This window comes from Pterocles gutturalis, unplaced genomic scaffold, assembly GCF_000699245.1.
Source record: "Pterocles gutturalis isolate BGI_N339 unplaced genomic scaffold, ASM69924v1 scaffold21327, whole genome shotgun sequence".
In the NCBI taxonomy this organism is placed as follows: Eukaryota; Metazoa; Chordata; class Aves; order Pterocliformes; family Pteroclidae; genus Pterocles; species Pterocles gutturalis.
Window position 1 is genome coordinate 1 of NW_010113310.1, and position 59,667 is coordinate 59,667.

The 59,667-nt window shown below is 40.7% G+C and overlaps 1 protein-coding gene across 2 annotated transcripts; it reads left to right on the forward strand.

The window, feature by feature from the left end:
* The first annotated feature begins 1,312 nt into the window (after window positions 1–1,312).
* Window positions 1,313–39,239, forward strand: MND1 (meiotic nuclear divisions 1 homolog (S. cerevisiae)). 2 transcript variants are annotated; one of them, XM_010074454.1, is made up of 7 exons: window positions 1,313–1,379; window positions 2,166–2,243; window positions 4,042–4,190; window positions 18,873–18,947; window positions 21,234–21,348; window positions 37,234–37,278; window positions 38,985–39,236. In XM_010074454.1, coding segments are annotated over exons 1-7 (570 nt in total). In that variant the 5' UTR covers window positions 1,313–1,378; the 3' UTR covers window positions 39,092–39,236. The 2 variants fall into 2 exon arrangements, with proteins under 2 accessions (XP_010072756.1, XP_010072755.1); XM_010074453.1 differs by having other exon boundaries at window positions 1,319–1,379; window positions 2,186–2,243; window positions 38,985–39,239.
* Window positions 39,240–59,667: the final 20,428 nt, after the last annotated feature.

Below are 59,667 nucleotides of genomic sequence, written 5' to 3' on the forward strand. Positions count from 1 at the left end.
ATCGCTGGCTAGAGCAGAGGGGAGGAGACTTTAAAACATACCGCTAGTGTGTGTGTTAAATACAGCACTGAACTGCTCCTGTCCGTGTGTTGTTGTAGCTCCATGAGGTAGTTTTTATTTTAAAACTCGGAACCAGTCTGGCCGTTCTGCTCTCGACGCACGTTGTGACTGTCCCGCCGCACCGCGGGGTGGTTTATTTAGGAAGGAAGCAGCGGTTAAGAAGTGAAAAATGGTATTGAGTCCCTTCTGTCGGGGCTTGGGAGCAAAGCCACGCCGCCCTTCTCAGAGCAGCGTAGCACTAGGGTCCCCCCTTCCCCTGGCTGAAGGGCAACGCTACTTGTGTGGCTTTTTTTCTTTTCTCTGAAGGGAGGCCTCTTTCTGACAGCACCCTAGATTGGTGTTTCTGGCCCCCTCCCGTTTCCCCTCGCAGCAGTGCAGGGTCTCGCAGCCTGCGGAGCAGAGGGTGGGCTGAGGGGAAACACCCCCACTCACCTTACGGCCATTTCACAATTCTCTGTGAAATAGTTTATAGTTTATATCCTAATGTTACAAGAGGCATCTCAAAACAGCGTCTCTGAAAGTGATCGGAGGAGGATATTCCTCTGTTCTGTATTACTGGGAACAGTTTGCCAGCAGTCGGTTCTGCCTTTTGCTTGTGTTTCTGTCCGTGTTATTTACTGCTTTGTTGCACAACTGCAGGTATGAGAAATAAAAGAACCACAGCTTTAAAAATGTGACCTTGAAGTTACGAAGTTGGGTTGGAAATTTGAAGAAAGACATAGCACCTGCAAATGCACTTTACCTCCTTAAAAAACCCCCATAACTGGCCTGCATCTGGCATTTGTATCTGTAACACAAGATAAACAATTATAAACACGAAAAGCAAAAGACATTCCATCTTATCTTTTTAAGGACTATTAAACATTTGGGCATGTTGCTGAGAATTGGTATAAATACACATTTTTAATCTAGTCAGGCAAAACAAGGAACTCTTTGGGCTTGCCAGGAGACATTGAGACTTGAGCTGGATTGGGTTGTCTGAAAGGTCAGCTCCAAATTTAGAGTGTAGGTCCCACAGTTTAATAGATTGCAGGTGGATTAGCTTGGTGTGAGGATCCTGTGGGAAGAACTTTATTCGAAAGTCCGGGGCTAGTGCTAAGGTATTTTAAAGGATGGCAAATGTAACTTGGAGGTAAATAGATTTGAATTCTGAGCAGATGTTAATTTGTTAATTATTCAAATGGCTGAATGTGTTGGGTTTTGGTCTGGTTTTTGGTTTTTTTGGTTTTTTTTTTTTCTTCCCCCTGTTCTAGTCCAAGAAAAAAGGTCTGAGCTTTGAGGAGAAGAGAGCTCGCATGATGGAGATCTTTTTTCAAACAGTAAGTAACTTGTAACTGTCCTGCATTTACACTGGTGGGAAAACAGGTCCTAAAAGGAGCTTAACTGTAAATGTAGATGAAGTCTGTATATCCCACTATGCACTTCACTGATGCCCTGTGTCACCAATGTATAATTTACAAGGACAGAGCTTGATTCACGTAGCTTCTGATCAGGTGGCTCGTTCCCAGGTGGAGCCAGGGCGTGAAGGTGCACAGGTGTTGTTAAATGCTCGATGTGCTCCCTATTCAAACCTTCTCATTTTGAGTGTGTTACCATAAGAGGGATAGCAGGAGATTTGCGTTACCTCACTGCTCTTTATGGGAGGAAGAAGAAGAAATCTGAGTGTTAGAAAAGAGAAGAGCAGACCTGGAAGAGATCAGTCGGGAGAAGAAACCCGAAGATCGAGAAGCAGAGCTACAATTATATTGGTGACATAAGTAATTCACAATATTTCACCAATTAAAAAAAATATTGTGACATAGCATTGTGACATTTGAGTACTGGTGCTGACAATCGAACTTTGGCTCTGTCTGCCCTAAAGGGTTAACAGTCTGACCTCAGGCAAGATACGGTGACTTTAGAGTACCAAAGAGAAGAACAGGGCTTCTTACAATAAAAGTCTTTTTTTTTTTAATTCGCAGAATGTTCTAATTCTATGGAGGGATATGCAGCCTATTTCCCTAGCAGAACAGAAACATGCAATGTATTTCCTGCTTGCTTTTGTTGGCATTGATTTAGTGTAAAAACCACTCAGGCTTAGATGGTGCTGTCATTTGGAGCTAAAGTGCTTTTATGTTTTGCACAGAAAGACGTGTTCCAGTTGAAGGATATAGAGAAGATCGCCCCAAAAGAAAAAGGGATTAGTAAGTGTTTACAAAAGTTGTTTCTCTTGAGCCATTTATCATTTTTGTGACAGGTCATACAGGGTAAATTTTCCTGGCTAAAATTTTAGGTTTGTGACTGTAATATTAATGCAAAAAGTAGCTAGAAAGGGAGGCTGGTCAATGGCAGGGCTGTAGCATTGGAAGTTATGTCAACCTACCTTGGATTGCTAATGTTTGTCACTTATGTTAGGTGTTAGGGATAAGATGGGAAATGATTAGAATGTCACAGCTAACTCCAAGTTACCCAATAAAATATGGGATGAGGTTTTTCCTAGGCACTGAGATGCCTGACTTGCAGTGACTTTCAGTCCATGAAATTGTTATGTGTACTCAGGTAAAAGTAAACAGGTAGTAAACAGAGGGTTCAAATGTCTGTCTGTTATGTCACAAATATCTTAAAATGTTAGTCCAGATGTACATGGTCAATGTTCTGTTGAGCTTTTCCCCAAAAAATGGCTGGACAGCTGTAAATGGAAGGCGTTTGTCTTTTCAATGAAAGCTTTCCTGATGAGATCCACTGGTGTAGGATTAGGTCCAAGAGGATTTATCTTGTGTTGTTGGGTTGTTCTATATATTCCTCATTCTGCTTCCTTCTATGCTCATTGACAAAAGGGGGACGAAGCGTCATGTTTGTGTCGTTGCCACTGTCCTTGACTAGCATATCTTTGTGGCACGGCAAGAGTAAACGAACGTGTTGAAAGAAGTGCAGTCATAGGTAAATATCACAAAACAGTGTTTTTCAGTTATGTCAGCAGCTAACAGAGGAACTTACAGGCTTCTGAAGAGGTGTGGTGCTGTCTTGATTGGATGTCAATGCATATGTTTAATTGTGATTTGCAGGAGGAGTATGCAAAACAGTTAATGCAAGCAATGGAATTCCATATTTAAAAATCTGGAGTGTAGAGTTTCTAAAACCATTAACACCTTTGAGTAGTCCAAATTCATCCTGCTTCTGAATATGAAGGCATTTAGCCACACAACCCAAGCCCCAGTTACTCTTAAAAGAAAAATATCTAGCCTATGGAAACATCTCCATACTGGCATCCAGCCTATAGCTTCCGAAAGGTTGGATGTTCCTGATCTGGGATCCCCTTTTCAGTCAGACACTAAAAGCCCATAATTTGCTGAAAAGTCTTTATATCTGCAACACTTGAGGATAATAATAACTACTTTGCTTTATTGAACAGGTATCATCTTTTAAATGGTGAATTATACCACACATTTGCTAGAAAATGGATAATTATGTTCAGGAGTGTTTTGGAACCTTCTGACTGCAGATGACTTTTTGTATTGGAACTGAATATAATTAAAAGTAAAATCTGCCCCCCTGGGTCTGTAGACAGATGGCTTCAGTGCCACTGCTGCTGTTTAGTGCTTTGATGAACATTACAAAGTGAAATGTAATTACACTCCTAATTAAGAAATTATAAGTTAATCCACATTAGAATTAAGCTTGCAAGACCACTTCTTAAGTGCCCTCTCATGAGTTTGTTCTGGTATTGTACATATGCATGTATGGTTTATGATACTTGTGAGCGGTGTTTTACAAACATCTGGTAGCAGACTGTATAGAAGAGCAGCCTTTATGTATGAACTGCTGGTTTCGAAAGGATTCATTCCTTCAAGTGAAGCATCAGGCATGGTGTCCTCTTGAAATTACCCAGCTAGCTGACATCACAGTAAAATATTAATACTTGTAGGTGATGGCTTATGGTACTCATAGTTCTTCATAGTTTACACGCTATGTAGTTCTAATTTGGTATTTTGCTTTTAATAGCCTCGATGTCGGTGAAAGAGATTCTGCAAAGCTTAGTCGATGATGGCATGGTGGACACTGATAGAATTGGAACTTCCAATTATTTCTGGGCATTTCCAAGTAAAGCTCTTCATGCCAGGAAGCGTAAATTGGAAGAACTGGAGTCTCAGGTAAATCTATTTTAAGGAAAGTACTTGTTCTACCTGAATGGGTTTGCTTTTTCCTTATACCCTCTTGTCATTCTTCTTCATATTGTGCTCTTGTGTGCATATTTGTATGTGCACACACACAGATTTTATTATAGGAATCATCTGGTATGCACCGTATGACATTCCTTCTCATCTTGCTATCACTTCAGAAAAGTTTTGGAGGTTGTTCTTGTTGGAGCTTGAGAAAACTTGTCTACTTGCCACTGAAAGCATGTTATTCATGATGCAAAATATAATTTAAGGACTTCCTCTAAATATTCAGGCAGCATATGCTTTTATGTGTCTTTGTGTAATGTAGGCCATCATGTGGTAATGGTCTAAAAGCCATGAGAGGACTGAAATGGATATCCCAAGTAAATGTGGCAATGGTTTCTGCTTCTGGCCGTTGTGCTTTCCTGTCTGCTTTTATCGGTAGCTTAATTTGTGAGCACTTGTGTAATCTCATATTGCACTTTTAGTAGGAGAGAAGAGCAAATTGGTCATGATCTTCTGCAGAAGAACAAGGCATCTTCTGTTGCACCATTGCTGTTCTATTGATCCGGTTCTTTGCTACATTTTAGGAACTGTCTTTCTTGCTTCTTGTAATTGGGGTGGGATAGTATCTATTCATCAGTTTATTTGCAGCTGGAGTACATGATAACAAGATCAATAAACTAGCTTTGTGGTCCCATTGCACCACAACACTCCCACCTTTTCCCATGCTTATTTAGCATTATGTCCATTCATCAAAGAATCATTTGAATTAAACTTACTGGTACCCTCTGAACATTTTTACAGACATTGTTTTCTTCACACATAGCTCCGGTGTCATCATTGCCATTTTATGTACAGTGTTGTCACCTTCAGCTACTTCTCTAAAGCTCCAAATTAATAGTATAAAAAAAAGTTTTTTCCCCAACATGAAATGAAAAAGCAGTTTGTGAATCTGAGGCAGATTCACCAAAGCACATTACGTAGCTTGATCAATGCAGTTGAAATTGCTTGTTTATGGGTAGAGTGACCAGCTGAGATGTTGTTAGTTGTCCCTTGCTATGCTGTCATTGCTTGTAAATCTCAGTCATTACTAAACTGAAAGTGTTCGGTCCACTGTTCTCTTTTAACCAACATAGGATCATCTCCCTTTGCTCTGAATGTTGTCATCACTGGCCTGGGTGATGACTGACTCTTTAATTTCAGGTTCTGCCACTGACTTGCTCTATGTTTTGAGTAACTTTCTCAGCACCTCAGATGACCCATTAGTATAATGGATATAAATTGTACCTTGTGTGTACTGAGACTTGGTTAATATTAACTTGTTCCTCTGACAATTTTGTCTGGTCCTTTACTGCCTTTGTTTTCAGAACTCAAATGAGTCCAGACAGTAAAAACTTTCTTGATTTAGCTGGATACGCTTGTACCGTTTTCAGGCATGGATGTGAATTCTGGCATGGCTGGGCTTAAATTAAATTTTATTGAGTGATAGTAACAATGCAGCAATTCCTACTCCAGTGAAGTTTCATTTGTCTGAAGCAGGAGATCAGTTTAACCCTGCACTGACTTGGAACAGATTTTCCTAGTAAAGTTACTCAACCTATTAGTATATTCACACAAGTTTTAGACCAAGCTACTTACCCTGCCAGAACGTAAATGCCAACTGAGCAATTGAACAAATACTCCTGCTTTGTTCAGCAAACACCCTCATGCCACTCTCTTGTTGAATGCAAATGATTTACTCTTGGATACTTTCTATCTTTGCTTATGCTCCATATTATAGCCAAGTAGTTGAATGAGTGGTTGGTATTTGTTGTGTTTGCTTTTGGGTCCAGACGCATCATGAATTTTAAAGATAACTGATCAAGCAGGTCTCTAGCATACCCTGATGAATATTTTCCTTGGAATGTCTTACAGAATCTGCATAATGTGCTCCATCATAAGTATCCAGGGGTTATCTCTAACATATGCTGTACTGCTTTAAATGTACTATTACATTATTAAACATAATACTATTATTAAACATAATACCATCTATTATTATGGAATTATAATAGGCATGCAGTTATTGTATTGTAATGTTATTTGATAGTTATTTCTATGTATGAAATAAACTATGCTGATATAAACAGTTTTCCAGTACTAAAACTGTTCAGTTGAAAGAAATAGTTCTGTTACCGGACCCTTATTTGCAAACCAAGTCCTGCTCCTAACATGTGGGCTTGCTGATCCAAGAGCTCTCTTTAGACGGTGTTGAGTCCTTAAAAATACTTACATTCATTACTTTGCTTTTCTGATAAGAATGGAAATGTTTCAGGGAAAAACATTTTCACTAGCTGAAGATACCTTCTCTGTTGACACAGTGGAAAGGTGGTATATTCAATGAACAATTCTCTGAACATTTTTACAAGACGATAACAGATTAGGTCTGTGAGTTCAAGGTAGCTGTTCCAGTGTTTGTATTCTTCCTGATGTGAACACATGAAGGGTTTCTAAATCCAGTCACCGAGTATCACAAAACTTCTTGTCAGAACATGCAAAGCAGAGGAAAAAGTAAGCTGTTGTACCTTTGCTGTTGCATGTTGCTCGTCTTTGATCATTCCAGTATACAGCTTGTGGCATGCTGAGAGACGTTTTCTTTCTATGACTTGTTCGGATCTCTTGTTGACTACATGAGTTGGTCTCTTTCTTCAGCAGTTAAAAGCCAGAATCCAACTGCCTTACTTAAAGCAAAAGTTTAAAAATGTAGCAGTTCAGTTCATACTGCAATTGAGGCTTTTTACCAGGAGGCAGTATCTTTGTTTGCTGAGGGCACGGGTAAGTAGTGAAGGGAAAGGGGCGATCCCAGATGCTGAACTGAGACATTTGGAAATACTGTGGAAGAACAGAACAAGCTTCTCCATGATGCAAATTCTCCTATTAATGCATGGAGCTGAAGCTTGCATTTGACAAGTTGGGCCTGCCACAGGACCTTTTCCTGCATATGTTGGTACTTCATAATGCTTTAGCAAAGTTTCTTGTAGCTCTCTGCATCTTAAAGAGCTTGTGATCATGGGGAGGTTGGTTTCGGAACTGTTCTTGCAGGAAAATTTTTGTTTCAGATTTTTCAGTGATTATTGAGCCACACCCCACTTGGAGACTCAGCAGAAAGGAGGTCTGACTCAGTATTTATAACACAGAACAAGCCAGTTTTGTTTGGATGTTTAAAGTTACACCTCACAATGGTTGCGTATACCCTAGGTTTTTGTCAGGAAGGATTTATTGCATAATCAGAGTGATCCCCCTGTGCAGAGATATGGCAGTTAAAAACAGTGCTTGAAATAAAGATTCTATTGACATAGCTTCCCCTCCGCCCCCATCTTTCAACTTGCTTTTGTGGGCGCAGGTGTTTGGAGAGGGGTCTAACCCCTGAACTGACATATATGGAAAATCTTGTGCTGATCTGATTAGTATTAGAGTCTTGGTGTTGCTCTGTAACCCAGAGTTACTGTTTGGACTTCTTCCTGTTTTTCTGAACGCCAAGGACTGCGAATATCTTTACTTTGTGCAGCATTTGATGCAACTTTTTTTCTCCAATATCTTACAGGGTAAGAATTGCTGTTAGGTCCCCATGGATTTTGTATTGGTTTGTTTTGCAGTGGCATGGCTGCTCTTAAAGGTTTATGCCTTCTGCCAGATATTATTGCTGTTGTTCTTTCTGAGACTGAGAGCAGGATGGTGTCATCTTGTACTGCAATAAAGACTAAACAGAATATTTTTAGAGAAGGATACAGGATGGACTTTTTATGCTGTTCCCTGTGCTCACTTCAAGATACATGTGAACAACAGAGACTTGGGGAGAATTTCTGGCAATTATTTTTTTTTCCCACTAAGCATTGCATTGGGCTAGTGTTAGTTAAGATGGAAGGGATTAGTTGATGTTTCATTTCTTAAATCGCTGCTCTAGGATTTTCACTTCCATGACTTATGAATTGAGAGCCAGGGGAAGAATTTAGAAGTCAATACATCCTAGCTCTCCTTTGTCAGCTAGTTTAAAAAAAAAAAAAAACAAAACCAAACAACCACAACCCCGGGAATGAACTTGTTGAAACAGAGTACCAAATTGTTTGTACTTATGAGCACTGAAATATGAAAAGAGAAAGGATTTATTTTATATATTAAGAAAAAAGACTCAGAGAATGCTATATTAGGAAATGCTTTTGTTAGGAATGCACATTGCTTGAAAATAATTAATGGAAAAAATAATCATATTGGTGAGTAATCTGGCTTGAAGCTTCCTGAAGATGTTTGACAACATAACTAAAAGGAGAGAACCTTATTTGCTCTGAGTGCACACAGAAAATTTTGAGATTTAACAATCAGAAAGTTCTTTCAAGATGCAGTTTAGTTTATTTCTATGCTTTTAGACGTGTTTTTCGTCCTCAAATACTGTGGCTGGATAACTACATGGAAAAGCTGAATAGAGACTGCTTGAGACCACTGACTGAAGCACAGGAAACTTCTGCTGTCCTTGCATTGTTTCAGTCTGAGCAGCCTCCTCCCTGATCCAGTTGACTCACTCCATTGTCAGTGCATTTTCACATAGTTTGGAGATGGATTCTGGATTGCAAGTATGTACCAGTGCACAGAGGTGGCTGCCTTCAAGTAATCAGTCCTCAACTGAGGTACAAATCCGTGGAGATGACAGATGATCAGTGCCGGGTAACAGGCCTGATGGTGCTTGGAGTTGGGTGACGTTGCTGAAGATGCCAGACAAGATCTCTACCCTGGCTGGTGCTTTGAATCAGCCAGAGTGCCTGTGGGACCTAGCGCGGTGAAGCAAGCTTTTTGCATTGCTTTGTAGAAGTGTCCTCAGTAGATGGTATGTCAGCCTTTAACAGAGCCTCTGTCAATGGTTTTGAATGCAGAGCCTCACTGTTTTTTCTCCTTGTAGCAGCGATGGGCTATCCCTAGAGGTACACGTGCAACACCTTTGGAATCGGTGGCCTAATGCTGTTGATAGAACAGTTGATTTTTGAGGTACAAGATTTTCACATCATGATCAATTGAATAGCTGTAGTAATTCATTATTCAGTATGTTTTTAAAAAGATTTTTTCATTTATTGAACATAAAGGACTTGCATGCATAGTGTTTTAAGGTTTATCATGATCTTAAGCTTTGCTGAAATATCTTTTAGAAGAGCTTAGAGCTATCTTTTTAGTATTTTATGAATGTTAGGGAATAGATAGTGTAGTTAAAGAATTCTCCTCTAAAACCAGAGAAGTACATTGGTTCTTTTGCAACTAATGCATATGACTTGTGTTAGGAATTGCTTAGACATTTTTCTCTAATATTTATGCTTACAATTTAATTTTATTAGGCTGGAGAAAATATAAGTTGTCCCTTTCCAGGAAAAATAAATGTCTAATTGCTGAAGAGTTCCCTTTCTTAATGTATTACACAGGTGGGATCCCAATGTGTTGACTAAGCAGTTACAGTGGTCTTCCCATATCCATGCTGGGCCTCCCTTTTTCCACTTATATTTGAGGGCACTCATTTAGCTTCCTACTTTATTTATTCTTCCTCGGATTGACCTGACCATTCTGATTATCTGCAGCCCCAGTCTGACAGGTGAGTCCATTCCCTTCTGGCTCACTTTTTTCCCTCTCTTGTGTAGTAATGACTCTCCCAGCAGAGGCAATTAGTGACCCCTCCTTATTTGCAGCCTGCAGACTTCCACTGACCTGTACATTTTCTTTGAAATAAAGGACTAGACACATAAAGGAATGGCCAACTCTGAAGCTGGTATGGTATGACTAGGTAACTTCATACCACCCAGTGGGAGCTGTAGGAGGAAGAAATATTCTAAAGCAAGAAGCTGAGAATTTGCATAATTTAAACATTGAGAATGTGTTGATTATATCAGTGCTTGTTTGTTCGTGTAAAGCTTATTCCCTGGATCAGTCTCCTGGAAGATGCTCATGAAGTTTTATTTGAAGCAGACCAAGGTTTTTGTTACCTCTTTGCATCTTGCACTTGAAAAATGTTGATGTCTTGCAATGATTCTGAATTTACTAAGTCCTCAAATGTCCAGCAGAGAATACTCTTCTAATGCTGCAGCTTATTAGAGCCTTCTGGAATTATGTTTAATGGCATGCTACAAAGCCCTGGAGGGCATCCTTAGTTACTGCTGTCATGGCAGACTTCTAAAAATACAGTGCTCTGGAGGCTTCTGTTAGAATTAAGCAGCCTCCTAATTTGGTGTTCATTAGCTGAATTTCATGCTTTTCCTTTTACTAGCTGTTAATATGTAACTAGATTGATGGCAACTGTGAAGTGTAGGTTTTCCTTTCCTGCCTTCTTGATGAGCATAAGCTAAAATTGTCATGATTTAAGAGCAATTTTTTTTTAAAAAAAAAGCTGTCTTTGTAGTAACTGCAAAGATTATAAAGTAGGTTTGAAGGAACAATCCTATGTTAAAAAGGATACGTTGTTAATGTGCCCCTGTAGAGTGTATGTTAAATATTCATTCTGATATAATGCAGGAAAAAATACTTTTCTAACAGTGTTTTCAGTGAAACTGAGTTTTTTAGGTAATATCGTCACATGGTTTGCCTTTCCTTTTCAAAGAGGTTTACATATCGGCTGCTGACACCATTCCTGACATTGCAATTAAATGAAATGCAAAGAAACCGGGAATAAACATGGGGCTTTCACTCCAGCAGCCCAGTCAAATCTGGCACAGATGCATCCCTGCTCATCTCCCCATGCCCCACAGCAGGCGTGGCAGGTGTGAATGGCATTTCAGCATATCAGCAGAAACCCAGCATCCTCAGAAATTTAAAGGTTTAGATGTTCTGTGCTGTCTGGCAAACCTGTAAGTTTGCCTCTGCTGCAAGGCCAGGAGCTTCCAGCCTGGGGATAGGGCAGAGTTAATGCTACTTTCAAAGCTGAATTGGATGGAGACAGGGAGTTCTAATCTCATTTAATTAGAACTTTGACTTTCACCTTAAAATCTCATCATTCAATTAATATAGCATATTTTACTTTAGAAAATTAACATGCGTACAGAAGTCAAATACTAGCATGCAATTATGTAAGTCTTACTTTATAGCATTTTCCTCTTCTGAAAGGAATGAAATTAAAAAAAAAAAAAAGTATAAAGCCAAAATGTGTGAAGTTATTTTGAAGCAGGGAGACTTCAGAGGAAAGGTCTTTCTCATCACAGTCAAACAGGTCGTTATTGTTGGACGCATGGTAGTTCCATCAAAGACTATTCTTTGTAGCAGGAATTTGAGATGACTTGGTCATCTGTCTTAACATTACTTAAAAACGATGAAGTTGGCATAAAGAGTGAATATGTAAGAGTGCTGTCAAAACTCTGAAATTTGATAGATGTATTTTACTGATAATATCTCAGTGTAGAATTTGGGGTTTTTTTGAAAGTCTGTGGAATAAAGTTTTGATTTGTTTTGTTGTAGTCTTTAGGCAGGACTTGAGCTCAGGGAATATCATATGAATATTGTGTTTTAACTTGGGACTGTCTGTGCTTAGTCCCTGAAGGCCCTGTCAGTATATGGCCCAGCTGGTTAGGACAGCAATCTTTAAAAGCCCTTTAGGGAAAAATCAGAACTTTTCTTCTTTCTCTCCCTTTCTTTCCAAGGGAAGATATTTTTCAGTGTTCTTTCTGCCTTGAACAGGCATGTTAACTATCACCTTGGACTTTGTAGGTTTAGTAAATACACTAATGTGCAGTAACGAGCATCCTTCATGTCCAGGTATTAGAATTTTCTGTAGTTCTGTCAGTCATGTGAATGCCTTTTGTCTCTTTCAGCTTTCCCTATTAGACTACTTGCATTTGTGAAACAGCATTGAAGAATGAGGCGTTTCAGCTTTTTTTTTAAGGTTGATTGGGCATACTTGGTATTTGTATCTGAGTAGACAGCCATCTGTCCCTCAGGTCGTGCCAATTATGCCAACTCTGAAAGCAGCCAGAGAAATTCAGTTCATTCATTCAGCCTGCACAACTGTTTCTATGAAGAAGACTGGCCTGGAGTGGTTATTTTATGTTGAGTAACTAGCACTTACCAAATGGCATTGCAAATGAACAAAGGAAAACCGAAAGCTCATGGCAAGACATCTTCTCTAAGTAAACTTTAACTTAACTATTATGGCAAGTCTAAAAAGGTGGAAAATAATTGAATTACAAGCTACTTTTAATGCAGAGGGATTTACTATGTAATAATAATCTTCAAAATAACTGCAGCTAGCAATATGAGGTTTGTACATAGATGGGTGAAGGTTCCAATGGAGGGGGAATTCCTCATTTATTTCTTTTGGATACCCCACACGTTCTGTTTACTTTATCCAAAAGCAATTGCAGGAAGAAGGACTCATCCCATACTCAACATGACCTGGGAATAGGGCCATGCCTAATTTACTATGTGATATTTCAGTCTCATTCTCATGTGTTAGCACGCTAAGTAAATCAGGACTATAGGCCTAAATGTAATCTTGAAACACAAAATGGATTGTGTTTATGGGAGGGGCAAATAAATCAGTATTACCCACATGAATACTCTAGCAAAACATATAAACACTGCTTATGAGTGCAGAGATCTAACTTCAGAATTCTTATTTTTTGATAATCTTTATGGTGATTTGTTGGACAATTGTGTGGAGAGTCAGATATGTGTTCAGTTAGTTCCCTGAAAAAACCTTTACTTACTTCGCTTGAGTATCTGATAATTTTTAATCACTGACATAAATTACAATCCAACACTAAAAAATAGCCACTTGTTACCTCTTCAGTACTTCTTTAAAAAAACAGAACTTGCACTCTGGCAGAATTCATAGTATGACACTTTGGAACAAGTATTATTCACTTAAAAGAATCAGTGCACCAGCCCTTGATTTTGAATAGCAAATATAACTGGTTTTGGGTCTCGTTTTTCTCCAGAAAATTACATTTACTCCCTACTTTTTCCAAAGTTTTTGAACTGACTCTTTCAAAGATTGCATTAAAAATGAGGCAATCTTCTTATGGTAAAATTTGTGGCATGCATAAAGAAAAGAGAGTTCTTGTACTGAACATTTTTTCCAGTATACCTATAATGCAGCATTTAAGAAAAAAAATTCTTGTGATTACAGAAATATGGTAAGCCCTAACTCTGTCTCTTCTATTTTCTATAGCTTGTTTCCCATCCATTTTATGGTGTTCTCATGATGAAAAAAATCTTATTGTCTGTTCTTCAATTTATGAGTTAAAAATTCTTATTCTATGTTGCTTTAATCTCTGCTTTTGTTCTTAGCTGTATTTCTTTAACCATTCCAGTCTCCCAGTTGCTTCTGTCATGTTCCTTCTAAGTCCCATGTAAAAAAAATCCCTACTGATTGTTAAAGTGACTTGTAATGACTTGGGGTAAGACATTGCTTTTCTCTTCCAAACATTGCAAAGGAAACAAATGTTCCTTTCACAAAATGTTAAAAGGAAAAAAAAAATTTAAGTTACTTGCTATGTAACTTTATTTACGTCACAAGTGTGTGTTTGTTGTCTGGGAGTGTATCACATCTCTGACTAGAGTCCCAGTGAACCTAGGACTTGCTCCTACTGTAGTTCCGCTCACTGGATGAGTTATGTGCAAAATGGCATTTCATGAGTGATACGCAGGCACGCTGAGAGCGGGGCAGAAGTGACAATACTGCAGTTCCTAGTAGTATTCTCTACTCCACTGTGAGCATAAATAGCTAACTTAAAAGTTTACTCCTGTGTATTTGCAGGCCCTGGTAAGGGGCCAGGTGACTGCATAAGTAAAAGAAGTAGTTGTATGCTTACTTTGTGTAGTAATTTAGAAAACAATTCTGCACATCAGTGCACTTTTTTTTCCTCATTTAGGTTTTATTGTTTTAGCCAACAGTGATTGCTGAGCAGTTTCTTTTAGAAATGTTCTATGCCTTTCTTTTAACAAAACAGGTCTGTTTTCAATATTTTCACATTGTTTCTTGGCTGTCTTCCTTTTTACTCTTTCTATATTATTAGTCTACTTTCTGGCTTCAAATTTTTTTTATCTTTCTTTAAAATCTAGAGGAATGCTTTGAAGTACTTTCTCTCCGTGCCTTCTGTCACTTCCATTTAAGTTTTTCAGTGGTGGGTTAGGTTTAACATAGGAAAGAAATACACCCATCTACTGCAAATGTCACCTTAAAACTCCTGAACTTTTTTTTAAGCTAAAAGCAAACAAGCCTTTGCCTCTGGCCTGAAACAAAGCATAGTGAACTTCAAACAGAAATACATCCATCTACTGCAAATGTCACCCTAAAACTCCTGAACTTTTTTTTTTAAGCTAAAAGCAAACAAGCCTTTGCCTCTGGCCTGAAACAAAGCATAGTGAACTTCAAACCCAAAGTAAATAACCTTGCATCATTAAAAACAATTAAAAAATCAATGTCTTGAATTCTTCTGTAGTGCCACAGTGAGTGCTGCTTGTAATAGCAGTAGTTTAAATACCATTTTTGGTTTAATGTTTTGGCTGAAAGAAAAGGGAGCACATGATACTCCTCTGTAAGACCACAATGACAGTGGGCTAACAGCTGTGAATGCTCTTGGTGGTTAGCGTGTGAGACCTTGGTTTGGTTCTTGTCCAGTGTACATACTCTAGGGTCTGTGTTTGCATGGCTTACACCAGGTTTGTAGATGTTTTAATATGCTGGGGAGACAAGCTACATGTTTGGTGGGATGTTGGTGGTTAGAGTGGTTAAGAACGAGGAACCAGAAGGAATATGACCAACAAAAACTTGCTGGAGAATAAAAACCCAGTTGTGTAGAGCTAGGATAGCATCAGGCAGGTTTTGAGAAGGAAGAGAACTGAAAACTGCTGCTGCTGTGTGTCAGGGTTAAATGTTCCTCTTACAAATATACATTAATGACTTGCCAAAGTGGAACCCTAGTAATAATGCGTGCATAGTATATTATAAATTACCTGTGTACATCTAATCTGTATCTTTTGATGCAAACCAGACCTCGATGCCTGTGATGGAACGGATGGTTATCAGCAGCGTGTAGCACTTAGCACACGCACACAGCAGCACGGATGTATAGCTAAACACTGCGAGAACTTTGCAAAGTAAGAAGGAACATCCCTTTGGGGGACTTTTGGATTGAATTAGTGTTGAAGCTAGGCCAGTGGTCAGTTAATTGACCGCAGTGGTCTGTAAAATTAAGGAACTGTTTCCCAACTCTCCTGTTCTATAGATACTAGTTACTTACTTCATTAATCTGTCTTTTTGCAGGCTCCCACCATGTTTTGCAAACTGTGAAAATGCTCATGGAGGATTTATTTTTTTCCTTTCAGTTATTTAGTGTCCCCTCCTTCTTTGAACAGCTTTCTGACAGATGACATTTTTCCAGCTTTCTTCTGCTTAATCATATGTCTGATACTCAGACTGGAGACATGAAGCTTTCTAGTACAGTAGAATATCTCTTTCTGTACTTGTTTTCCACATCTGGTCAGCTACACTTGTGGCAGAAGGTTGTTCATGTGTCAGACCAGATATCCCTCTTAAGAAACAGGGGGGAGACAATAAGTAGTTTTCTCCAGATCAATCTCACCGCTATTGGCAGGAGTCAGATTTCTCTCAGGGTGATTAATGGTCCTTGAGAAATTATTTACCAATTCCCTTGAAAAACATCGCAAGATTCCTCCATGGATTGAAATCTTCCATCTGCTACTGTGCTCCTTTGCAATCAGGCTTTTCTGCAGCTGGTGAGTGGGAAAGTAAGTCACTGTTATTTGGCCAGATGATCCTCTGCTGTCATACATACACAACATTTGCAAATTTTGCTTTTTTTTTTTATTTTAATGCCCTATAACCTGTCATCTTCCTTTTGTCCTTATCTCTCAGTTAAGTATTTTATAATGTCTCTTTATCCTTTCTCCGACTCCTTTATCCTTGCTCCCTGTCTTTCCTCCTTTCATGTATGGTTATTTTCAGCTGTGTTCCAATATCTTTACCCAAGCCTTCCTGCTTCTCCCATCTTCGTAGATTCCTTGCACAGACCCTGGTCACCCATCCTTGTCCTATGTTTGCTGTTTTTCCATATCTTGCCTCCTTCTGCTATTCCTTTCCTTATCCTCATATTTTATTTGTTGCCATGGGAATACCCACTGTGACTTCTAAATAATACACAAAGAGATGTGGTTTTGTTTTTGTAAAATGGAGAACTTTTAAAATTCTTGATTGTGAAAACAAGATTTACAAAAACCCAAGAAACTAAAATCTGTGAGATAATAAAGCAAAAATCTTGAATAAAATAATATAAAAATAATCATTGCTTTTAGACAGAGGAAGGTCTTCTACTAACGCTGTGGCATGGCAACCTTTCATGTTATGTAGGTCAGAATCTAAGAAATGTCTGTAGTTCTCAGTGTTTGCCATTACTGTTTATTTCATGATTAAATGCTATGGAACCAAGAAAATAATAAGATGCTATACCGTGAACCATGCTTCCAAGCTGGAAACTAGCTTTTATGATTTTATTGCAAATCCCGGAGAGTTCCTTCTATGCTTCCATCTTAAAGAATGCAGAAACGTTCCTGAAGAACCTCATGAATACGAAAAAATAGGGAAAGTGACATGTTTATGCCCTCTTTGTTGCAGAAAGCATTGGCTTTGCACGTGTGATATATGGGCCTAGATAAGTTCCTTGGCTTCTCTGCTTCCTCTGTGAGTTTTGTTCCAGAAAAATTCTTTGTTCAGAGATACTGAACAATGTGTGCTCTGGTGTTTGTCTTCCCTGGGCTTCATGAACTGCAAACTACACCTAAGCACTTGTCCTCTTCTTAACTGCATACTGCTGTTTAGTATGGCATAATGCGGGGATTAACACCCTTAACATTATATGGATTTTGTGGAAAGCCCAGAAAGAGTACTGTTTAACTGTACACCAAAATTAAGATGTTGGTGTACTTCAAGCCACATACTGAAACCCACACTGCTTCTGTGGTTACTTGCACTTAAAGCAGTGAGCAAACAGCTGGACATATTTTTCCCCAAATCATAATATGCCTTACTGTTAGTGTAATTTCTGTATAAATTGAAGAAAAACTAAAACATTCTTTTTGAAAGGGGACCTTTTTGACTGTATGTATACTCACATATGCATGAACACATACTTACCCAGAAAGAGTAAGTAATTTTTAAAAATTGGGCTATGAAGGAACCCCTAAACGCAGTGAGCTGCAGTTGGACTTGGTCCTAATCTATATGGACCACCAGTATGGAGTTTCTTTTAAGACCTGACAGTAAGCTCTGCCTGGTATTTATCATGTGTTTATGTTTAATATGTATTTCTGAAAATACAGGCTGAACCTGAGCTAAATAGAAATTGAGAAATTATCATAGCTCCAAAACAGCTCTGTTTGCATTGTATGAATGTGGTCTTGGTGTTTCAACTGGACAAGAATATAAATATATGGTTAAATTATCAAGGCTAGGGATTACAAGAAGTGTCTAGGAATGCTTTTCCACTCAGTGGGATCCTCAGTAAGAAAGGGAATAAAGAAGTAGAGGCTTCATCTGAGGGTTTTTGGGGGAAGGTGGAATGAAACCTGGGCTCTGACAGCCACCTTCATCGTCTTTGCGATTAGTCTGATATACTTTTTTTTCTACCTGACTGATGCTCAGAACATCTTAAAGCTAAACCAAAGAGTGAGTACTTAACAAACCATACTATTATTCCTTCTTCTTATTTTCTTTTATTTTGTGTGTGTGCTAGTTTCAAATGCAGTAACTGGTTTCCAAACTATATTTTATTACAATTTTTTTTGCGTTCTCATTCATCTCATTTAATATTTCAAGGTGTTTGGCTAATGCTGAGTATCGTGTCCCTGAGGGGCGAGTCATACATCCTGCTCAGCTTAAGAGTTTCAAAAGTGTCTCTGGAAAACTTCCAACTAAACTGGAAGGGCCTGGTTCAAGATGGGTGGCAGGTTAGTGGAGAGAGATCTCTCTTGATGAGCGGTTCCTCCTGGATTAACAGGAAAATGGAGGGAGTATTCACAGCAGCCCTGTGAGATGGGACTTCTGTGAGATTCGTCTGCCTCAGGCCTGAAGGAAGGGAACTCTCAGGTCTCACAGAGTGAGTGCAGCACCGAAAAAGGGGGCTGTGGCTTGGAGTTGTAGAGTCTTCTATTTGCCAGTATGCAAAAGGGATTAGGGCTGTGCCAGTGGCATATCAGACTTTGGGAAGACTGGTATCAGCAGCTGAGCAGGTGGATCTGCTGCAGCTTTTGTCACTGCTTACATTGAATAAGGAGAGCTGGAAAGGGACCAAAGGAAATAATCTAATCCAAAGCCTCCATGTCATGGAGTCCTTTTGCATAGAGATGCCAGATTATGGTATGAAGTAGGATTTTGGTCCCATGCTGAACATGCAGCACGTAACAAGATTATGTGTCACGGGAGTGAAAATTTCTTACACTTTAAGTTGCTTCCTGTAATTTTTTTCTGTGATTCAGAGCCTCAGGCTTATATTTGGGTGCTTTTGTATTTATTTTTATTACACAAGTTATATATACATTTATCTACTTAGAAGTGTATACCCATCTGTTTATTTCTATGTCTATGCATTTTATAACTACATTTAATATATGTTGCTGAAATTGGTTGATTTTGTTCTTTGTTTCCTTTATCAGTTTGCTGAAAGCAGTCAGAAAAAAGAGACTTTACAAAAAAGCATTGAGAAGGCAAAAATTGGACGTGAAGACACTGTAAGTTGATGTGGGGGGGGGGGGGGCAATAATAACAGGAAATAAAACGGGGGGGGGGAGGCATTCATACCAGGAAATAGAGCCACAAGTATGCATGGTTTGTAAATACTAATGTAGTAACTGGAAAACCATTAAGACTTCTAAGTACTGGAGATGAGAAAGGAAGAGGAAAAAAAAATATTATATTATTGTTTAGTTGGTCATGCACTAATGAGTAAAGATTGACAACTGGCTGCTCCAAGGCTGAGAAAATGACTGCCTGAAGTCCAGTAATCTTACAAGCTTTTTCAGATTTAAAGATATCTTAGAACCTGAGCTATCCACAGGTGTGTGCCAAAGTTGCCAATGGTTGGTGAATTGCCAGATCTAGTAACTGCAAACTTGGGTGTTGGCAGTGGTTTTCTTTAAGTTTTGTTTTATTTATTATCCAAATTTCTGAGCGGCCAAGTAAGCTTGGTGCTCTTAGCATGCTGAAGCTGTTAACACTGCAAAATAATATTTAGGCTTCACATTTAACATACATATGAAGTAGTGTATTAGAAGTAATTAATACAGTATTCTAAGTTGCTGATTTTTTTTGAGTTGCTCAGTCTAAACTGGTTTAAGCCTCCAATAAATAAATAAATACATAAACAGGTATGGCCAGAAATTTTCAGGAGGAATGGAATTTTGTAGGGAAGTGCCAAATTTTAGAATCCAGAATATTTTATAGAAATGCTCTGGGTTTGACTGAAATCAAGAAATCACAGTCAGGCTTCTCATGCAGCTGTGCTTGTCAGGTTTCCAAATGGACTATTCAAGACTCGGGCTTCTCCACCATGTGGCCTGCCCTCATCACAAGAGCGTTCTGACTGACGCTTCTAACGTTTTGGTTCAAGATTATACATCAGGATGCAGTCCCGAGAAATGTAGACCGTGATGTAGGTCTCTGAGCAGCCAGCCTCCATACCCCAGCATCTGGAAGCTTTTGATTTCCAATCTGCATTTTCAGAATGTTCTGAATCCAGGCTGTTGGCAAAAACACAGGGAATATGGAAATTTGAAAAAAACCTCAGAATGCTGGGCTGCCATGGAGATTGCTAGTGGCTCAAAACCTGATGGTTTACAAGCTCATGCTATCTGGCTTTTTTAGGCTACCCAGTGCCCTAGCATGAGATCTTTGAATATCAGCCAGTTAGGATGCTTGGCTGTAAGTACAGGCTGAATTAGAAATATGTGCTGAGTTGGCTATGGGAGAGCTCATGTTGAGTCAGTGTCTGCAGAGTTTTTTTGATCAATAGAATATTTGAGGTCAATAAATATTGTATACTCTCCCAGCAATGACTACCATGTCATAAATATCTGAATTTATTTTTGAGACTACTGCTTTTAAATGCTGGGGGAAAAAAGGAGAAAAATTATGGTGGGTTAACCTTGACTGGATGCCAGGTGCCCGCCAGGCCCCTCTATCCCTCCTCCTTCAGCAAAATAAGGGGGGAGAACAAGACGAAAAACTCGTGGGTCAAGATAAAAGCAGTTTAATTAAAGCAAAGGCCAAGGCCACGCACAGAAACAAAAGGAAAACAAAGATGTTGTTCTCTGCTTCCCCTCAGTAAGCGATGTCCAGCCACTTCCCGGCAAAGCAGAGCTTCAGTGTGTGTAACAGCTGCTCCTGGAGACAAACCCAGTAACCAATGCCCCCCTCCTCCTCCCTGCCCTTGGCTGTTATGGCTGAGCTGAGGTCACATGGTATGGAACAGCCAATCCGGGTCAGCTGTCCTGGCCCCGCCCCCTCCCAAGGTGTGTGACACACCCCCTGCTGGCTGCCAGGGGGACACTCAGCACTGGGAGGCTGCTGGGGGGATACTGACTCCAGCTCAGCCAGACCCAATACAAAAATAATTTTGGAGTGTGTTCATACACAGCATCTTGATTTGTGGGAGTATGGATGGTAGGTTTTTGTGTAATACTCTCTTAATTACAAGACTAGCACTTCTAAATGTGCTTTAACCTTTAAGCCCAGCAATTGAGATCTATTCACAGTTTGTCAAACCATGTTGAGTTCAAAGGTTGTAGAAAATTGTTCTTTTGGTTATCCATTTTGGCCTTACTTTTTTCCTTCCAGTTCATACTTGTTACCATTTAGTGAGTTTTGTGTGTACATAAAATGCTTAGCTGGCTCATTGACAGAAAGCAGTTGTGAAAACAGCTTTTAAATTTATATCTCTTTGTGCTTTGAAAAATGGTCTGTGCAATAATTACTGATTTTATTTTTTTTTAATCTCCCAATGTACTTTGACTCATCAGGCAGAACGTGCAGCTCTAGTAAAGGAACTTGCTGCCCTTCGGCAGAAAAAAGAACAGCTAAAGGCAGAAATAGACAAATACAGAGAATGTGATCCAGATGTCGTTGAAGAAATGCGTGAGTTATATATTGTTTAAAGTGAATTTTTGCACAAAAAGGTCTGCACTTCTTTAGCTTAAAATCTGGTATGCAGATAAGCCAAAGAATAGCTGCTTGGCTTTTAAAGTTGTGAACAGTACAATACAGGTACACTGACCATTTCTTTTCATGTTCTGTCATATTATGTCAGAGTTTCTACTGATATTTACTCTGCCAACAACTGAGCAGTTAAACAAACCTAAAATTGAAATACTCTGATGTGTTAGAATTAGGATCAAGACCATTTGTTCTAGAACCGTACTAATTCTATAGCTTCAAAGTGTGCTGAACTCTAGAATGTGTGTAGGAAGAGTGTTCACTGGCTTCCATTTACCTTCAGTTTCATGCTGGCAAAACAACTATCTTTGTACTTCCTTTGTCTTGTCTGTTTAGAACACAAGCATTTAATTAGAGACAATTTTTACTTATATGTAAGTATGGTATTATACTGTTGACACTGTTTGTACTGTCTCTGACATGCTGGGGCTTAGTTGGAGTTTCTAGTTCTAATAGAATACAAGGAATGATGAGTGACTTTAATACTTAATTCAGAATTGGGCACTGAAATATACTTAATATTCTGATCCTTAGCATGAAAAATGAAAAGCATGCATGAAATTTTATTGAATTTTCTCTACTTCAACTTTCATGTTTTATTTATTAGGCTTTTACGTTGCTACCCAAACACCCCTGCGTATTCAGTTGGTGTAATGCCAGAATGCCATAACAGAGTGATGAGGAACAGGCACAGACCTTTTTCTGAGAAGATATCTGACTGAATCTTTCTCTTTCCTTATTCTTCTGACAAAGTCCATAGCTTTAGAAATGTGCTGAGAGAAAGCCAGGGACATAAACAGAGTTGTCAGCACAACCCAAAATGGGACAGATGTTATTTTGAGGGGCTGTGACATTTTTTTGTCAGCTGCATTATCTTTCCCCAAGGATGTAATGGCATGCCAGGGAATAAGCAAACTTGAGACCTGAGGTTAGTTGCTGTGCTGTAAATCCCTCGCTGTGTGCTCTCCTGAGGACAAGTAACAGACACATTCCAGCTGATTCCAGCTGTAAAAATGAATGAGTTTAGGCAGATGCTGACAGCAGAGATACTCATCGTGCCAGGTATTTTAACTGCTGAGATGCCCTTCTAGTAAGCATTGCAGTGAACAATTTGAGGAGTCCGTTGAAGCAGTCACAGTGAGCATGTTCCTAAATAATAGGCACAGAGGGGCAAACCACAGCTCAAATGCTAGGGCAGCCTGCATTAGCTGGCAACACAGAGACTAATATCCTGAAAAGAGGGAAGGAAATGTAATCATTAGTTGCTCCTGTCATGTCCTGCTCTTTTAAAGAGTGTGGAAGCTCCACATAAGCTTCTACAACGGAGGGATGAGCATGTAAGGGAGTTGGTGGGGAATATTCAGTAGTGTTTTGAAAATAATTTGTCCCTGACCTTTGATTAAAAAGTTTCTGCTTTGTTATATGTTTTATCAGTCATCGTTGCACTGGTGGTGCACATTTTTTCTGGCAATGTATAAATTAATAAATAGCAATGGCGATTTTGGCAACTTAATTTTTTTGTCAAAGCTGAATGGAATTTTACAGGATAGAAGGGGAGAAAAAAGGAAAAAGAAAAGAAAAGAAAAGGCCGGGTGTTGGGGGCATTTCTCTTGTCCCAGAGTGGAGGGAAGTGCAAAGGCGAAACAAGATGCAGGAAGTTATGGTTTTTAGCATATGAAGGCAATAAAGAATCTGAGGCAATGGAAGGTGTTCAGCTGGATATGAAGGTTACTGCCGCTGTTTCACAGAATAACCTTGTAATTAAAGTTACTGGTTTACAGATTTTTCGAACTACTTGAGTGATACAATTTTCTACTAGCTGTACAATTTAGATAACATCCCTTTGATTATTTTCAGTTAGATTACCTGAGCAGATTGCTAAATCTAAATTACTTTATTTTAATTTTGAGTCAGAAATCAGAGATGGCTGTTATGTTCTATAGTTGCACACTTGTGAAGAGTTGGAATGTTCAGTACAATAGGTTTTGTAATGGGCGGTTGTTACTTTCTATGTTTGGGTTTTCCTCTTCTTCCTTAATGACTTCAACCTGTAAGGAAATCTTTCTGATGCTCAAGATGAAATTTCACTCTTAAGTTCCCATCCCGTATCACAGAGCTGCCTTGATTTTTGTTGTGGTATTTTAGGGGTGTATCAAATTGTCATCTGATTTCAGTGGCTTTCAAATTTGGCAAATGCTTTGCTATGCCTTTTTAAAAAAGGAATATTGCAGAAAGAAATTTATTGATTGTTAGATTTACATATTACAGTGATGACTCCCATTAAAACACGCACACACACTAATTCCAGGGTCAAAATGAAGTTTGGATGATTCATAGCGAATATCTGAAGTCTCAACTAAAAGCTGAACATCTGTCTTGCTTCCTGAGTCTTGTGGTGGGAAAGTCATGTTTGACCATGTAACTAAATATATTATAACGCATATTCACAAGGGGGCAAATCAGAATACTCAAATATTAACTCTGGTTTTTTGCTGACTTCACTGCTTGTCCCTTTAATATCAGTAACAAATGTTTTGCTCTATGTTTTGGCTTAATTTCCTTGGCTTTTGTATTAGAAAGCTGAAGTATAAACTGTAATGCCTTCTCAAGTTTACAGCATATGAACACAGAATTTCAGTATTTGTATGTGACAATTAACTGCAGTAAATGGCAGAAGAAACAAGATTTAGGGACTGACCACTAGAGGAAGCTACATAATAGTCTGGTCTTGTGGATATATTTGGATAATTCCATTTTACAGGAAGGGTATTGTAAAAATATATCTAGAATTGCAAACTACATGGATTTCTTTTAATGACCTTCCGTGGTTGAAGCTTGTCTTTACCACTTGGAAATGCTGTTTAAACCATCTTGTGTGAGTTAGGATCGAGTAATAAATTCTTCCTCAACATTAAAGGCAGTAAAACTGACAACAGTCATCGGAAGTAAAAAACCAAAATAAATACTGGGATTTTATACTTCTCTGTAAAGCCTGTAATCCTGCTTCAGCTGGCTCAGGACAGAGCCCTTGTTTCTGAGCTTTGAGGCAGATTTTTGTAGGCTGGAGGATAGTCTCCTGGGGAAGCAGCCATTGTAGAGAAGAGATTCTCTATTCCTCCAGGGGAACAGCTTATATGATATAACATGTATGTATGCAAAGTTGGATACATGTGATGCTGCTAGATTCCCTAAAGATTACAGTAGAGGACAAAGGCATGGAGAATGCAAGCTTTAAGTAGTTCAAAATTTATCCAGATTTTCATGAGGGCAGCAAAAAAAGTTCCACATAACATCCAGACTAACCTGCTGCATAAGTTTAATTTTTTCTGCCTGCCAGAGAGGGATGTTAGGGAGCTAATAATTTTTTTCTGACAAATTTATAGAAAGGTTTATGTAGCAGCCTAAGGATATAAATGATACGGATTTTGCTCTGAGTTGTTGGCCAGCTTGTAACCGGAAATAGCTAAACATGTTCAGTGTTCACTGTAAAATAAACATTTTGAGAATTTGAAACTTCTTGTTCTTCCACTGTAATGTTGATGTATACTATGTTAAAACATTGGTGGATCTGAGCAAACCTTAGCTATGTTTTTCATAGTAGTCCTGCTTTGGTTACCTTGTGCCTTTTCATATGACAGTAATCTCAGTAGCAGTTACGCACTGACTGGAGTGAGTGTCTTCAGTGTGGTATGGTTGCTAATGTTTATGGGGCTGGCTTTAAATGTTGCCTGTCAGCATTCCTATTTAGCATGTTTTTAGAATGTCCAATTATTGATAATATTTATGTCTTTGCCTTTTACCTTTAAAACAGTGATCTGAACATGTCTAGACAAATTGTATTTTTAAAAATTAGCAAACTGCCAGATAAAACACTTGTAAAGTAGCAATTCTGCTGTCAACCTTCTTCTGCTCTCTTTGTTTCTTTTTACCCTGTAGCAAGAGGCATAAGTGGTTTAAATGGACAGGATTTCAAACCATAAATACACAGTTAAACTTTGGAATCTCCAAAAATGTGATCTCGGAGGCATGACTACCAGTCCAGTTCAGGGTTAGATTATTTTCTAGAACTAATACTTAAATGGCTGTGTAAAAATAAATTTTTGGAGAAGATCCAGACTTTACTGATACAGTGAAAATGTCATGCTATATATAATATGTACTTGAAAGTGTCTTTTTTTTCATTGTAGATGCTTAGATGCTTCAAAAAATTCTGTTTCTCATGTGTCTAAACACTGAAAATTTCAGGTTAACAAATTTCAGGTTGACAAATTGTTGTGAAGAATTATATCAGGGTATACAGACAGTGTGAGAAAACAGTTCTGGGTTTACCAGTTTCTTCATTCATCTTGATATCTTGAGGCTGAATGCTGAACAGGTAACATTGATTTAGCTGATGGATTTTGTGGGATGTATAGTTTGGGTTTTGAATATTTTTTTGTTGATACACCCAGGTATTATGTTCTAACTGTTACATTCAAATAAATTTGAAAATGTGTTCTGCATGTAGATGTATTTAACATTATAAAAACTTAGTACCAACTGCTAGATTCTTTTTGGGGTTTCTTACTAGTGCTGGGAATAGTCCTTGTTCCCAGAGGGGAAACAGTAATGAAGAAATGAGATGAAGATTAGACTATCTTGGTTAATGGAGAAGCTTTAGAATGAGTTGCATCAATTTTACTCAACATTCATCAAAACGCTGATTATTTATAAAATTATTTAACAGGGTCTCTCTTATTCTTTGTGGCAAAGACAGAAAACATCAGGAAGGTTATTTAAACTCAAGCCTTGCCAGAGCTTTCAGTTTATGAATTATTAAGTAGCTATTTTTATAACTGCAATGATCCACTTGGAAAAGTAAATGTCTACAAATAATTTTAAGCAGGGTCTAGGTGCCACCAAGATCAATAGGGTACAGATGAAGCCTATAGTGAATGTTTTTTTCAATCACCTTTAAATCCAATATGTTCAGTTTGCAATTAAGAGCATGTTTCCTAGCTACTGACCATGAAATATGCACCTGGCATCTGAGAGATAAGCTGTGCTTTTCATGGTTTATGCATCAATACCATTAGCAAAGAGTCTGCAAGTAGAAATCAGTCATTTTGTTGAAGTTAGACTAGTGTCTCCACCCACACTTATGTTAGCCAAAGATTGTTAAACTAAGCTTTCACTGGAGTGAACCAGACACTTGCCTAAAAGTACATAGAAAAAGGATACATTTAAAAGCAGGCACCCCTTTTTTTACTTAGTCTCACCTTTCAGACAATTGTATACTTAATGGATTCATCACCTGAAGATCTGGATGAGGATATGACAGGAAACAGACCATGTATGTTCATATACATAACTTGTGGGCTGCTACTAGTAAAAACAAAACCACAAAGCCCACTTCCCCCTCCTTTGTTTTTTTCCTTTCTCCACCTTCACCATGGAGTACCAGAATATATATGGATGTGCACCGGTAAAGAAACAACGCATTTACTCGACTAGTTGCATCAAGCTAAGATTATTTTTTTATGCTTCCCCCACTCAAACACATACTGTTGTTCAAATAGCTTGTAATTCAGTTAGATGGTTGGCAAATTAAATTATCTGTTCAAAAGCTACATTAAAAGGCAAAGCACAATGCTTTACCAAAAGTAAACATAACTTTATTCCTAATCTTTTCTAAAAATTATAAATGTACTTGTATGTAGTCATAGATGCACACAGTAACAGTAAACACAAATTTTAACTGTTAAGTAACATTGAAAAAGGAACAGGGTACTAATGAGTGGAATTACAAATGTATACTTGATCACTAACGCTCCAAGCTCCTTTGGTAATCACAGCAAGTGAGAAGGAATTGCAAGTTTAAACGATATCTCTGCTCCTTTATCTTCATCCCTTCCAATTTTCTTTTTCTCTTGAAAATTAAGGAAGGCTTGTTTGCAGTTCAGTTATTGAAAACACTGGCTCTTTGATGGAGCAAACGCTTTCAGACCAGAATCTGGCTGTGATTGCTGGCAGCAGTAATTTGGTAATTTTAAGGACTTTCCCTGACAAAAGTAGGTTAAAGAGTTCCCACCTTGGCCCTTCATTCCTGTGCTGCGGTTCACCAGTGATAACAGCAAGTGAGTCAGTTGTCAACTCGAGTTAGGAACTCATGGTATTTATAGTCTTGTCTTCTGGTGGACTCTTCTCAGGTCTTTGAAGTCTCTCTTTCTACCAAACAGTCTGTGTGATGAAGTCTTTCAACGCTGCCTTCAGAAGGCTTTCACGCATGTGGTAATTTGTTGTGCATCTCCCAGAATTGTCTGTCTTGTGGTAGCTGCCCTGAAGAGCAACCAGGGATACTCTGACCAAGCAGGAGCACATTGATGACAAATTTTCAAAGGGCATTGAGCTGAACTGGGTAGAAAATGGATTTGGAAAGAACTGAATGAGAGAGGGACAGGAGTAGGTTAACAAGTGAGCAGCTTCTGTCACTTAGAAAGAAAGGAGAATATGGCAGCCACAAAGAATAATGAGCAAAGGACCACCAGGACAGACTGCTGCAGCTTAGGATGCATCAGCACATATATTTCTAAGGAGCAAAGCTTAAAGTGAAATGTGGGGCTTTTGACTGAAGCTGGGAAGCTGAAGTTCAGAAGGGTCATTTAGCTTTCAGCAAAAGGCCCTAATTCTCTGTGTTTCAGAGCATTTCTCTGTCTCTGTTGCTTCTAAAGTTTGAGCTCCAGCTAAGAGATTACTCTGCAATGAAAAACTGTCCTAAATGTTTAGACACATGCATACCTGTGTGTTTAAACCTCAAACATATTCTAGCAAGATTATTCTTCTTAGAGACCTTCAACTAATGCGAGTTTGCTTTAAAATAAAGCTGCATTTTTTCCGGTTAAGCAAAGAGGAAAAAACAACAACAACAAAAAAATGTAAAATAGTTTGTCTTTTGTCAGTGAGGTTTTACTTGGACACTCAGAAAAGAGGCAGTTGGAAGATCAAATCTTTAGCTAACATATGTATCACTCTGCTTAAATAAACTGACTACTCTGGCAAGTTACCTTGTCTCAAAATTAAATGGGAAAGCTCACAAGGCTTATTTTTCTTGTTTCTGTTTATTTCGTTTTTCATTTGTTTATATTGGAATGACAGAAAAAATACATAGGGTGAAATACGTGGGAATAACTTTATTGTCTGAGCCAGTAAATCTTTATGGCAGAAGTTGTTGAGTTGCTTGGGAATGGTAGACACTCGACAAAATTTGTGATGTGGAAAATGGCTACTTGTAACTACATTTATGATACTCTCTAGCTTAGAAATGAACAGGCAGCAATCCATTTGGCCATATTTTAAAGCCATGAAGAGAGCATCAAATTGAAGTAATCTATAGATCATGTATATAAGAAACAGGCTTTTGTTTAGTGATTATTTTGCTTCTCTCTCCCAGTGTTAGACCTGCTAAGTTAGTTGTGTATGGTACCATTCATTCAGACTGTTTTGATAAACTTATGGTGATGTTCAAAGGCATATTTTTAAGAAGTATTGGTCTATATCTTTTTGTTACTTCCCTATGCAAAATGAGGTCAGGAAAGGTATTGTGGATTTTTAATTTGTTGTCTTGAGTGCTAAGTTTCAGGACTGTCAAATGTAGTCTTCCCAGGCCTTGTTTAAAACCAACATGTTGCCAACCTCACATGTTAGGAAATCTCCCATATGTTATGGGATGGTAGAGTATGTTTTCATTATGGGTTTATCCAGATTAGGACCATGTATTATCAGTAGATATTCCTAATATAGATACCTTGTTGTGTGCTATTTAACTGCAGATATCTTGCAGGGCAGACTGTGGGGAGTGCAAGACTGATCTTGACACTGGTAGTGTATTTGAGAGTATTTCCAATATTTTTTCTCCCCTCTTCACTTTAACATCTTATGAGCTAGTTTCACTGGAAAGAATAATATATCAGAAAAAAAATCTGGAACAGAGAAAACAACTTGGAAACACCTAGAAGACACAGAGGGTTTGTCTTTGCCACTGTCAGAGACCTTTGTAGATTAGGAGAAGTTTGTCTTTGGTGTTTTGACTCAGTTTTGCATGATACTGTGGTAAGGAAACTAGGGAAACACAATCTTGATGGAACTGCAGTAGTGTGAATCTCAAAACTTCTCTATAATTGTACTCAAGGTGTATTAGTAATTCAGTATCAGAAAGGGAGGTAGAATTGATGGAGTTCTAACAGAGTTTGTTGTGTCTGTGCATCTGCTCAGTATTTGTATTAATGAGCTGGATAATAGATAGAAGATAGGCTGTTGTTACATTTGCAGATGACGAAACTAGGAGAGACTGTGTGGACAAAGGACAAGGTGAGATTTCAAAATAAGTATGACAAATTGCAAAGATAGTCCAAAAAAAACACTGAATATAATTCAGTAGTGGCAAGTGCAAGGACTCACGCATTCAAGGATATTGTGTTATGTAAATCATCTGGAGCGGATAGTTAAGGGGGGAGGGTTTGAAAAAGATGTCAGGGTTATAGTAGTTTACAGGTTAAATCTGAGACATGCCTGTTACAAAAAAGTGAAGATACAGAAACAGAAGTATAGCCAGCAATGAGATGTATGAAATAATTTCTACTCAAGTTGGCATTAGTGAGGCTTCAGCTGTACCACTGTGTCAGTGTTGGATATCTTACTTGAGAGGTATGGAACTAACTAGGGAGAATTCAGAGTAGAACAAAAAGACCAGACATCAAGTAACCACATTCTAGGAAAAAAAATTGTACAAAAATAGAGCTCAAAAGAAGATTGCTCCTGATTGGGTTCACTTATTTATGTCTCCTTCAAAAAAGAGAAAGGAATAGCCTATTGGTTAGGTACATGGAGAACTCGTCAGTAAGTGATAGCCTTCAATTGCAGGAGGGAGAAAAAGTTAGACAAAAAATATTTTAATGATGACAATAATCAAACACAGAACTAGATTGCCTGGGAAGGTTGTCAAAGCTCTAACACTGGAAACCTTAAAAACATGCTGCAAACACCTCAGAAATGGCCCTAGGTAAGGTTGGACATGCATTGAGTCATGGGTACAGAGCCCGGAGGACCTCCTGTGATGCCCTCCAGGCACTTCTCTGTAACTTCTGTGCCACAGGAGGTGTGCAGCAGAGTGGCATCCCAAACTGGACCAAAACTGTCCTGCTCTGGGCCTCCTTGTGAAATGCCATTCAGCAGCAGTTTACTGTTGACAGAGCTTTTACTAGGAACTGAAGTGGGGAGGGAGGAGTTGTCCACTGAAAGGAAAACAAAGTGTTGTTAGGGAGAAATCAGAAAGCTGGTGTGTTTGCTTCCCTTTTGTAAGCACATAGCGTCCCTCTGTTCTTTGGATAAGAATAGATGTATTTCAGTTATGCAACTAAGAATTCAGCGTGGGCTTTCAGGTAGCATACTTGAAAGGTAAGGAGTCTTTTTTTGTGGGCACATAAATGCAGTAAACTTAAGTGCAAGAGCATGTTTTTTGCATGGAGGGATTTTTTGGTAGCAATTCTGACAAATTCTGTTGGACGTTTTTCAAAGAGACGCTGTGTACATACTGATGAAACTTGACAGTGTGACCTTTTCATATGGGACAGAGGGAGCTTTTGCTGATGGGACTTGACACTTTTTTCAAACACACTAACAAAGATCACAGACCCTTTAAAAGCATATCCCAGAGATCTGGATCAGGTTATGAGTAGTTTTACTATGCACTGCCATGTCTCACCACATAGACAAGACTGGCACTATGTTATGTATTTGCTCAGGTTTATTTTCAAGCATATATATATATATATATACACACACACCCCAAACTGTTGCAACAGAAATGCTAATTTAATTCATATATCAAAATTTCTGGATTATTTTTCTGTCACAAATGGCTTATTATATTATGTTATATGCTTTGCAAAATAGTTGTAGATGAGTAGGTAAGATTCATAACCATCAACACTTGTTCTTGTAGTTCTGAAACTTTATTCAGGGTCTAAATGTAAAAAGATATATTCCTTTTTATTATTTAGTAATATGTCAGTATAAATAGTTCTGTTGAATTTGTGATGTAATTTAAATGAGAAATTGTATCTATGCATTAACTTGAATTTAGTCATGAATTCTGAAGCACTGTGACTTGTTGATTAATATCATGGGGATAAGTGTTACGTGGGATAGTTGAGGATGGGGGAAGAAGGATGTGTTATTTTGGATTCAAAAGAGTTGACAGAATTCTGATGTGCTATCACTCTTCTACAAAAGAGCTCTTTATTCTGCTTATAAGAGGAAACACCTCTTTGGGAAGCAAGGGGGAAGGTAAAGATTGCATATAGTGTGGAGGTATCTCTGCCCAATACTTGGTTACAAAACATTCTTCTAAAGCTGTTCTTGCTATGTTGTGAGTTACCCTGCTGACTGTTGTAGACTACTTAGTCTCAAGGGTCCTCAAATATGGACTTTAAAGAAGCCACTTGATCACATCATTGCTATGAACAGTCTTCAATGGCAAGCTACAGTCTCTTGATGAGGGTCTCTGCTGTCAGTTTGTGGATGGACATGTCAGTAGGAGTTACTAAGCAGTTAGTTTTTGTACTCTCTGTGGATGACAGGTGTGTAATTTCTATGTTCGCCTTCTACCCTGGCCTTTAGAGACAGGCTCTTTATTTGCATGAGACGTTTTCATTAATGGGAAAGATTTTGGAAATTGTGCATCACAGGATATTATAACAATGCTTCTCCATGAGAGGTAAAACTGTCACAGTGTGGTGATATCAAGGTAAATAACGTTTCTGGAAAGTGATGGCAGCCTGTAGGCAGGAGAATGGATAACTGTGCAGGAGGTAGTGGATAATCGGAGTCATTGGAGAGTCAAGTTCACATACTGTTCTTATGGTAGTTGCCATTTTTTGTATTTAAATTCAGTCTAAGTGGATGCAGAATTATTGCTGGAATTCAGATCCACCTAATGCAATTAATTTACCCTGACCAGTTTCATGAGAGAGATTGGGAATCTTTGGGCTAATAATCCTCATAGGCCCCTGAGAACAGTTGCAGCTGTTCTCTGCATTTCATGCAGAAGAATTGCGATTCACACTGTGAAATTACTCCCTCACGCACGTGCTGAGCACTGCAGTTGTATTTTGCAGGTATCTGCTAACAGTACCACAGGCTGATGGGTGACTGTCTCCTTGAAAAGGTGCTAGTTCTCTCTGCAGTCATGCGTCTTGTAAGTGAGGAAATCCACACAATTTTCTTTTGGCATTAGTTGTGGTAGGTCAAAACTGGCACCAAACCGTGCTAGGTTTATAAATGTAACAAGCTTTTGTTACTCTGTAGAAATAGAGCTTCCCGGACCTGAAAATTTTGTTTACACATAAAAACATTACTTAAAATAATTCCTAAAGTTGTTCTGATAATGCCAGAGTAGAAGCTAGGAGAGGAAAGTGAGCTCCAGCTCTTTCTTCATTTCCAAGTCTATAGGTGGTTGTGAGCTGGTTCTGGCTGTTGAGATGTTTTTAGTATAGCTGTTGGAGCTGGAATATGTTATCTTTACAGTCTGATTTTTTATCCTGTTCAGAGACTGCTTCCTTAGTATTCCTTTAATGGTATGTACAGGACTTAAAAAAAAACAAACTAGAAAGAAACTGAAAGTAGGTTTGGAAAATGTTTGCGAGCAGATGGTGGTGGTTGTTGCTATTGCAATTGTTTTTCACCCATGGAAGTGTCCAAAGTCTGATAGAAAGACTAACTTAGTCTCCTAGAGCGTATATATTGTGTTGATAAGGCATGTGGTGCTCTCATCCTCCTGTGGAAATATTTGAGGCTTCCAAAGTTTTTTGGCCATTCCATTTTAGAATGCAAATAGGACCTTTAATTCCCCACCCCCCCCCACCCCCTTCCTTCCAGGAAAAAAGTAAGCGAATCTGGGGGAAGGAAGAAAGAAAAGAGGGAAGAGGAGGCTGTAGTTCTGCAGTATGCTGAGAAGGACTGCAGGGCTTCCTGAGTCAGACCAGAAATGTGGCCTGACAGTACTAAGATTTGAGCCAAGATATACTGCCAGTTCAGATTTGTTCCAAAGCCTGGCTGTGTTAATATTTTGTGCTGCTGGCCTTCACTCCTGAGCAGGTGATGTCCCTTTGCTTTAGAAGGCTTCTTACTGCACCTCTGGCTGCTGTCTACATGCCCTTTTGTCAGTGCTGTCTCCTGGGCTGCTCCAGAATCCCTGCACATCGCTGGTAGAATGTCACTCGCCTGCATTAAAAAGCATGTTTCCAACCCTCCCTCAATTTCTTTTTAGATGTTCACCACTGCTGGAAAAAAAAATGCTTTCCTCTAAGGGAATAGAGGGGATTGTCCCTGTGATAAGGACAATCACAGATGCTGAGGACAATGGTTCAATTCCCACAATCTGGGCTGAGCTCCATGCAGTTCTCCAGAGATACCTGGGGTTGAGGGAAGAAGAGACTTCTGTGGTCAAAACTACCTCTTTGACCCTTAGTCTTTCACTGTTTAGGGCATGTTTCCAGGTGTGTCTCGCTAATATGACAGACTACTGTTGCAAGCCATACTGCTCCTGGGCCTTGCATTGCTGTACACACAGTGATTGCTTTTGTTCAGTGATTGCTTCTCTCAATTCAGGAGAGAAAATGCAAGCTTCTATTTTCCTGCTTAGAAAAATGCCAAGTGTGCCTGAAACTGGTCAGCGGAGGATACAGGTGTGTGCCTCAGCCAGGCGAATGACTTGGATCCTGCAGGCATGGGAGCAGGAAAGTCAATTGATGCATTGTCACACAAATTAGTGAAATACATATGTAAAGTCCAGAACAAATGGATTATTCTGTTGCTTCCAGACAGCAACTGTATATATTGTCAGCCTATGTGCAGATGTATAGATATAAAGTAGAGCATAACTAGGGCCTAATATTGGTAATAAGAACATCTGTAAGCATCTGGAACATATGTTGTTTCCTATATTGCTCTTCTGCACACTTGGCCCTTTCGTTGCCTTGCACAGCTTCCGTACTGGAGCACTATTTAGTAGCTGCCAGAAATAAAGTTCTGCTATAGCAGCTGTGGTCAGCAGGACTCCAGCCAAGCTTGGGACCCAGTGGTTGTGGTGGTTTTGGCAACTAGCCAGTTGCCGTTAGCACTGTCTCTAAGTTTCTCCTTTTTACAATTCAAAATCAGTGTTCTGAATTCTTCTTCGGTGTATACATTTTTAAGTTCCCATGCTATTGTCTTCTTTAGGTCTTAAACTTTCTTTTTCAGTGAAATTGAAAAACCAGGAAGCCAATGGCTGCATGATCCTGTGTAACTAGATGAACACATGGGTACCTTGCAGCTTGCCAAGCTAGCTGCCATTCTCATTGATACAATACGCCTGATGGTCTGAGCAACTTTCAATGTGGCAGAATAAATCCATGCCTGCATCCCCATGGTGCTATTGTGTACATGCGTGTGGGCCAGCCAGGGTAAATGGGAAATCCTGATCAGCAAACACGTGCCCCCACCCCTTGTGAACGCACTTCCCGGAGATGTCACCTGCCTGAGGCTTTATAAGTGGCTCCTGTTTCCCCAACCCCAACCCCCCTGGCAGCAGAGTAATGTGGCGGATGTGTGTTCCCAGCCTCTGAAGAACTGAGGCAGCCTCTTCTTTGATATTCAGCCAGATGGTTTGAATGTCACCTTCCCCATTCTGGAGTTCTGCCTCCACTTGTGATCATTCCACACTTCTACCACAACACTTTGCTACCCATCTCTGATCAGTCCCAGGTGGTGCATGGAAAGAATGACATAGTTAAAATATTTCTCCATTTCATTTGTATATCTTTTTATGCTCAGGAGATTCTTTTGTTTGGGGTTTTTTGTTATTTCTCTGCTATTTAAGTCACTGAAGGTGCTGCCCACTGTGGGATTTCCCCGTTACAGCTTCCTGCTCTTACCACCATGATTTCATTTCTAGCCACAGCTCAGGTTATAGGCTGTCACCCTGTTGCCCAACCTATATCTGTTGGTCACCTCAGCCATTTCTTTGCCAGAAGTAAGAAGTCACTTTTTAAAAACATGTGATCGCATGTGTGTATTTTAACATGCATAAGCAATGTTTGAAGGGTGACAATACACCATGCTGCCGCTATTTTTGTTAATACACTGTACCATACAGTCACTGGGCTTTAAGCCCAGCACTGCATGCTGAAAGCTGCAGGAACTTAGAGCTGCTGCGTGGTGCCGGAGTGCAGGGCTCAGCTGGTGAGCTGCTTCCAGCAAAGCAGATGTTTCTGCTGAGACCTGGCAGGTACGGTGGCCTAGGTTGGCTCACCCGCCATCAGGATGCTGCCACCTTGCAGCTCTGGGTCCACAGAGTTTAATACCTTCCTACGTTCCCTCCCTTTGTTTCAGACTTCATTAGTTGGAGTCAAATACAGCTGCAGTTTTACTCTAGATTTTCAGAAAAATGCTGAGTGAAGTATCATAGCTGACACATTTAAAATCTTGACCAGCAGAAGCCCTGACTCTGCAGACTTGCTTTTTGTAGCATTAGGTAAAGTATTGTTCAAAATGCCACTGGTTGCCAGTGTGTAGTCAGTGCTGCCAGCCCTGGAGCTGAACAAGTAGGGGTGGCAATGAACTGTCAGCACAGGAAATCAGGAATATCTCTCTCAAGCTAGGAATAATCCCCTTTATTTGCCCATCTTTCTTTTTTGCTTTTCTTCATGCTATTCCCAAGCTTTTGAATTGTAGGCCACTTCTAGAAACTCTGCTGTTTTTGAAATGGTGTTTTACTCTGATTAAAACATTTTTCAGATCATTTGCTGCAGTAAGGGTAGAATAATGAGTGCTTAGCTTCCTGTGTACTTGCAGATGATTTTTTCAACATAATTTAATTTTGCCTGAAGCATAATCTTTATAACAATGGATACCTGATCATGTATTTACTTTGCAGTACCCTGGAGACAAATTTTGTGCTGACCATTCAAATGAGTATTATCATACAAGTCCTAACAAGACAGACTGGGAATAACTAAGTTATGTGTAGGCGTGAGAACCATAATGATTCAGATAAATTCCCACGTTACAAACCAACCTGCTTGATTCTATTCAGTACTTATTTTAATGGGAGTAAGGTGATCTAAGAGGAATTTTTCTTGATAATCTTTTGCCTTATGGAAGCTATATAAAAGCTATTTGTAGTAATGGTAATTTACTGTTATGTGTTTAGACCTGGAGCAGTGGCAAGGGAGGGAAGCCAAGTTTAATAACCGGGAGCACTATTTTGTCTTCATTTCACTGGGGGGGTTCTCAAAGCCTGGGAGACCTTCCAGAGCTATATGATAAACTTTTGGATTAATGTGATTGACCACTAGCCTTTTCATTTTCCTTATCTATATAGAGTCATGCATACCTATGTGGTGGATTACTATATAGAGAGTGTTATAGAATATTTTCCATCTCAGTTGCCTCTAGTATCTTCAGGCCATGTATCTAGTTCCAGTCTTGGTACAGACGATTAAGCCCCCAGGCAAACCAAACTAGGATTATTTAATTTTAAAATACACTTCAAAAACTCACGGTTATTCATATGCTATCTTTCATGTTCCTGTTTTTCTTTCACTTAGCTTTGTACTCTCTGGAACCTTAAAAGCGTAAAACAGAAGGAGGGTTTGGAAGCAGTAGAATAGCTTCTTTTTATTGGGTGATTCCCTAAAAATGACATCAATAAAAATTTAATCTCTGTGCCTTGAAAGTATGCTATGATTTTACTCTGATGTATGCTTTTTTGTTTATTTTCTTCTGTTTCAGGCCAAACAAACAAAGTAGCGAAGGAGGCAGCTAATAGATGGACGGGTGTGTATGCGTTTATATTGCTTAACACAGCTTCAGACTAGAGCATTTTCAGTAAAAGACCTACTAATTGTTAAGAATTTTAAACTTTATTAGGATTTGATGTAGGATAGCCCTCACTTATAAAAGCATGCAGAAGTATACTTTGCTTCTAAATTATCAAGATTCAAAAAATAATACATTTTCTCAATTTAGTTACTGAACGTACTTCACATAACATATTTATTTGTTCATATGGTGCTATCTTGCACACTGTGGTAAAACCTGCAAATTATTTTCTTGGTTGAGTTAAAATCTCTTAAGGTGAGAAAAGCATTAATAGAAAGAGACTGGAAATGGTGGTGTCCAGATATTCAGAAAGTTTAATTCTTCTTTTCTGAATTCTCATCTGTTTCTAAAGAGTAGAATGCTTTGTGGAACCTTATTGCTGCTACCATATGATGGCTGCTAATATAAAGTAGGTATTTCTCAAACTAATTCATCAGCTTTGACATGCAGGAAAAATGCTGCACCGTTTTGAGGAAGGTTACTCTGAGAACATTTGTATGGATGTTTAACCCAATTTTCTGTTGTTGCTTAGCTTTGCTATATTGCTATATATTTCCATTTTGCAGAGCAAGCAATATGTATGTCCTTCTTAATTATTTAGAATCTCATTTGTAAACTTTTGTTTAGAATTCATCTACTACTGATGGACTGCACGCTATCGTCGGTTATGCCAAGTGCAGCAGGACATCATTGTCACAGTCTTTTGACTGTTATTATTTTATATCTTCATTTGCACTGGGTTGTTTACTGCATATGGGGAAATAAAGTTATGTGTTTGAAAATAACTTCTGGAAGTACTGTTGTCAGGGCTTTCTACTGTTGATGACAGGCTGTTGTTCTCAAGATCTTGAGAGAGTTAGAGGAACTGTACCTCAGCCTGTAGAAAGTAATTTGCTATTTAATGAGACAGTTAGGTCTTATGCTGCAGCATATTTTTCTTTTGAAGAGAGAGTTTTAAAACCAAGCATCTGATGGTTAAAGAAAAGAAAATATTCCTAAGTTGTGGAGACACAGAGAACACTTCCTGTCCTAAGGAATGCTGCAATTTCTGGGTGTTAGGAATGATGTAGCGAGTTTCAATCAGTACTGCAATGAAAAATTATGTTAAATTGAAGAGAACATATGTGCTAAAATAATAGTAGTGTGGTGCTAAAAGAGAAGTGCTGACTAAAATAAAGCTACTTGAATGTATTTTTTTAACATTTAAACAAAATGTACATTATCTGACCAAACACATGCGGGACTAGAAAGGACCTTATAGTTAATTTGAATCTGATTTTCGCAGTTGTAGACAGTCACACAGTAGGTGTCTAGTTGAAAAAGGACCTATAAAAATACTTGTTATGCATATTCACACTTACCTCATCACTCCATAGCAGCCTTGCACTGTAATTGTAGCTTTCAGTCTTCTCATAGAGGAGCAAGAAAAGATAAAGGTAACCTCCAAAAAAGAAGCCATATTTTACTGAGAACTGAGTAGAAGTATGTCATTAACAAAAGCCTCCCATTTTCTGTTCTAAATCTACTTAATAATAATGCACCCAATATGTACCTTTTTCATATACAGAGAGATAATGCAAATGGAAGGATTTTGTTGGAGCCAAGACTACATTTCCTACTTTCCTAAATATTCAAAACAATGTTTTTCATTCTGTTTATAGATAACATCTTTTCAATAAAGTCCTGGGCCAAACGTAAATTTGGATTTGAAGAGAGCAGAATTGACAAAAGTTTTGGAATCCCAGAAGATTTGGATTACATTGATTAGTGTTCGGCAGTTGATGGCTGACACAGTTGTACATAGTTTGTTAAATATTCTCAGTTGGCATTCAAATGTAGATGTGAATCCTCTTCAAACAACTGTCCACCATTTATTTAGCAGTTTTTGTTAAAGTTAATAAAATTCTAAAAATATTTGTTGCATTTCCTTTTTTTTTTTTTTTTTTTTTGTTATACTCTCTGGCCAGTATATCTCTTGATTACTTCTGTGAGACAGAGTAAGAAGGGACACGGGTTATAGGGAATAATTATCACAAAGTCCTGAGACTGGTTTTTACTCTTCTTTTGCTTAACTGGGAGTAGTACTAAGAGCTAGAAGCTCCAGGGACTTATGTTTAAACATGCTGAAGACTTTGGAGTGGAAATAGCAGGGGACAAAATGGAATAGAATGAATTTTTCCCTCATCTTGACAAGGAAATAGAAGAGAAGCATAATCCATTAATGTAAAACATGGAGACAGTAAGGATATGAGTAGAAAGGCTGAGGTCTGACTTCAAGTTGTTCTTTATTGTGTTGCTAGAACTGGTTGTAAGTTTAATGACAAAACTTTTTTGTTGGAAAATACTAGTTCATCAGAGCTAAATCTGTTCCAGCAAATGTACTGGATTTGACACTGAGAAAGCTTCTCTGCTCAGGATTGTTACTGTTTAAGAGAGGGAGGAAAGAGCACCCATTCATCCATTCGCACTACAGCACACTGAGACTTAGGGTGCTCATCTGGGATGTGAGAGACCAAATTCAATTTGCTGTTCAAAATCAAGCATCTTTGGGTGCATGCACATTTTTCAATTTCAGGCTAAAAAAGCAGACAATCAAAATAATAACAAATTTCTGAATGTCTAATTTTTTTGTTTGGTGAAACTTTGCAAGCACCTCACTTGGTATCAGCTTCTGGTTTCTAGCTCTGATGAGTGCATGGCTACAAAAAGAGGGGTGGAGGGTACAGACTGGTTTCCTACCGCCTGTAGCTATGGATTGCAAGACCACATTTCCCCTGTACAGCTCTGGAGGAGATAAGCTTTACCTTTAGGAGGCAGGCAGGCCTGCTGCAAGGTAGATGTGTGTATCACTGGAAAGTGTCTGTCTGCCTTTTATGTAAACTCTGATAAGAGTATCACTGAAAAGGTGACATTTAGCTGGAGCTATGCTCAGAAGCCTGTCTCCTGTGACCTTTCCAATTAACATGCGCTGAACTGTTAGGAAACATTTTAAAATCCAAGGATTTTAGGTGTGCCCCTGGCTATTGTCATCCCATGCCTATGAAGACAGCAAAATGTCATGGTTTAACCCACTTGGCTGGCAGTGAACACCGTGCAGTCACTCGCTCATCATCCTCTTCCCTCCCGGTGATTGGGGAGAGAATTAAAGGGGTAAAGGGAAAAGAGACTCATGGTTTGAGATAAGAACAATTTAATAACTAAACTATGATAGAATTGAAAGTAATAATGATAATAATAGTAATAATACGCAACAGTGTAACTGCTCACCACCCGGTGACCAAGGCTCAACCTGTTCCCAGCTAACAATCCTGAAGCCAAGAGAGTGCCATAATCTGCAATCGTGGAAAAGAGAGAAGAGCCTGAGAGAGCAAGAGAGAGCTACTGGATATCCCCTCATAATACACTGGGCATGATGTGCATGATATAGAATATACCGTTGTCCAATTTGGGCTCAATCCGAAGCTGAAGGTCGAATCCTAAGCCAGTAATTGGGGCTGTGCTCCCTCCCAGCTTCTCCTGGACCTGCGCACTGGCAAAGCTTGGGAAGTTGGAAATGTCCTTGACTTAAAAAAACATTGCTTGGCAACCGCTATAAACATCAGTATGTTATCAGCCTTCTCAGAACAAATCCAAAACACAGCCTCACACTAGCTACTGTGAAGAAAGTTAACTCTGTCCCAGCTGAAACCAGGACAAAAACTTATTGGGAAGATACCAGGTGGAAGATTTTCCTCCCTTAGAGGTAGTGTAGCAAGCTATCTGTTGCCTAAAGGAAAATGTATGTGATGCCCAGCACATAGTAAAATGTCACCATGCTTACAACACTGTTGCGATGGAGAAAAGTCCTTTTTTTGTGTTTGGAATTATTTTATTCCTAATATATCCCATATTTAACATATAATGTGTTCCTAAGTAACAGCTTGCGAGTTGCTACCTGGTAAAAGCTTAATGCAAGCAGGTGGTGTTGAGCAGAATGTAGCGTTTCGTACCAGGCCTGACTTTTGCCATCCACGAAAGCCAAGTGATGGTGCCAAACCAAAGTACTGATATACAGGTATCTTGGGTGGTTGTTCTTACTCTTAGATTTTGTGCTGTGAAAGACTAAAAAACGTTTTTTCTGTTCTTTGCAGAACATCTCTAAGTGATTTTAATTTTTTTTCTGAATGTCCACTTTTTTTCCGTGTATCTGCTCTGTACCTCCGGACAGGTGTCAGAAGCTCCTTGGCACATCTGCTTTTGAGAGCACGGATCTGCCACACACAAGAGATGACTCAAGAGGCTTGTTCGTATGAAGAAACATTGAGCGCATGAACTTGTTCATGGTTCTTACTTTTTAGAATCACTTTCATATGGCTGAACTTCTACTCATCAGTCTTAGGTAATTTACAGCCTGGAGCTGTAATGTTAGTGCACCAAGGCTTCCTCTGGTACCTGTTGGGATGAGGGTTTCTTACTGATTTTTACTGCTTTGGCTTCTTTCCAAATTCAAGAAGGAAATGAAGATGACCAGCTCTGTAAGTTTAGCTGCAATATTGTGGCTTCCTGTCTGTAGCGTGAAAGCATTGCGGAGCATAGTAAAACCATTAAATATAATAAATAGCAACAAAGTACTTGAGGTAGACTTGCTTAGAGATGCTACAGTCAGCCAGCATGAGCAATACCTTTAAAATGTCAAACACAGTCCTCGTGCTTTGGACACAAAGCTTAAGTAGTTCAAGCACAAGCAATTTCTAGCAATATAATTTTCTGTAGCTTTTTGGGGTTTTTTGAGATTTTTTTTTCAGGTGCAGAATAGAACACAGACATGCAGTCGTACTCTATTTTCTACTCCTGTCTTCTGCTTCTGGTGTTGGTTAGCAAGCCTGGCAGGAGAATGTGTCTCCTCCTGCAAGGACAAAATTTTGGAACACCCAGAACAGAAATTTCTCAGCTCAAGAGAGGCAGGGAAGAGGCAGTGCATCATCAGAAACTGATGCTTTTTCCTCTAGTGGAATTGATTTACTCTGTGCTCTCTTTCTTGTGATTCTGCATTTTTAGTGTAGGTGACTTTCAACAGGAAAAACAAATCTAGATCCTTCCTGAATCAGATATATTTCTGAAAAATTTTCAAGCAGTTTCGAATATGCCAAGACACTTTCAGACTGCTGCATCTGATCACTTTTGGAAGCTTCTCTTCTTAAAAAGATATGCAGCAGACTGCTAAGTCACACAACATGAAACCATGTATGATTATGTGGTTTGAGATGGGTTCACTTGAATTTTTAAGAGAAGCTGAGACTTCTGTTTTCTGCTGAGTTAAAAAGTCACTAACAGTTCAAATGATTTTCCTTCTCCTGAGGTGTTTTTGGTGATTAGCTTATAACAAAAATGAAAACAATCAATCCAATCTTGTGTCCCGATACACGGAATCTAGGATATTTCTAAAGAATTGTAACATGAAAATGGTAGGGGTTAAATGCTCACTTCTGCTGTCACTCTTGTGGTTATGTCACACCTCTATTATGTATATGTCTTCCTGGTTTTTTTTTTCTTTTTTTTTTTTTTTTCTGCCCTGTAGGTTTTTTGCCCATGTAAGGTAAATGCTTTCAACTGTTGTAGCTAAGTCAGGAGGTCAGGCCCTTACTACAATTCAGGTTTATAATTAAAGCAGCTACTAGTGCAAAGTGTGAAAATCAAAGGCGGTTGTTTTTAGCAGAGTCTGCAGCTCTTTCAGGAGCACTATCAGGTCCAGCTTTTCCAAATAAACTCATGAAGAGTTTATCAGCACAGTACCAGGCTGAGGTGTTGGGTAAACCTACTCTTTTGGACTGATGTCGTTTAACCACTGTGAAGCAAACCTACACACAGGAGAAAATGTTTGTTTGTACCTGATCTACTTAGAAACTGTACCTGTTTAAAGAACGCTTGCTGGCTCTATCTGCCCTGGAACAACCTATTCTTCCTCAGCTTTTCTTTTAGCTGATCAAGTGTGGACTCTAGGGCTCCTTTTGTGGTCCTTGCAGAGTATTAAAATGTTAACAGTCACAAGGGTTTAGGTTTTTACACAAATCAGCTGCTAAACCGTACATTAACGCATCCTCTGAAATGTCATTACTTTTTTGGGGTGTACTAACGTACATGTTTTAAAAGGGAAAATCCAGGCTCTGAAACAAATGGCACAGCAGTGCCGTAAGCGAGTGGCAAAGCTGGAACTGAAACTGCCTGCAAGAACGATGGGAAAAGAAACCCAACCTGGGTGGTGACTAAGAAGTTTGCTGCAAGAGCTCCTTGCAGAGTCCTCCTGTCGCCCAGCCGTGTTGCCACCAGTCAGATGATCTGGGTGGTGCTTGTCTTCACCTTGTTTCTTGCAGAGGTGAGGTTCATAGGATTACATTTTCTGCCATTTCTCCCCTTCTTTTCCCTCCCAGTGTTCTTAAATTCCACAGTGGATTTCAGCCAAATTTAGTCTGAGGGGCTGTGGTGCAAGCTCATGATATATCTGTTGTGCTTGGCTGGCTGCCCGATAAATACAGGCTTTCCCACCTGCCAGTTTAGGGACTCAAGAAGGGGTACAGCATGCTGGAGGCAGGAGGAGGAAGGAAAAATGTTGAAGATGTCTCTAAAAGCCCTGGAAACATTTGGTGGCTGCTGGTGGTGGAGTTTCTGTGAGGGTCTGGCAGCACTGCTGGGGCTGAGACAGGACGGTGTGTGCATCCTGTCATTGGGAAGGAACAGGGATCCAAGAAAATGGTCTTGTGGCACCCTCACTTTGTTATTTCTGCTGCTTATGGAGCTGGGATTATTAGGCTGCGGGGTTGTACATTTACACAAGGCTTTACTGAAATGGCAGTTAGATCCCCTGCCTGCTGTAGGGAATCAGCACACCCCAGCACTGCACACATCTGGTGGCTTCAGCAGCTGGAGTCCTCGGCTAATCCTCAGTGTCACACAGGTGCCTGGATTCTTCCGTGTGCAGTTAGCTGCCATCTAGGTACTGTGCTTGTGTGAATATCCCCGTGCTTAAAGGATCTGCCTTCACAGCAGCAGTAGGCTTTCTCTTTGGCTTCCTTTTCTCCTTGGTCCTTTCGCTTTTTCTCTTCCATCCCTCTGCTGTCGTTTCCCTCCCAGATCTGCTTCCAGAAACGGTGTAGGCTGAGCGAGCAGCACACCGCAGTCTGTACAGATGGCTGGCTGCCTTCCTTCTCCTCCTGCTGACATGCCTGCCAGCGCACAGGCGTATAGGAAGGCAGGCATCTATACATTAGACTTGCCTCTTTAAACTGTATGCACAGAGGGTTGCATGTCAAGAAGACCGGAGGGCAAAAACATCTGTGAACACCACCACAGGCACCACTGAACATTTCAGAGTCCCTTCGGAAGCTTTATAATGCCTCCCAAATGAATTTACAGTTTTTGTATTACGGATAATTTGGCCATCTGGTCATTACTTAACCTAACCTAGTCAGAAAAATTTTCCTTTTGGAAAAAAAACACAAATCCTGGTGTTTATAAAGAACAGCTTTCAAGCCAAACCTGCTGGGCAATTTTCTGTTTCCAGTTGTTTGATGAAAACTCAAGCTGTTCTGAGTAACGAGGAGCCTTTCCCCATGAAAGACTTCATTCAAAAAAATAGTCCATCCTTTTTTTTTTTTCAAACAGTCTTACTCATCTGCTGGCAACCTGCTGCAAAGTGAATCGTGTAACCAGTCCGAGGGGCACCTTTTTTCAGGTGTGGTGATGAACTTGAACTGTGCTGCTGCTGAAACCCCAAATGAAAAGCTCTTAAAAATTATGGCTCCTAGAGAAAACCCATGGAGGAAAAGGTGTGTTTGAGGTGAAAAGGGCCTGAGATACCGCCTGCATACCAAAGCCGTGTCTTAGAGGGATTCACCTCTTCCCCTGGCTGCCTCTGTGGGTGTCACCTGCCTTTAGGCTGTGTGTCGGTGGCATTCTAGATTAGGTTTTTATGCTGAGGTGCAAAGGCTGGTTTTTTTCTCACTTGTGCAGTCTACAGTGGGTAAAATTACTTTTTTTTCCCCCCTTCCCCTTTCTGTTGTTTTTTGGTTTTTTAAATGTGGGGGGAAGTGCAGGAAAAAAAGTCAATCACATCATATTTTCCTGCATTACCATTACTAGCCATGCAAAATGATGCATTTGGCTGATCCTAGCATTCTGGAGGATTTTTGAAGGAGGGCAAAGTCAGATTTTCATATCTTGTTTTTAGTTTCTCAGAAAGATTAATTGACTGCTGAGTCAGATTTTTTTTTTTTCCCCTGTTATGCTGTACTTGGTCAAAGACATACTCCCAATGGCAGAAATGCTTTTTATTAATTTTTTTTTGCATGGACATCAATTAATCATCATAATAAACTACATTCCTCTGTGGGCTTTCTTTCCTCTTAAAATATATTCTAGGGAATATGCTTTAAAGTATGTTTCTAAAGGCCAGTCAATTCCTGAGATCAGTGATTAAAAACCAAAAGTCGAGGCTCTGGAGCAGACCTGTTTGTTATTCCATGGTCATTAATATAGTGTTTGTTTGAGATGGATATGTGAGAAATAACGCTGAAGAGAGTTATACCAAGAGCTCCAACACACCAGTCTCAGTATCATCTGATGAAAGGCAAGAAACTTTATATTTTTTTTCCACTCTGCACCAATTTCAATTGGATATTTATCACTGGCATTCTCAGGTACTAAAGAGAAAAAAAAAAAAAAAAGGAAAAAAATGGAAAAAAGCCTGGATTATATATTCTGGGTTTGGTGTAACTACTGTCAAAGGTTTAGTGAGTGACTGTTGTTTTTTTTTTTAACAGCTCTTTGGAGCAAAACAGCTTCAAACCCATCTTTGCGAGTCCATCAACTTTTCCCGGTCCTTTCAAGTAAAGGTGTTACGGAAGTACTGGTTTACTGTTCTGTCCTGAGATTGGAGACAGTAAAAATGAAAATAGTTAAAAATTATCAAAATCAAAACTTCAATTTAAAATGTTATGTTCAAAATTGGTTATCACATCTCTGAAGCTGTCTCTTTCTTTACCAAGAAAAAAAAAATCTAGGAGTCCTTTCCCTATCATTAACTGCCCAAATTGTTAGAAGATTTTACAAACCTAGGAAAACCATGCGTGTCTGAGTAGGACATGTGTCTTCACTCTTTTGAGTTGGCATGATATAAAATCTGCATTTTGGGGTTGTGTATTTTCATTCTTCTTTCTTCAATGCTTATGCTCGTTACTGAAACAGAGAGAATTTTCTGTTATGTGCCCTTTACTGATATGCAAATTTGGCTTTTGACTTGACAGGAACTTGGGAAATGAGAAAGAGGAATTTAATTTCAAATTTTTGGTTCTTTTTAGGCTTTCGCCGTGGCAGTCCTGAGCCAGCCGAGTGGGCATTGTCTGACCTCTGTTTTGGACTGACTTCCCAAATTAGAAAATCATAAATGACAAGCATGGATTCCTGACTTGCTATGCAATTATTTCCTACACCAACCCCCCAGCTGCATCATCCAGCTTTTGGCAGGGAGCAGGTATAAAACAACAGCAACAGGTTTTTGTGAAGTTTTTTGCCTTTCTGTGGTTACTATTATTGGTTAGTATGTCTGTCCTGAATTAAGGCCATAGGAAGGAGGGTTCACTGCTTAAAAACACTACCAAGAGGTATGATTTCATCTACATTTGACAGCAGTTCCCCTCTCAGCTCTTTTAGACAACTTTTTTTGGACATAGTAACCCTAACAAATGCTTATCTTGGCAAATGAGTGGTGAATAATTGTGTTCTAATGCAGGTGCTTTTGCATCATAAGCTAGTACGCAATGGTGTAAGCAACCATTTACAGGTAAATTCAGAGGACCAAGTTTGCAAGTGTACTATAGAGTTATTAAAAGAAATCATTTGATGTCAAGCTATCTACTACAATGTAATTTTTTTCAAGATAATATATTTCAGAGGCTTTGGTTTCATTCACCTAAGGGAACGGCTCTGTCACCTCTTGTATGAACAATGGCAATGATGGTGGGACACATGGTTTCAGCTTTTACTAAAAGAAAATAAGTTTTGCCAAGAAGCCAGTAGAAGAAGAACCTTCCGAGCAGCATCAGCCTGCATGAAAAAAACATTTCTACAGCATGTGCCTTTACAGACTTGCTTAATTTCCAAGTACTTTAAAAAGCATCCAGATCTGATGGAGTTAATTTATTTTCTCATCCATTTCTGCACTCACATCCTGTAAAAGCCCAGGGTTTGCCTCTTGTCTTTGCCCCACCTGACAGGTGTCATCTTATCTTGGGCTGTAGCCGTTGGAGGTTGGCTGTGGGAGTTCGGGTGGCAGGTTCTTCTTCGAGCACGGCAGGCGGCTGCAAGGGGAGATACTGCTCCTCGATGACTGGTGTGCAGAGGGTAGACTCCTATCTCTTTGGAAAGCTGAAAGGCTCATGATAGTCTTGCGTGAAAAGTTTTGTGGCAGTGCCAGCAGAGCATTGTTCCCTTTAGTTTTAAGCCCGTACCCATGTATTCTTTCCCTTTGAAGTATAAAATAGAGACAGTGCACGTGTCCAGCCTCCCGTCCTGCAGCCTTCAAAGTTCTAGAAGCAGCAATATAAAGTAAGTACAAAACAGAGCAAAGACTGAAGATGAGAGGAAGGAAAAAACCTCATCACTCTACTCTGAAGTCAACACTTTAACATTATGTGTGCAAGAGACCCTGGAAACATCTTTTCTTATCTCTGCCTCATGCTTGTATCCCAGATCGACGTAAACCAGACTTTTTTTCTTCACAGGGGATGAGTATTATCACTTGCAGCCTCACACAGCTACTCCCAAGATGGGAAACCTGGGGTCAATATATACAAGTAGCTTTTATTAGCTTGCATTTCCACTTAATGGGAAAGAAAATATTAGGAGCCAGTGACTTCAAGCTTGCAATAACCATTACTGGTATGGTGGCTTTTTATCCCCACGGCAGAGGGATGTCCCCTCATTGAAAATACCTCCAGCTGTGCAAGGTAGTGTCTCCTCCTCCTTCCTTAGGACTTGAGCTACTCCAGCAGAAATTAACCCCTTCGCTGGAAACCCTCTGCCCACAGCTTTGAAGGTCACAAAGGCTCAGCAATACGAAGCTGTAACAGCTCCATCTAGCATTGCCATTCCACACCACTTTAAAACTTACTATTTCAGTTCTTTGGGCCATCTGATCAGGTTATCAGCCCAGTGAGGGGAATGGGATGCTGCCAGGTCACCAGCCTTTAAAATAAGCTCTGTACCATAAATGCTTTCTTGTTATTCTTCAAATCTGTTTCCATGGTAACTCTGTCACTGGAACAATCTCTTTGCTGATGAAAAGGAGGAAGATAATTTCCTTTTTAGGAATCCTCTGCTCAGCCTAGTAAAATTCCCTTTTTACTTGAACCCATTGTTGCTGATGTCCTCTGACCTCTCAGCCCCAGGACACGTTTCGGCCAGAGCGCTCGATGCCAAGGCAGAGCCCAGTAACCTGCTGTGGAGCTTCTCTCGAGGAAAACTTGTGATTGCTCAGAGATTAGTCATGCAAAGAGTCTCTGCGAACAAGCCTTGAATGCTGCGTGTGTTGTAATGCCTTGCTGCAGAAAGAGCTGGCGTGTGTCAAAATGAGATGTGAGATGCAGCTTCAGCCTGCTGTGGAGAAAAGCAGCTCTCTCTGCAGCAGCAAAAGGCTTCGAGACTGAAGAGGTTTTGTTAAAAAATGTGCTTCTGTCAAATGCAACTGCAAGTCCAGTTGTATTCCAGCCTAGTCTCTGGAAGAGACCAGCCTAATCGTGTCTTTTCATGAGCATCACAAACAGTATTGCTAATTTGTTTTCTTTAAATGAATTATTTTTTCCTTAGTTTGCAGGTAAAATAGCAGTATAAGGAGAAGGTCTCACTGCACAGCACAATTTCTCCAACAGAAGCTTCTCTGGAGCACTTTAAGCACAATGCAGTCTCTTTTCCTCCCAGCCCCTCAGCAGGTTACTGAGTGTTTTCCAGCATCCCCGCGGGCTCAGAGTACAGTTCTGCCATGTGCCACACCAGGCACTTGTGGATCTGCATCTCTTCAGAACTTTTTAGGAGACCAAGTTCTACTCAATTCACTGGGAGCCTAAAAATCTGTCTTAGTCTCAGGTCTCTTCCCTAGGGTTGCCAGATGAATTCAAGTAAGTAAGGGAGATTTGGAGAGGTTTTTTTCACTTAAGCTTTCTGTTGTCAAAAAAAGCAGAACAGTAGATCATCTTTTATTGCAGAGCAATTGAGCCTGGTTCTGAATACAGCGGGAATATGCAATCTAGATAAAAGTAATTTTGCTTACTACTGTTTTCAGAGCCTAGATACCTTGGGTAGGATCTGGGGTCTCAACAGAGACCAGCAGTAAAGCAGTTTTGTTTTTGTTTTTGGTTTTTTTTTTTTTTTTTTTTTTTTTCTGAATAACTGTTTTTGGAACTGACAGAAGTCTCATGTCCTTTTTCAGTTTGAGAATCAGTCTCATCAGCTTTCAATGCTTTTGAAGGATGGATGCATTATCTTCAACTACTTAAAACAGAAATTGAAACAAAACACGTTTCAAGCTTAGTTCACTGTGCTTTTTTTCCCCTTGTTTTCTTGTTTGGAATGGAAGGGTTTCCCAGGAGAGGTAGAGGTGAGTTTCCACTCTTTTTCCTTGAGAAAATTGCATCAAGCATCCTCTGCTTTCTTTTCACATGCTGGTCATGCCAAATAGAATAAAAAAATCTTTTTGAATTTTTCCCAAATGGATGGAATTGAAATGCTTAGATTTGTATAAAGCACAGAAAGATAACCTAGCTCTCTTGATGAAGATTCATGAGTTGCCATAAAGCGTGGATGTATCCCTTTGTAGGTTAAGACTTACAGTGTGTCCATGCAAACTCCCTACCTCTGACTGCTAGGACTACAAATCATGTCGGATACGTGATTCTGGTTTTTCATTGCCAGTTACTTGCACAAAAAATTGACCTTTTAGAAATGCCAGCCTGTCCTTGCTACTGTATGTCCTGTATGTCATATTAGAATATAGAAATAATTTTAGAACATTTTCTCCTATGTTTTTTTTGACTTTTCAGTTTCATGTATTTTCTGTTGGTGAGATCGTTACTTAATCAATGCATTTAATTATTTTTGACCATCCATAATTGTATGGCCACAGATAAATCCAAGTAGTGAGGCACCAGCTCAGATGTTTGCACTGAGTGGTGATCTACTTCTTTATATGCTCAATTAAGAGAAAATAAAATATTATGCCAACAGACAATACAATTCCTTTAAACAGTATTTCTAGCTGGAGTGGCAATATGCTTTTACATCCTTATAGTCCTCTAGTTCATGCTTTTCACTCATGGCAATTACCCAGTGACAAATGTCTTTTGTGGCTCAAACTTTCCCTCTTTTTTACTGTAAGAAAAGCAGTTACAACCCTCCTCTTGGTGTTTTGGGGAATTATGATAGTGATAAATTGCCTCTCGAGATTCCTATGCTAACAGTTTCTAGCACATCTGTAAAAGAGTATTATTAGCATCAGCCCGACTTAATGATTCAAAAGTGTTTAACCTCATTGTAAACATGAAAAAAAAAATCAGCTGGTAAGAATTTTTTTATTATACTGATGAACACACGCACACACATGTGCAAGACAGTGAACCTGTGCCTGGTTCTGAAGAGTTTGGAGACTAAGCGCAAGGTCCTGGGGTTACCCCCTGAGCACGACGATGGGTTTGCCGTGCCTTGACCCAAGAGCAGGCAGCTGCAGGAGGCCGTCGCGTTTCCAGCAGCCTCCCTGTGCCTGTCTTTTGCCCCCCTCCTCCGAACTCCAATATACACACCAATAATGTAGCTGCGGGGATGCACTATAAATTTCCATAGCTAAAAATGAACTGGAACTTTTGTGACTTGCAAGGACTGTATCCCCAGCTGGGGTTAAACAGGGCGTGTGTTGTTGCCTGCCTTTTTACCTTCGGGAATAAGCTAGGAGCTTGTTAACTGTACCTAGCAAGTGGGAGAAGAAAAGTGGCATTAAACCCAACTCTGGCAAGGAGAAAAAAATCATATGGAAAATATGCATTTTTAATGTGCCACTGGGTAAGTCTGTAAGAGCAGAACAACATTGGTTGTAACCTGATATCCCTCAGGAATGAGGGAAAAGCTGACGGCTTGCTCCACTGAGCCAAAAAATAAGAAAACATGTAAGTGCAAGTGTGCAGTCAGCAACAGAAGGAATAATGCTTTGGAAAGCTGAGAACAAAGCTGGGGCTTTGAATGTTAAAAGGCTAACAGTTTGTACACAGAAACACAACCTATTATTTGTAACCTGTTTGTACAATAGTATTCAATATCCTAAAAAAGTCCTGACCCTTCTGCATTCACCCAGCCATCAGATGGCTGTTTGGGCAGGATCTAAGGAAATACTGCATGTTAGCCATCTTCTGATTTTTTGCTGGAAACAAAACAGATTTGGATGCAAAGACATAATTTGTTCCAATAACCAAATTGTATTTCCTGGGATGGATGCCTTGTTTTCAGAGGTCTACTTGTTTGTTGTTTTATCAAGCCCTTTGGAGCAGCACCGGGCTCCTGTGGCTGAAGGGATCTGCACAGCTTCTCACCCAGACCGTGCTGGAGCTGTCCCGCTTCCCGTGCTGCTGGGAATAGCTGGTGAGTGAAGGACCACGGCCCCTGGGATGTCAGTGCAGCAGATGAAGGCATGGGCATCCCTGGGGAAAGGGCAGAGGTGCTGCAAGGTAAAGCCCTGCACACCAAAAAGACGCTCCCCTAAGGAACTGAAAGTACCTGCAGTTGCGTGGAAGGAGGCTGTACAAGTGCCAGGGTCATTTTCAGAAGACAATGACAGCAATTACAGTTGTGGGGAATTGCAGATGTTCTGTGAAAAGAGATGAAAGAGCCTAAAATTGCTTTCTGGGAAATAAAAAAAAAAAATCTTCAAAATGTCCAAATCATCTGAATTTTCTGCAATGCTTTTCTAGGTGGCACTTGAAAGTGGATTAGGAAGTTCAAAGTATCTAGGCTGATCCCTGGCTACAGGAATAAGAGAAAAAAAGTTGCTCTTTTGGCTTGTCCTAGGGTGGCCCCAGCCTCCCCACTGTGCTCTGCGGTCCGCCGCATGGCGAGGGTTTTTGCAGACTCCTCCAGAAATCAAACCCTTTCAAGTGAAAGGGGTGATGTGCGTTCTGACCCAGGGCGAGGGGTTCCTCCCCACCTTTCCTTGCCGAGCCCTCTGCGGGACACCTCTGGGTTGCAGGTCAGTGGGGTTTGGGGGGTTCACATACATTTTGTGCCCTTTGAGGAATGCTTGTTTGCAGCTGGGTACCCATGCCTGCCAGCCCTGGAAGAAGTGTCCCGTGTTCACACATGGCACTTGACTTCTGTGGTGGGGGGAGTGGGGCGCTGGAGAGGACTCCAGGTCCCTGCATCTGCAGGACTGGCATGAGATGCTCAACTCTTGCCTTGGATTTTAGTGCTCTGCACAATATATGCATCCAAAAAGGACTGCTGTTGATGCTGTGGATTGAGCTGGGATCCCGTCATCCTTCCCACTTCCATGTCAGTCGAGCTGTACAGCTCCGTCTCAGCCTGCTGTACACACCACTGCTCCCGCGCAGCCTGGTGCCTCTCCCCGTCCCCCATCAAAACCAGCCCTGACATCAGCAAAATCAAACGCTAATGCTTTGGGGTGGTCAGGGCAACTTTGTAATAGAGGTCCTTGTCCTCAGGGACAGATTTATTTTCTCCTTCGTAATACTCTGGCTTTTCTCTTCCCTAAAGGATTAGCACCTCAATTTACTGCAAGAGCAAGGCGCTGGGGAAGGGCACTCCGTGAGGAACTGGTGGCTGCAGCCACGCTACTGGGCTGGGCACAGGCGAGCCCAGAAGACGGGTCGTGCTGAGCGGTGACCCCTGCCCATTGCAGCTCTTCGCACAGCTGGCAGCGAGCCGGGCAGCACCAGCCCCCCAGGCTGCTTTGAGGGTATGAAAAAAAGAGGTGGCCTTAAGGCTGTGGCATGAAAAATCCCTGGTACTTCACAAACTGTGCGTATTATGTTGTTTTTCTAGGTTACCTAAATTCCCCACCTCGGTTTCGGATGGAAGTGAAACTCTTACTTTCTGTTGAAACTGGGGGGGGGGGATAATTTTGCATGGCAGCCTCTTTTTCTCAGATGGGTTATTCGATCAAGTAACTGCAACTCGCAGGTTTCCAATTGCTCCCCTAACCGCCCTCTGGCCTGCACCACGAATGAAATAAACACATACAGCTCCTTTTTCTTACAGGAGAACATCTGTGACCCATTAACGTCGGCTCCTGGGCTGCGAAGCCAGCTTTGGAGCCGGGCCTGAAGCATGGCTCAGGCAAATCGGTCATTCCCTTCTCCGAGAGCTTGGCATTGCTGTTCTCTAATATTTTATCAGCATGTTTATTTTTGTTATAGTAGCACTTCAGGAGTTCTACAGAGCTACAGCAATATTTTACTGTGTTTCAGTAAGCTTTTCACAGTAGCGTTTCCAATTCAGATGTATTTTGATGTCTTTCTTATTTTTGTGCTGGGTTTTTTCAATGTCATCAGTGCATCTTCCTCCCTCAAACACATCTGCACACACGTGGAACTGCTGCATCCTTGACCGCTAAGGTTTTTCCTGACCTGCTGTGCTACTAAACTGATTCTGGTTGCTTTACACCTTTATCAGGCTTTAACCCTTTGGGCTAAAATTTCCCATTATCTGCCTCCAGCTGGTTTATTTTCTTTAGTTGCAGTGAAAAGCAGCAAGGTTGGACTGAGGTTAAGTAAAACTACATTCTACCCCTCTTAAAACCTTCTGCAGCTATTGAAGTTGAAAATTAAACCACATGGTAACTCTGCCGTAGCTCCTGCCGCCTTCTCTTCCGCTCCATCGAGCTCTGCCTGCAGCTGCGCCCCGATGAAATACCGTGTTCTTACGGACGAGATGCAGCCCGCGGGACATGATGCATCTTCTCGCGTGCTGCCTTGGCACCGGGGCGTGCCCAGCTTTTATTGACACTATTTGTCATGCTGTGAAATCCTCTTTTACTGTTTTATTTCTAAAGCCATTCAGGCCCGATGGCTTTTCACAAAGCTGGCATTTATTACACCTGTTTCCTAAAGACCGACCTTTCCATCTGCTTTTGGCCATCATGTAGCTGACTTGATCCATAAGGTGCTATTTTAGATGGACCATCCCTATTTTTGTGTGGGTCTCCCTCTCCTCATCGTTCTCGCTGGTGGCCAAGCTGTCTGAGAGGCTGCTGCCCACAGCCAAGCACTGGGGGTTTCGCCGGGGAAGTCCTACGAGGCAGGAGCGGGGACTCTCTGCCCCTGTAGCCTGAGGATGCGGGTGACCTTCACTGTTCTGCACTTAAATGCAGCCTTTTGCTCAGCCCAGGGATGTGCAAACCACTTACACCAACGTGGCTCCGTGGGATGGAGGAGTCACAGAAGCCGGACATCTCCTCGTGGCAGGGCTGCTGCAGAGCTGCTTGTTTTATTGTGTGCGCTCTGGGGGTTGTTTTCTTTTATTCACAACAGCTTAGAAACGCACACAGCCACGGCTTAGAAATCGTTCCAGAACCAGAGAATAAATATGCATGTGTACAAATCTCAAGGGCAGGAAAAAATTAAGGATGCTTTTCTTCCCTTCTGTACAGGCGTGACCCTGGGCGATAGAAACTCAACGTGCACCCCAGATTTCCTGCTCCCCCTCTTCTTTTGTGCCTGGGTACCGCAGGGCTCTCAGAGCAGCGTGTCATGTTTGCTACATGATGCCATCACTTCAAACCCTGCAGTGAACTCATGGGTTTGGGGAGCCCAGCGTCATTGTCTCTGAAGCTTTGAAAGCTTCGCTTTAGTTTTAAATGCCTCTTTAAGCACAGACAATGCCCCAACAGGCTTGCTGAAACTAAATGAAGCTTATAAAGCTTTGAACGCTATTGTCACATGGCGGGTCCCTCAGGAGACTGCAAAAATCCTACTGTGTGCAAGGATCCACGACGCTTTCAAGTGGATGCACTGTATGTGCTAAAAAATGTAGGGAGAGCAGGGCAAGGAAAGGATAGAGCGTGTCAGTGTACTTTTTTAATTAACTGGCATTGGACTGATACCACAACAGTAAGGTTGCTTCTTAAAATGTTTACTCTCCTTGCTTCTTTAGTATGCAGAGAAGTTTGGGATAGAGACATATAGGTACTGTTTTCTTATTTGAGATTCCAGAGCAAGTGGCTCTTCTTTAATAGATCACCTAACCGTATTTTTTTTTCTCAATCTTTCATAAGCTGCATTATTAAAGTAACTTAATAGTATCCTACATTGATCAAGTCTTCTATGTGATCATGTAAACACTTGTTTTACCATGCAGATTTTTTTGATGAAAAATGCATGAGTTGGGGGGGGAGGGGAGATGAAAAAAGTAGGCCAGGTAAGCACCCTATTTTTCTGTCTGTGTTTAATCATAGCCTAAAAAGTCAAAGCGAGCTGGCAAAAAACTTTGCTTAGAAACAATGTTTGTCATCCGCCGTAATGAGCACGGTGTCATTAACAGCTTATTCGGGCCGTGCCGCACTGCCTGTCAGCTTTCCCGTCCTCCAACCGGCGATGGGCTGCTGACCCAGATTGGGCGCGTAAGGCGAGAGCAGTTCCTCCCCGACAAGCCCCAGCAGTAACAACTGATCATTAATTGTAAAAATTCTGCCAGCATGAGGTTTTAGAAACAATTTTTACTCCTTTAATTACGCTGCCAAGGCAGGCTTTGTCCCAGGCACTCTTATCAGGCTGAATTAGTCTTTAAATGAGTTAGGCTCAGCCCAGCACTGGCTTCGCTAAAAATCTTGCTGGGGATGTGGGGAGGTGGGAGAGGGTGCACGACAGTAATTGTCACCAGGAGGAAGACAGAATCTCTTTGTCCTGTATTGTTTTATTACTCTAGTGATGCGGAGGCACCCTGACGGAGATCGGAGCCCTGCTCTGCAGGGGGTTACACAAACACGGAGGTGGCAGGAGAGTTGCTGCTCCCAACAAGCTGGCTGAGTGAGCGTTGTGGTTCAACCCAGTGGACAGCTGAAAACCACACAGCCGTTCGCTCACACCCCCACAGCAGGATGGGGGAGAGAATCAGAAAAAAGATAAAACTCGTGGGTTGAGATAAAGACAGTCTAATAGGAGAAGAAAAGGAAGGGAAAAAAATAATAATGATGATAAAAGAATACACAAAACAAGTGATGCACAGTGCAGTTGCTCTCCACCTGCTGACTGATGCCCAGCCAGTCCCCGAGCAGATGCCACTGCCCCCTGGCCAACTACCCCTCAGTTTTATTGTTCAGCATGTTCAGCATGATGCCATGTGGTATGGAATATGCCTGTGGCCAGCTGGGGTCAGCTGTCCCGGCTGTGTCCCCTCCCAGCCTCTAAAGGACTAAAACATCAGTGTGTTATCAATGTTATCCTAAATCCCAAACTCAGTACTGTACCAGCTACTAGGAAGAAAATTAACTCTATCCCAGCCAAAAGCAGCACAGCAAGCCAGCTGGGCCAACACCAGGGAGAAAGGAGAGGGCTGCTTATCATCAGTTGTCACATGGGGAACCGAGCACAGAAATTTATGGCTGTGCCCTGCCAGGCCCTCTTTTTCTGTTTTGTTTTGTTTTGTTTTCTTCCTCCTTGTGAACTTGCCCATGAGCTGATCTGTGGGGAGCACATTGCCCTATGGCAGAAGTTGGTGGGACTCGGCTTTCCTTGGGTAGGACTGAGCCCCTGGGCATTTGTGCCTGGCCCTGCAGTGCTGGCAGCAGCTTTTTTGGGGAAACGCTGCCCCTTTGACGAAGAACGAGCTAGCTGGGTAGGGAGATGACCCAGATGAAGGCATTATACCCCCTTCATCTCTCTTTGGGATTTGTAGCCTTATCGGGGGGACTGGCCGTGGCTGCACTTGCCGATAGAGCTGGCCCTGGGCATGTGGGATGGGTGTGGGGATGCACAGCCACGGGGCTGATAAAGCGGGGCCCGAGAAGGCAGGGAGGCTGCTGGGCAGGGTGAGAAGAGGCCCTGGGCTCAGCCGGAGACCACTGCAGACCCCAGGATGGGGATATTTCAGCCCATGCCAACAGGGCTTGTCACTGCTGATTTCCCAGCTGGGGATGGCAAGGAGGAGATAATACTCCAGAGCAGGCTAACCACCTGCCTGGGGCTTTTAAAAAAAATATATCATCTTTGGTGCATACCAGGTCTCAAACCGTACCTAATGGAAGCCTCTAAATAGACAACTACTTATTTTGAGCATTAACTGCATATGGTGTAATATGTGGCTGCAATGAAATGATTGCATGCTTTGACTAGAAAGGCTTCTGCTGGGCTCAATTCCCCCAGAAATTAATTTTGCCTAGTATTTCTGTAAAGTGTCTCATCTTTTTTTGAAATGCGAGTAGCTATTCCCACACTGAAAGTAATGGGCATTTGTAATGACATTCAGGGCTGGATTAATTGCTGTGTGCTTCACGATTTGCAGAAGTTTACAGCAGTATCTCCAGACTGCTGTAGGTAAAACTCAGCTCCTTTTCCTTGTAGTTCAAGGGCAAGAGAAATAGCAAAAATAAATATTTCAGCAGCACATTCCACTACTGAAAAACAAGTCCAAGATCTTAAAGTATGCCAGCACAGGGATTTGTTTCACATGAATAGTAAGCACATGTATCGCTTAAAAAATATCTCCCCTAAGCTGGAAAACAGCATCGTCAATCTGCGAGCTTTGCAAGAGCACGGACACATTGGTAGGTAGGTGGAGGAGCCACACAGGTTGGTCCATGCTGGGTTCACGCAGCAGGACTATCCCCTCCCAGTGTATCACCCAACGATTTCCTCATCCACATGTTTTAGTGACTGTTTGCTTTTACAGGTTGAGGGGAGTCAATCTATTGACTCTAGATTAGTCACTGATTTCTGGGGAACAGAAGAGTACCATGGCGGCCCATTGAAGAGGGCCAGCAGGGACATGCCGACAGCCGTTTCTTCCCGCTGCTGCATGCTGTGCACCAAGCTCCTTCTCACCGATCGGTCTGCAGCAAGGCTGGAGGAATGAGGCTGCTCTAAATAAAACCAAGCTGCAGCAGCGAGAAGGTGGTGAATGTAGGTCGGCTGCAGATGGAAAGCTGACGGTGGCACCGGTGTGTGCATAACCTGGCGGTGAGCGATGCAGCATCAGGGATGCCTGGGCTGCCCAAAGGCAATGTGAGCAGAGAGCGGGGTTGCATGTCACATGCCAGAAGTGTATTTAGCAGCAGGTACATTTCATTTAATTTCATCTCATGCGTGAAGAACAGTCCCAGGCATATCTTGCTGGTGAAGGGATGCGCAGAGGCGCAAGAGTGGAAGCGCAATTAGGTTGCCTGCTCCCATCTGATGACTGTTACACAACACGTATCTCCCACCCGATCGCAGCATCTGCATCGTGGCCCTGATTTCCTCCCAGTCCTGCCCATTGCATCTGGAAAAGCCTCCAGCAAGCAAGGTGTTCAGCCGTGCCACTGCCAACGTACCGCTCGCTCTTCACGGGAGCAGTTTCTCCCAGGGGAGCCTGGTCCCAGCCCAGACTGTGGCTGTAGCTGTCCCGCTGTCGATGGGGACCGAAGTCTCAAATGGCCTCATGTGTAGTCTCAGTCCAGGGCTGAAAATGGGTTTTGTCATTGGTTTGGTTTTATTTATGAGCCTTTGGTGAGTAAGCACCATGTCCATTGTTTATGTGAGTTACTACGTGCGATCAGTAAGGAGAGAACCAGATGCAATTTGGGGGTTGTGCAAACCTCGTTAGCAGAGTATTTGCTTTCTTTTCTCCTCAAGGTTTGCAGAACTCGTTTAACAACTGTTTTTTCCTGTAATTTAAGCATTTGAGGGTTTATTTTTCGAGCAAAAGGGACAAGTGCTTTAAAACATGATTAGTAGGGCAGGCGAGATGCATGTTCAAACCGCATGGCCAGCATATTCTACTGCTTCTGGTTTATAAACACCATAATTGCCAGCAGAAAGCTTTGGGCACCAGAGCAGTTAGTTAAAACCAAAACGGCTCAGCCCAGCAGCAGTAATCCTCCAACACGGGAGCGCTGCTAAGGACCCAAGGCACACCAAGGCAAACAAACCCCACTGCCCATTTATTTTCCGAACCACACACGCACCGTTTGCTTTGGCAGCTTCTTCCCCGAGAACATCTGCGCTACGATCACCAGATCAGGGCTATTTTGTAGACTTTTTTTTTTTTTCTCCTTCTCTTCCCCCGCTCCCTTTGTAATTCGCTGTTTTAATGCTTTTAAAATTTTTTTTTTTTAAATACCAGGGG

What these genes read in the sequence shown, in the direction of transcription:
- MND1 (XM_010074453.1), top strand. Translation starts at nt 1,356, where the DNA reads ATGATGGAGATCTTTTTTCAAACA. An exon ending in TGGAGATCTTTTTTCAAACA is followed by an intron (nt 1,380 to 2,185) that starts GTAAGTAACTTG and finishes TGTTTTGCACAG; the next exon opens with AAAGACGTGTTCCAGTTGAA. An exon ending in AAATTGGACGTGAAGACACT is followed by an intron (nt 18,948 to 21,233) that starts GTAAGTTGATGT and finishes TTGACTCATCAG; the next exon opens with GCAGAACGTGCAGCTCTAGT.